The 71,089-nt window shown below is 46.5% G+C and overlaps 6 protein-coding genes across 6 annotated transcripts; all 6 read right to left on the reverse strand.

Annotated features, from left to right (window-relative positions):
- Positions 1-1,584: 1,584 nt before the first annotated feature.
- Positions 1,585-2,541, reverse strand: LOC119565310 (olfactory receptor 51G2-like). Its single transcript, XM_037889814.2, has one exon. It carries the CDS (start codon positions 2,518-2,520, stop codon positions 1,585-1,587), a length of 936 nt encoding a protein of 311 aa, XP_037745742.1. The 5' UTR covers positions 2,521-2,541.
- An 11,165-nt stretch (positions 2,542-13,706) lies between these two features.
- LOC102935360 (olfactory receptor 51G2) lies at positions 13,707-14,675 on the reverse strand. Its single transcript, XM_007055306.3, has one exon. It carries the CDS (start codon positions 14,640-14,642, stop codon positions 13,707-13,709), a length of 936 nt encoding a protein of 311 aa, XP_007055368.2. The 5' UTR covers positions 14,643-14,675.
- Positions 14,676-22,060: 7,385 nt separating this feature from the next.
- On the reverse strand, positions 22,061-22,996 carry LOC119565311 (olfactory receptor 51G2-like). Its single transcript, XM_037889815.2, has one exon. The coding sequence runs from the start codon at positions 22,994-22,996 to the stop codon at positions 22,061-22,063; it is 936 nt and encodes a 311-aa protein (XP_037745743.2).
- An 8,798-nt stretch (positions 22,997-31,794) lies between these two features.
- LOC119565312 (olfactory receptor 51G2-like) lies at positions 31,795-32,745 on the reverse strand. The gene has a single exon (XM_037889816.2). The coding sequence runs from the start codon at positions 32,743-32,745 to the stop codon at positions 31,795-31,797; it is 951 nt and encodes a 316-aa protein (XP_037745744.2).
- An 8,310-nt stretch (positions 32,746-41,055) lies between these two features.
- On the reverse strand, positions 41,056-42,006 carry LOC102935133 (olfactory receptor 51G2-like). Its single transcript, XM_007055305.2, has one exon. It carries the CDS (start codon positions 42,004-42,006, stop codon positions 41,056-41,058), a length of 951 nt encoding a protein of 316 aa, XP_007055367.2.
- A 14,841-nt stretch (positions 42,007-56,847) lies between these two features.
- Positions 56,848-57,783, reverse strand: LOC114019033 (olfactory receptor 51G2-like). Its single transcript, XM_037889626.1, has one exon. The coding sequence runs from the start codon at positions 57,781-57,783 to the stop codon at positions 56,848-56,850; it is 936 nt and encodes a 311-aa protein (XP_037745554.1).
- Positions 57,784-71,089: the final 13,306 nt, after the last annotated feature.

A 71,089-nucleotide genomic window follows, 5' to 3' on the forward strand; every position in this document is an offset into this window, starting at 1 on the left:
GCAATACAGCAGTGTACAGACAATCCAGGAAGCTTTTTGAGAGTGTTTGGTGGTGGCAGTGGAAATCCAGGGGCAAAGGATAAAATTAATTTGTACCTTGGGGAAGTTTTAACCTAAGTTTACACTAAACTCCATTTTGCTACCTGTGGGGAGTCAGGGTCATGGGATGGAGGCTGTTTTCGGGCCCCTGCTCCTGCTCCTCCTCTTGCCCCACCATGCCCAGGGCAGATAGGGGTCCGTGGTTCCCCACGGTGGGCCAGGATCCCTGGGTGGCTCTTAACATAGCCTAGCTCTAGCTTTCAGGAAGACCAGGAGGCGGGCCCTCAAGGAGAAGAGGAGGAGCAGAGCATGAAGCCTTGTGGGGGGAAAAATGGAGCAAAGGCCTTAGAGGAAAAGGAGGAGGAGTGGGTGGGTGCCTTCTCCTGGGGCTCCTGTATAAATCAGGTCTCTCACACCACTCAGACACAAGAATCTGGCTGAAGGCGTCGGGGAAGGGTGGGTGTCTCTGCCCAAGTAGTAGCCCCTGTCCACAGCTGGTGCAGCCCCATGAATCACGCAGCACCCAGAGCGCTCAGGAAGGGCCAGGACTGGGACAACAGAAGAGCTCTCCAGATTTTGTCATGGCCCCTGGATGTTTAGCCAGAGACGGGACAGGGACAGGCCAGGTGTAACTGGAAACAACATGCACGTCCCATCTCTTTACTGACTGTATCAACAGGAATTCTGAGTTTGGGGTAGCCACCGATACGGCTCTTTATTTGCCAACATCCCACCGCTCCCCTGGCTCTCCATGAGCAGCGTCACTTAGTAAATGCTGCTTCCGGCCTTGGTTTCCTTTCCTGACTACGCTCTCCTCCCTCGCCAGCCCCTCTCCCCTTGCTCTGGGCCTTAGACCCCATCTGGACCTCTCTCTACAAAGTGGAGATCAGTAGCACCTGTCTTCTCATATAAAAAGAACAGGAGTACTTGTGGCACCTTAGAGACTCACAAATTTATGAGAGCATAAGCATTTGTGGGCTACAGCCCATTTCATCGGATGCATAGAATGGAACATATAGTAAGATATATATATATATATATATGTAGATATATACATACAGATAAGTTGGAAGTCACCATACGACCTGTGAGAGGCTAATTAGTTAAGATGAGCTATTATCAGCAGGAGAAAAAAACTTTTTGTAGTGATAATCAAGATGGCCCATTTTGACAGTTGACAAGAAGGTGTGAGGATACTTAACATAGGGAAATAGATTCAATATGTGTAATGACGCAGCCACTCCCAGTCTCTATTCAAACTCAAGTTCATGGTATCTAGTTTCCATATTAATTCAAGCTCAGCAGTTTCTCGCTGGAGTCTGTTTTTCAAGCTTTTCTGTTGCAAAATTCCCACCCTTAAATCTTTTACTGAGTGGCCAAGAGGTTGATGTGTTCTCCTTCTGGTTTTTGAATGATATGATTCCTCATGTCAGATTTGTGTCTATTTGTCTCAGTTGTAAGGCTCCAGGATGGAATAGATGGCTGCGGCCTATGTTTTTTGACTCCCAGGTCACTAGTATGGGAGCAGCGTGAGGAACTGACCCTTCAGTTGATGAACACCCTGATTATCCTTGCACGAAGTTGTTTGCTTTTCACGCTGTACACAATGGGGTTCATTAGGGGTGGGACCAGCGGATAGAAGTAGCCCAGGACAAACTGAAGCAAGTGAGAAGAGCTATTCCCAAATCTGTGTATCACAGACAAGCCGATCTCTGGTAGGTAGAAGAGCAGGACGGCACAGAGGTGGGAAACGCAGGTGTTCAAGGCCCTGAGACACTCCGCATGGGACACAACATTCAACACTGTTTTGAAGATCATCACATAAGAGAGGAAGATGAGCAACGAGTCCAACCCAGTGGTTAAGAGTAGAGTAGACAAGCCATAGACATTGTTGACTGTGATATCCGAACAAGCCAGGTTCATGACCTCCTGGTGTGTGCAGTAGGAATGGGAGAGAATATTAGTTCGACAGTATTGGAACCGTGTCAGCAGAAAAGGGAGTGGTAATACTAGGACCACCCCTCTTAGCACACACAGCAGTCCCATTTTGGATAACCTCCATGGAGTTAAGATGGAGGCGTATCTCAGTGGGTTACAGATTGCAATGAAGCGGTCAAAGGCCATCAACAAGAGGAAGGAGGATTCCATACATTGAAGCAAGTGGATGAAGAACAGCTGGGCAAAACAGGCATCAAGGCTGATCTCCCTAGAGTTGAACAAGAATATGCCCAGTATCGTCGGTATGGTAGACATTGATAAGCCAAGGTCTGTGATGGACAACATGGAAAGGAAAATGTACATGGGCTCATGGAGGCTTGGATCTGTTTTTATAATGAACAGAATGACTGAATTTCCTACTATTGAAATAACATACATTAAGCAGAAGGGGATAGAGATCCAGAGATAGACATCTTCCTTTCCAGGTATTCCGGTGAGAAGGAAAATTGTAAATTGGAATTTGGTATCATTGACAGCTGACATAATGGACTGGGCAGGTTCAAGAAGTTTTCAACATTTCTTCCTGAAAAGTAAAAGAACAGGAGACTAGCTGATATTTAACTAGACATCTTTCTGCTCTGAGTGCAAGTCTAGAGACTCCCAGGAGCTCAAGAAAGATCAGCAAAAACATACTCTTGGATGTACACCATTAATAGGAAGATAGGCACTGCCAGACTGGATCAGACCTGCAGTCCATCTAGTGCACTATCCAGTGGCCAGTTCCAGAAACTTCAGAGGCAGGTGGAAGAAACCCTGCAATAGGGAGCTATGAGATAACCAGTGCCCAGGGAATGTTTCCCCTGACACCCACAAGTTAGCCATATTTTGTGGTATAAATGAGGAGGGCTTAGAGCCCTTCCAAGCCTTTTCTAAAAAAAATGCTCACTAATGAAATTGGATTTTCCAATTACCCCTAGAACCATCCAGTCCCTCTTTGAATCCTGCATGCTTTGATCCCCAGTGATATCTTGTGGCTGGGAGTTCCACAGCCTATTTGATAACTGTGATTTTACAGTTGTGACTTTCACACAGACACCCTTTCTGGCCCTTCACTTCTGAGTGTGGCCCATTGTATCATGATACGTACATAAACACATTGCAAGTGCATGGTGAAAGCAGTCGTTGTATTATCTGTCCTCCATTGAAGCTATTTGTAAATGTGTTTCATTGCCTCATTATATACATTGTTTTTCACTTTCTCCACTCCTGTCAAGGTTCCCTCCCTACTCTGAACTCTAGGGTACAGATGTGGGGACCCGCATGAAGGACCCCCGAAGCTTATTTTCTACCAGCTTAAGTTAAACACTTCCCCAAGGCACAAATCCTTCCTTGTCCTTGGATGGGTGCTGCTGCCAACACCAAGTGAGTTAGAGAAAGATTCAGGAAAAGGACCACTTGGAGTTCCTGTTTCTTTAAAATATCCCCCCAAGTCCCATCACCCCCTTTCCTGGGGAGCCTTGAGAATAATCTACCGACCAAATAGGTAAACCAGATTCTTCTAAAACAGAACTTAATTATAAAGAATTAACAGAAGCACCTCTGTAAAATCAGGATGGAAGGTAACTTTACAGGGTAATCAGATTCAAAACACAGAGGATTCCCCTCTCGCCAAAACTTTAAAGTTACAAAAAACAGGGATAAATCTCCCTCTAAGCATAGGGAAAATTCACAAGCTAAAAATAAAAGATAGTCTAACACGCCTTGCCTTATTTACTTACTCTTTTTGCCAAACTGAGACTGTCTATAGTCCTTTTGCTCAGGTGCCAACCAGGTTATTTGAGCTTCTTAACCCCTTACAGGTAAGGAGGAATTCTAGGCTACCCTCAGCTGTATGTTTATGACAACTCCTCAGAGTCGAAATTCTGCCACTGCCTCTTTGTAGCACATGGGATCAATTCGCCGGGCCAGGTTCTGAATTCAGTAACAGTGACTTCAACTGCATCACTCCAGATATAAATGTGTAAATTCGATCAGAACCAAACTCTGTTAACTGTCCCTTACTAAATGCTCTTCGTGATACACCCTGACTCTCAAGAATCCCTCCAAGAGAAATTGAAGTGCTTTGCCTGGTCAGCATTGACTGATTCCAGAGAATTCAATCATCCAACAAGATTCTCTTCATCCTCACAGGAACTGCATCATCTCCCTGTGCAAGGATCTGTGGATATCAGGCAAGTTACAAGATAAGACTGACAGTTACTTCAGCTGGGGGGAAGGGTTGGCTTCACAAATGGGTGAATAATGCAAACACTAGGTGTGCACTAATATCCAGCTGAGTGTGCAAGTTACTTCAGCCATGAGTGCGTAACAGTTGATGGGCGTAAAATATATACAACCTCTATTGCACTCCCCTTTGCTGCACTTCGGCTCTGCTCTTTGCAGAAACACAGGCCAGCGGTTCTGTTCTCTCAGGGCTGTTTGGAAAGCCTTGCACAAGTCTTGCAGAGTGAATGAATGCAGGACCTTAATGTATGTGTTAGAAACAGCTTCTTGTCAGTTACCAGGAGACAGTATCATACAATGGTTCACTGAACAAAAAAATTAATAGCACAAACCCATTGCAACAAGGATATGGAGTACTTCTGAAATAGTTTCTGAAACAAAGGCCATTAACTGTGTCATGGAAAATGAACCACACTTTGTTTTAGGAATCAGAATTGCCTGAGGCTTTTTTATTTTATGTGAGCAGGAGAGTCAGCATAGCCCCACACAGGGTGGGAAGCTGCTCTGTTTTCCATACACTTTAACAGACTTATCCAGGGTTTTTGGTGGCATTTTCAAACAATACGCTTCTGCATGGGTACTTTTCCACAGACCCTTCCAACAATGCCTTGTAAGGACAAAATCATACATATTGCAGTGATAAGTAATTTTTCCAGTTTAATCAAGTTTTGAGGGTAAATCATAGTCCAAGTGTGGTTAACAGTAGGCCATGGGTTAGGGAAATTTAAGAGGAACTAGCTGGATAATCAGCGGCCTTCAGATACTCTTTTGCTGCCATATTGTCTGTTGGCCACCCACTAAGATGACCCATTCCCATCCTTCTTAGCACATACAATTATCCTGCAATAGGGGCATCACAAAACCTTATCAGATAATTTCTTCCACAACTGTTACCAGTGCTCCTTCCTATTGCGATTCCAACAATTCTACTGCTAGCTTTGGCTAGACATGCATGTTATGAAACTTTGGTTTGTAATATTTGTATAATGATGAAAAGTTTTGGCATTCAATTTGCATATCTGTACTTTAGTCCACTCATGCCAACCCATTCTTTCCCCTCTGATCTGCTTTCAGAGATGATTTCTGAGGTTAGAGTGGGACTTAAAACCTAGTTTATGTCATCTGGATTTCTTCAGAACCTGAAAAGATGACAGCATCTCGGCCCTCATTCAGTCCCTTGTCAGCAAACGAAAGTCTAGTCACTCCTCTGTCCCTGGGTTAATAGCTGACTGGGTCTCCTCAGGTTCTGTTCTGTCAGTCTGTAGCCTGTCTCCGGAGTAGGAAAAAGCATTGGGATTGCAATAGAAAATATTCATTCCTTGAGCTCTCACTCACTAGCACAAGGTAACCCCAGCACCTGTGATTCAGCCATGATGAGAGCTTGCCGGACATGGATTTCAAAGTCAAGTGCATGAGTATTCAGGGAAATGGAACCTCATTTCCCACAGGAAAGTAGCCTATTGCTCTCTGACTGCCTGTGTCCTGTATTCATAAAATGCGGAGCACTGGGAACAGCACTGTGGCACCTATGGAGCTGAGCTGCCATAATGAATGTGTGGGTTAAACCCAGTTCTGGGGATGTTTGCTGTAGAGCTGTATTGGGTTCAGTATTGGGATGCTTGTGCTCCACCTATATTAGGAGAAACTCGTCTGGCTCATCTTAGTTTAGCAGCAGGCTGCTAAAAAAGAAGCAGGAAGAGAAGCAACAGCTCAAGAAAAGCCATCACTCAGTGAGCACTTCATGGAGGTTGAGAGACAACACGGGAGCTACAAGCTGGGAAGAGCCTATTTCCAGGCTCCAGCCACATTACACAGCTTGTTTTGCCAGCACTGGGAGTCTGTCCAGAGGTGGGGCAGCTGCTGCTCAGAAGCTCTTCAGGCTGACAGGCACAGACATGGCTGGGGAAGTCTAAAGGCTCTCAGCCTGCCTGGGTCCCCAACAGAGTGGGAGGGCTTGGACTCAGAGACGTGCACAGACTGTTGTTTGAAAAAACCTCTTATTCTCCCATGTTACACTTTCTTTCTTCTCTTCAGATCAAGCAGTATTTTGGGGCAAGAAGGCTGGCTGGTCACTCCTCTCACCACTCATCACAGACTCCCAGAGGGAAGAGCCACAGGTGCCGAACGCACTCAGACCTGCAGGGCCAGCCCAGTGGACCCGCAGTGTGTGGTAGCCCAGAGCCCAGCCTGAGAGTGGGAGGATCGCGGGATTCCAGCCCAGGAGAGGGAAAACTACAAGGTCTGATGTCTGGCACTCAGAGGCCAGAGAGGGGGTAGAGATGCCAGTATCCCTGCAGCTCTGAGGGGTGTCTACAGGGTAGAAATGTTGGAGCCCTCAGCCAGTCAGGAAAAAGAAATATGCCCTATCACACCTCTGACTATAGAACAACGCAGCTCTCAATTCCTGCGTTCACAATTGAGCCAGAGAATAAAACCTTTGAAAATGCTTTTGCTGAATAAATTTCCAGCAGCAAATATACCTGAGGCGATTTGTGAACTAGTCACTGATATTCCATGGGGTCTCATCTCGCTCAGCCACCGGCAGGATTGGGTCCATAAGAACATAAAACCAAGAACGGCCATACTGGGTCAGATCAAAGGTCCATCTAGCCCAGTGTCCCGTCTTCTGACAGTGGCCAACGCCAGGTGCCCCAGAGGGAATGACCAGAACAGGGAATCACCAAGTTATCCATCCTCTGTTACTCATTCCCAGCTTCTGGCAAACAGAGGCAGGGACACCATCCCTGCCCAACCTGGCTAATAGCCATTGATGCACCTGTTCTCCATGAACTTATCTCGTTCTTTTTTCAACCCCGTTATAGGCCAGAGCACACGGCACCTCTAGAAACATGACCCCTTGAAAAACCCGGACTTGGAGCATCAGGATTTTAACAGTCCGAGCTCACTTTGAATGTCAGATTTCTGTGAAGCTTCAACAACCCATACCCAGCATGGGCAGATGTGGGGGAGGGGTTCCCAAGCTACCTAGCTCTGCCTGTCCTCCAGCCCCGTCACTGAGTGACCCCGAGAGCCCAGCTGAGTCCTCTGCCGCTGCACAGAACACCTGCCAATGGAAACAGCTTCCAGCCTTTCCCCTTCACTTCGCATTTTAAAGACAGTGAAACCTGCCAACGTACCCAGTCCCTGCTAGAAGAGGAGCCGCTGACACTAGAGGTCTTCACCCTGAAATACAAGGAGTCATCAGCAAGGCTGCACAGGCTGCAGGCAATATCTGTTCACATTGGGAAGCAGCTCCTTTTATGAAGCCTGCCGGCACAGTCCCTTGGGGCCACTTGGCCATCAGGGAGCCTCAGCTGCTTGACTTACTGTACACCAGCTTTAACTCCCGTCATGGCCAATGGCAAACGGCAGGAGGCCAAATCGGTCGCTAGGGGAGGACGGAAGGACAAAGCCACATTGCCCTTCAAAACTTATAGAATGCCAGCTTTCTGTCCCTTGGGCAGTCCTCTGAGGTGGAGTGGTGGGGTGCCCGGAGGTCATCCACCATGTTCTTGGGCATCTGGGTGAGGTGGCTATGGAACTTGGGGAGCAGGGCGGTTGGTTACACAGGGGCTGCAGCGGTGGTCTGTGTTCCTGCTGCCTTTCCTGCACCTCAACCATATGCCAGAGCATATCAGTTTGATCCTCCAGTAGCCTCAGCATTGCATCCTGCCTCCTCTCATCACGCTGACGCCATCTCTCCTCTCGCTCGTCCCTCCTGTCCTCTCGCTCGTCCCTCCTGTCCTCGCGTTGATTTGTGCTTTCCTGGACTCTGACATTGTCTCCCTCAAGGCATTGTGCTGGGCTCTTTCAGCGTGGGAGGCCTGCATGAGCTCAGAGAACATTTCATCATGAGTGCGGTTTTTTTTCAGCTTCTAATCTTTGATAGCCTCTGGGATGGAGATGATACATGGAGCAATGTAACATTTTCAGCTGTGGGAGAGAGAAAAGGGAGATTAGTCTTTAAAAAGAGACATTTTAGAAAACAATGGGTTGACTCTTTCATGGTGAACCAAGCTGTTAACATTACATAGCACGTGTGCTTTCTTTACAAGGTCACATTTTGCCTCTTATATTGAGGGCCTGCTGGTTTGGTGTGAGAGATCACACACACATGGCTGGCGGACAACAGAATTCGGCTTGCAGGCAGCCATGGTAAGCCACAGTCTTTTGGCTTCTTTAGCCTTCCTAACATGTGGGAATGGTTTCAAACAGCAGTACCCTGATTTCCCATACCAAGTACCCGTTGGGGTGGCCTTTTAAAAGGAGGGGCTGCGGTTTTCTGGTTAATGTGCAGCACAAACCCAACTAATCCCCCAACCCACACACACACACACACAATTCTCTGGGATGATCACTTCATCCCTGCCCGCATCGCGGGGATGATTTCTGTTCAGCCACAGGCAAACAGCCCAGCAGGAACGGCCACCTCTGAATGTCCCCTTAATAAAATTCCCCTATTTCAATCAGGTAACCATGAATGATATCTCTCTCCTGAGGATAACACAGAGAGATAAAGAACGGATGTTGCTTGAATGCCAACAAACACTGGGACCATTCGCTGCCATGCTTTGTTATGCAATGATTCCAGACTACGTACTGCTGGCCTGCCATGGTAAAGTGTCTTGCTATGGAGGACGGAATAAGGCTGCCCTCCCCAGAAACCTTTTTCAAAGGATTTGAGAGTACATCCAGGAGAGCTTCATTGAGGTGTCTCTGGAGGATTTCTGCTCCATCCCCATGCACGTTAACAGGATTTTGCAGTAGCTGTACTGGCCGCGAATGCATCTCAAGTCTTCAGGGCAAATTAATCATTAAACACGCTTGCTTTTAAACCATGTATTATATTTACAAAGGTACACTCACCAGAGGTCCCTTCTCTGCCTTCTCGGTCCCGGAGCCCGCCTTCGGTGGGTTTCGGGGGTACTAGATCCAGGGTGAGAAACAGTTCCTGGCTGTCGGGGAAAATGGTTTCTCCGCTTGCTTGCTGTGCTTCAACCTCCTCCTCATCATCATCTTCCTCATCTCTGAAATCCGCATCCCTGTTGCGTGAGAGTCCATTGACGGAGTCCACGCACAGGGCTGAGGTAGCTGAAGGGGCACTCCCTAGAATGGCATGCAGCTCATCATAGAAACGACATGTCTGGGGCTCTGACCCGGAGCAGCCGTTTGCCTTTCTGGTTCTTTGGTAGGCTTGCCTGAGCTCCTTAAGTTTCACGCGGCACTGCTGCGGGTCCCTGTTCTAGCCTCTGTCCTTCATGCCCTTGGAGACTTTTTCATTTATTTTGGCATTTTGTCTTTTAGAATGGAGTTCTGATAGCACGGATTCATCTCCCCATACAGCGATCAGATCCAGTACCTCCCATTCAGTCCATGCTGGAGCTCTTTTGCGATTCTGGGACTGCATGGTCACCTGTGCTGATGAGCTCTGCATGGTCACCTGTGCTGATCAGCTCGCCACAATGGCCAAACAGCAAATGAAATTCAAAAGTTCGCTGGGCTTTTCCTGTCTACTTGGCCAGTGCATCTGAGTTGAGAGTGCTGTCCAGATTGGTCACAATGGAGCACTCTGGGATAGCTCCCAGAGGCCAATACTGTCAAATTGTGTCCACACTACCCCAAATTGGACCCAGCAAGGTCAATTTCAGTGCTTATCCACTCGTCGGGAAGGAGTACAGAAACCGGTTTTTAGAGCCCTTGAAGTTGGAAAAAACGGCTTCGTAGTGTGGACGGGTGCAGGGCTAAACTGATCTAACACTGCTAAATCTGACCTAGACTCGTAGTGTAGACCAGGGATATGAATTATTGTCTTGAGTGGATCGTACCTTGGCTGCAACTTGAACAAGTTGCTCCTCTGAATGCTGACAGACACTCAACAAGGATAGACGCTGGCCAAGAAAAATTGGGACTGCCACAATAAAACCGGGATATATCATCTCTGTACCCTCTAAACCAGGTCCTTTCCTTTCTTGGGGGGAGTCTTACAATTGTCCCACTTTTTGAGCTTGGAACAATACCCCATCTCTGCTAAATGCTTATCACCAAGTAGATCTGATTGGACACCTCAGTCTCTTCCATTTGGGATGCTTGTGACCAGAGCTATAGACTCACCCCCACCCTCCTTAAAACTAGTAGGTTGATTAGCAAACAGCACAAAGCATTGGAGAAAATGGTTATAAAATAGCAGGCAGCTCTCACATGTCTACACTCATCTATCTTGCGTCTCACTACAAGCTGAGTTAGACAGACTTTGCTCTGGAGACAGAGGAACAGAACTGGCCCATTTACATTCTTTAGGGAAACCAAGGAGCTCTTGGGACACATCCTACTTTCCCTGTGTCTCTGAGAACATCTTCCCATCTGTTTATTCCATTCTAGTGAAAGCAATCCTTGGTGCAACCTGTGTAAGCCTGGGCCCAGTAACCATAGTGCTCAGCCATGTCCATGTTTCAGGGCCAAGGTGTGAACTGACGTTTGCCCTGAGACTGTTTTCTCTGAGCAAGATATCTAAGATGAGGTCCCAGTGCCGCTTGCTCCATTGTTTGGCAGTTAAACCGATTCAGCCTCAATGGCTTGCAAACACTGTTCCCGTGACTGTGCTGGAACTCCCGGCATCCCTGTGACACTCCATCGCTCCCCTCAGAGATCCAATACCCACCCTTCACTGTCAGCCCCAAGCATCCCCACATCTGCCACAGACACTAAGGGGCTGGAGTCATGGGGCTTCCCAGAAGACAGCTGTCACAGAAGGCTGTGGTAAGAGTCCTTTTATACACAAATGTCAGAGGTGTTGCTCTGTGGAACCCTGACACCGCCCTGATCTTTGGGTCTCAGAGTATCTAAGCACCTTGAATGTATTTATCCTCCTGCCACTGCTGTGAGGCAGGGCAGAGCTATTATACACCTGAGCAGAGGCTCAGACAGCCAACGGCTTGCCCACAGGAAGGGAATCAAACCCAGTTTTCTTGCATTGCGTTGCAGAGCCGTGCCCACACCACAGGACCAGCCTTCCGGACTCCTGAATGGTGACAGGCCCGGCTGGATTGTCTGATGCACAAGCAGAGCTCCCCCCTGCGCGGCAGAGAGCGGGGATGGCACGGAGCCAGTTACAGAGGTTTGATTCGCTGGCCTGTTCTCCCCCGGCCTCAGTGGAGTTTAGAGCAGCCTGAGGGCTGGGCTTACATCGGCCCAGGTGATAGCTTCCTAGAGCACAGCACACTCTGGCCAAGTTCCTGTGAACAGGATCCACCCTATGTTGCCTCCTTCAGGCCTGAGGTGGCCCTGTAGGCACACTGACCTTCCCTCTAAGAATCACAGAATCATAGAATATCAGAGTTGGAAGGGACCTCTTGACGTCATCTAGTCCAACCCCCTGCCCAAAGCAGGACCAATCCCCAACTAAATCATCCCAGCCAGGGCTTTGTCAAGCCTGACCTTAAAAATTTCTAAGGAAGGGGATTCCACCACCTCCCTAGGTAACCCATTCCAGTGTTTCACCACCCTCCTGGTGAAAAAGTTTTTCCTAATATCCAACCTAAATCTCCCCCACTGCTACTTGAGACCATTACTCCTTGTCCTGTCATCTGCTATCACTGAGAATATTCTAGATCCATCCTCTTTGGATCCACCTTTCAGGTAGTTAAAAGCAGCTATCAAATCCCTCCTCATTCTTCTCTTCCGTAGACTAAACAATCCCAGTTCCCTCAGCCTCTCCTCATAAGTCATGTGTTCCAGACCCCTAATCATTTTTGTTGCCCTTCGCTGGACCCTCTCCAATTTTTCCACATCCTTCTTGTAGTGTGGGGCCAAAACGGGACACAGTACTCCAGATGATGCCTCACCAATGTCGAATAGAGTGGAACAATCACGTCCCTTTATCTGCTGGCAATGCCCGTACTTATACATCCCAAAATGCCATTGGCCTTCTTGGCAACAAGGGCACACTGCTGACTCATATTCAGCTTCTTGTCCACTGTCACCCCTAGGTCCATTTCCGCAGAACTGCTGCCTAGCCATTCGGTCCCTAGTCTGTAGCTGTGCACTGGGTTCTTCCGTCCTAAGTGCAGAACTCTGCACTTGTCCTTGTTGAACCTCATCAGATTTCTTTTGGCCCAAGCCTCTAATTTGTCTAGGGCCCACTGTATCTTATCCCTACCCTCCAGTGTCCACCTCTCCTCCCAGTTTAGTGTCATCTGCAAACTTGCTGAGGGTGCAATCCACACCATCTTCCAGATCATTAATGAAGATATTGAACAAAACCGACCCCAGGACCGACCCTTAGGGCACTCCACTTGATACTGGCTGCCAACTAGACATGGAGCCATTGATCACTACCCGTTGAGCCTGACAATCTAGCCAGCTTTCTATCCACCTTATCGTCCGTTCATCCTGCCCATACTTCTTTAACTTACTGGCAAGCATACTGTGGGAGACCGTGTCAAAAGCTTTGCTGAAGTCAAGGAATAACACGTCCACCGCTTTCCCCTCATCCACAGAACCAGTTATCTCATCATAGAAGACAGTTAGATTAGTCAGGCATGACTTGCCCTTGGTGAATCCATGCTGACTGTTCCTGATCACTTTCGTCTCCTCTAAGTGCTTCAGAATTGGTGGACATGCTCCATGTTCCTTGAGGACATGCTCCATGATTTTTCCGGGGACTGAGGTGAGGCTGACTGGCCTGTAGTTCCCAGGATCCTCCTTCTTCCCTTGTTTAAAGACTGGCACTACATTAGCCTTTTTCCAGTCTTCCGGGACTTCCCCTGGTCGCCATGAGTTTTCAAAGATAAGGTCCAAGCAATGACTTACTCTCAACCTGGGATACTTAAAAGAGAAGTCCCCTTTGTGGGGTCACATTAATTTAATCTTCTCCAACACACAGGCTGTCCGACCCTCCAGCCCCATCTTCCTCCTTTACTCAGGAACCCCCACACCCCTGCATCCTACTTGCTGGGGTCAGCGTTTGTTCAGACTTGCCCCTTCTTCCCCTTTTTCTTCTGAAGCCTTGATCCCTGCCCCATCTCTTCCCACTAAGTCCTGCCCCCTGCTCCTCCACTTTCCTTGACTCTCTGCCTCCCAGCCAGGCCAGAGTCGGGCTATGGTAAGAGCTGCTACCAGAACTCAGGCTGCTGTTTCGAGCCCTGAACTGTCCACCTTCCCTGGGTTTCACATCCTGGGAGGGTAAAATGTGGAGAGTCTCTGGCTCCTCAAGGTGTTGTGGCTCCCTGGGTAGCTCTTACCACGTCCTGGCTCTGGGCTGTAGCCTGGGGATGGGGAAGAGTCTCGGGTAAAGGGGAGTAGTAGGGGTGGGGCCTTCGGGGAAGAGATAGGGCAGAGAGAGGGGCCTTAGGGTAAAAGGAACCAGGATGGAACAGGTGGCCGTGGCTGTCACTTGTGGTTTTTTTCTACTGTGTGTCCAGTGCTGGCGATGGGGGATGAAACACTCTTCACTTGACAAATGCCCTGGTTATCCTCGCACGAAGATGTTTGCTTTTCACGCTATACACGATTGGATTCATCAGGGGCGGGACCAGCAGGTAGACATATCCCAGGAGAATCTGAAGCAAGTGAGAAGAGCCATTCCCGAATCTGTGTGTCACAGCCAGGCCGATGTTTGGTGTGTAGAAGAGCAGGACGGCACAGAGGTGGGAGACGCAGGTGTTCAGGGCCCTCAGGCACTCCGTGTGGGATGCGATGCTCAGCACTGTTTTGAGGATCATCATGTAAGAGAGGAAGATGAGCAAAGAGTCCAATCCAAACGTGAAGAGAGTAGTAAACAAGCCATAGATGTAGTTGATTGTGATATCCGAACAAGCCAACTTCATGACATCCTGGTGCAGGCAGTAGGAATGGGAGAGGACGTTGGCTCGACAGTATCGGAACCGTTTCAGGAGAATGGGGAATGGTAATGCTACAGCCACCCCTCTTAGCACAAACACCAACCCCATCTTGGCTATTCTCGGTGGAGTTAAGATGGAAGCATATCTCAGTGGGTTACAGATTGCGATGAAACGGTCAAAGGCCATCAGTAACAGCATGGAGGACTCAATTTTTGCAAGTGAGTGGATGAAGAACAGCTGAGCAAAACAGGCATTGAGGCTGATCTCCCTAGAGTTAAACAAGAATATGCCCAGTATCGTCGGTATGGTGGCTATCAATAAGCCAAAATCTGTGACGGCCAACATGGAAAGGAAAATGTACATGGGCTCATGAAGGTTTGGATCTGTTTTTATAATGAACAGAATGACTGAATTTCCTACTATTGAGATAACATATATAAAGCAGAAAGGAATAGAGATCCAGAGATGGAGGTATTCCTGTCCAGCTATGCCAGTAAGAAAGAACATGACAGATTTGAATTTGGTGTCATTGACAGCTGACATAATGTCGTGGGTAGGTCCAAGGAGTTTTGAGCTTTCCTTCCTGAAAGGAAAAAGAACAGGAGACTTGATAATATTTAATGAGACTTCATTCTGCTCTCAATGTAAGTCTAGAGATTCTTAGGAGCTCAAGGAAGATCAGCAAAAACATAGTCTTGGATTTACATCACTGATAGGAAGATAGGCACTGCAAAACTGGACCAGACCTGAAGTCCATCTAGCTTAGGATCCAGTAGCCAGTTCCAGGTGCTTCAGAGGAAGGTGGAAGAAACCCTGCAATAGGCAGCTATGAGATAACCTGCTCCTAGGGAAAGTTTCCCTCTGAAACCCATTAGTTAGACATATTTTGTGGTGTAAATCTGGAAAGTTTAAGATCCTTCCAAGACTCTTTTAACACTATCTTCACTACTGTATTTTGATTTTTTTGGTTACCCATATAGACATCCAGTCCCTTTTTGAATCCTACTATACTCTTGGCACCATTGATATCTTGTGGCTGGGAGTTCCACAGCCTGCTTCAGCAACGTGTGATTTTACAGTGTGACTTTCCCACAGACACCTTTTCTGGCCCTCTGCTTCTGAGTGTGGCCCATGATATCTGTGTAAACACAAGGCAACTGCATGGTGAGAACAGTCATTGAATTTATTTATTTATTTATTTGTCCTGCACTGATGGCCTCACTATCTGTATATTTTTTTATTTTCTCCACTGCTGAGTGTTCAAATTATGCCACTGCCTCTTTGATAATCTCCTGAGGTCTTTTCCAATCCTAATCTTCTGATTCTATGATTCTACACTTCTGAAATACTTTCTAAAGCAAAAGCCATTAAGCAGTAAAATTACCACTGCTCCTTCCTGTAGAGATTCCAACAACTCTGCTGCAGGCTTTCGATATACATGCATGTCTGAAAGTTTAATTTGTAATATTTGTATTACAATGAAAAGTTGTGGCATAACATTTACACATCTGTACTTTCATACACACATGTGAACCCATTCTTTCCCATCAGAGATGATTTTGCAGGTTAGAAAGGGGCTTAAAAGTAGCGTCTCTTATCTGGATTTCTTCAGAATCTGAAAAGATCTCAGATCTCAGCCCTCATTCAGTCCCTTATCAGCAAACAAAAGTCTAGTAGCTCCCCTGTCCCTGGGTTAATAGCTGGCTGGTTCTCCTCAGGTTCTCTTCTGTCAGTCTGTAGCCTGTGTCCGGAGTGGTAACAGGCATTGGGGTCAGGATAGAGAAGATTCGCTCTCTGAGCTCTCACTCTGTAGTACACAAAAAGAAAAGGAGGACTTATGGCACCTTAGAGACGAACACATTTATTTGAGCATAAGCTTTTGTGAGCTATGCTCAAATAAATCGGTTCGTCTCTAAGGTGCCACAAGTCCTCCTCTTCTTTTTGCGGATACAGACTAACACGGCTGCTACTCTGAAACCTCTAGTACACAGTGACCCCAGCACCTATTATTCAGGCATGATGAGGGTTTGCAGGAAGTGATTTCAAAGTCAAATGCATGAGTATTCATGGAAATGGAACTTCATTTCCCACAGGAAAGTAGTCCATTGCTCTCTCTCTCTCTCAGACTGCCTATGTCCTCTGTTCATAAAATATCTAGCACACTGGAACAGCATTGTGACAGGCATGGAGCTGCACTGCTATAATGAATGTGTATGTTTTAAACCCAGTTCTTGGGATGTTTACTGCAGTGACGGGATGAACTATTGGTATGTTCATGTTATGGCTACATTCAGTGAAACCAGTATGGCTCTTCTGAGTTTAATAGCAGGCTGCTGAAAAACAAGCAGGAAGGGAAGCAATAGTTCAAGGAAAGCCATTGCTCAGTAACCACCTCAATGAGGTTGAGAGACAGCACCAGAGCTACAAGCTGGCAGAGCCCATTTCTGGGCTCCAGCCACATTACTGGATTCAGAAGGCTGTGAAGCTCTTCAGACCGACAGTCATGGACACAGCTGGAGAAGTCTTCAGGCCCTTGGCCTGCCTGAGTCCCGGTCAGAGTGGGAGGACTTGGGGTCAGGAAGTGTACTGTTGTTTGAAAACCCTCTTTTTTGCCCATGTTACTCTTTATTCCTACTGGTTAGACTAAACAGTAGTTTGGTTCAAGAAGGCTGGCTGGTCACTCGTCTCACCACCACTCACAGGCTTCCAAAGGGAAGAACCATTGGTGTCGAGCCCACGCAGACCTGAGGGGCCAAGCAGAGTTGGCCTGCAGTGTCCTGTAGCCCAGGCCGCAGTCTGAGGGTGGGAGGATCACAGGATTCCACCCTAGGAGAGGGCAGATTCTGAGGTCTGACATCTGGCTCTTAGAGACCAGAAAAGGGCAGAGATGCCAGTAACTTTGAGCAGTATCCAAAGGGCATAAGTGCTGGAGACCTCAGCCAGTCAGGAAATAGAAATATGCCCTACTGGACCTGTGACCACAGAGTAACACAGCTCTGAATTCCTGCGGTTACAGTCGAGCAAGAAAATAAAAACTTTGAAAATGCATTTACTGATTAAATTTTCAGGAATAAATAAACCTGAGGCGATTTGGGAACTAGTCACTGACATTCCATGGGGTCTCGTCTCTCTCAGTGCCTGGCAGTATCGGGGCCAGAGCACACGGCACCTCTAGACATGGTAGCCCTTGAGAAATCCTGACATGGGGCATTGGGGTTTTAATGCTTGGAGATTGCTCACTTTCAATGTGAGATTTTTGTGCAGCTTCAGCAGCCCCATGGAGCATGGGCACATGCAGAGGAGGGGTTCCCAAGCGAGCTAGCACTGCCCTCCCTCCAGCCCCATCACTGAGCCACCCAGAAAAGCCCAGCAGAGAACCCCCTGCCGCTGCACAGAACATCTGCCAATGGAAACAGCTTCCAGCCTTTCCACATCACTTCACATTTTAAAGACAGTGAAACCTGCCAACGTACCCAGTTCCTGCTCGGCGTGGAGCTGCTGACACCAGAGGTCTTCACCCAAAAGGACAAGGCGTCATCTTAGAGATTGCACAGGCAGCAGGCAGTATCTGTTCAGATGGGGAGGCAGGTGTCTTTATGAAGCCTGCCGGCACATTCCCTTGGGGGCCACTTGGCCACCAGGGAAGCTCAGATGCTTGGCTTTGTGTGCACCAGCTTTAACCCCAGACAGACAATGGCAAACTGCAGGAGGCCAAATCACAGAGGATGTGTGGTGATCCTACCTAACTAGACCACAGTGCAAGCCCTGCTGCAGCCTGTATTTCTGGAATCCGGGCTTGTCATCACTGTTTGTATGGTTCTGATTAGTCACATGGCTACCTTGGGGATGGCCGAGTCATAACAACAATGCTGTCACAGTTGTGATCTTGCTGAAAGAAAATAAAATAGAATAATAATAATTATATTATACCCCCCAGCAGCCCACTTTCCTGCATTACAAATCCACGGTGCAGTCCAGGGAAGGAGGATTCCACAATATTTCCCGGGATCATTATGGTGTGGGAGGGGTCCCTTCCCTTCTCCATGAGGAATGAAAAAGGGGACGCAGGATCCTGGGATCCCCAAAGTTCGGCACAGAGCTCAGTGATCCACTGGTAGCTAGGCCCCCCACCCACAATCTCTGGGCCTCCACAACTGCTCTAGGACCCTCTCCAGCTCCCTGCTACTACAGGCTCATCAGAGATGTGCTACCAGGGCCTGTCACAACAGCCACTGCCCACAGCATCTGCTGAACATGGTGGCAGGTGCTGCACAGAGATGGGAGGGCTGGTTAGAGTAGCTGATGGGCACAATGCCCCAGCCACAGACTGGTCGGGAGGTTTCAACCTTTCCATACCCAGAGTGCAGCCATAGACTCGGTCAGTGCAACCTTCATTTCCATGACGAGGGAGAGGCGATCAAAAGCCTCCAGTTTCTCTTGGGGATCCAGGCAGCTGCAGCTGGGCAGCATCCTGGCAGCTGAGCTTTCAGAGAACAATGATCCATTTTTTATGAAAACTCACCCCCAAAAATGGGTGAAAAGGAAACATTTCATTTGAGTCAAAATTTTTCATGGGGGGAGGGAACTCTTTTGTTTTCCAGCCCAACTCTAGCTCCACCCATGAGCCCAGCTCCCTCATGCTACAGGACCACACCCCTAGGTGGCAGCACTCATCCCCCATTGGCCTCCCATGCAGAGCACCCCCTTAGGGTGACCATATTTCCCAAGGAGAAAACTGGAGACCCCCAGTTTCTCTCCCAATACGAGACTGTTGACCATCGCTGGAACCCTACAGGGGCCCACTTAGGTCTCAAGAGGCTGTCACTTTGGCTGGAATGCTGAACACCCTCCCCCGCACCTCTACCTCACCCTTTTTGGGGCTGGCATCTCCCAACATCTCCCTGGAACGTTCTTCCATTCCCCACTTCCCCACTTTTCTCACAGAAGTGGGAATTAGTCCTGTTTCCTCCTCCCAACTGATAAAGTCAGCAAGAGCAACCGGGACAAATGGCTCCTTTTGGGGTGTGTGGGGGGAAATAAAAAGATGAGGGAGTTCTGAGAGAGGGCTTAAAAAAGGAATTGCCCTGGCCAAAACAGGAAGTATTTACCCCCTACCATGGACATCTGTTCGGGCGGCTACAACAGCCCTATAACAGAGGGATCCCCATGGAAAAGCCTTCTCTGCACCAGCCCATCTATCAGAGGAACAATTTAAGAACAGAAGAATGGCCATATGGATTCAGACCAATGTCCATCTAGCCCAGTGTCCTGTCTTCTGATAGTGGCCAGTGCAGTAGGCTCAGATGGAAGGAACAGAACAGGGCAATTATTAAGTGACCCATCCTCCCTTGTCTCCTCTTATCCTCTGGCAGTAAGAGTTTTAGAGACACCCAAAGCATGGGGCTGCATTCCTGACATTCTTGGCTAAGAGCCATTGATGGACCTATCCTTCATGAACTTATATAATTCTTTTTTGGACCCAGTTAATAATTGTCTTGAGTGGAATGTTATCTTGGATGCAACTTGAACAAGTTGCTCCTCTGAATCCTGATAAGCACTCAACAAAGATATATACTGGCCAAGAAGAATCGGGATTGTCACTCTAAAACTGGGATATATGGTCTCTTTACCTTTTAACCAAGTCCTTTCCTCTCTTGGGGGGAGTCTCATAATTGTCCCACTCTTCCAGCTGGAAACAACGCCTCATCTATGCTAAAAGATTATAGCCAAGCAGATTCAATTGGACAGCACAATCTCTTCCCTTTAGGGGGCTTTGTGACCAGCACTACATAGTCCACCCCAGCCTCCTTCGAAGTAGAAGGTTTATTGTCAAATAGCACAAAGCATTAGAGAAAATGGTTTTAAAATAACAGGCAGCTGTCACACGTCTACACTCATCCATCTCACGTCTCACTACAAACTGAGTTAGACAGGGTTTGCTCTGGAGATAGAGGAATAGAGCTGGCCCATCTTACGTTCTTTCGGAAAGCCAAGGAGCTCTTTGGACACAGCTTAGTTTCCCTGTGTCTCTGAGAGCATCTTCCCATCTTTTGGCCCCTTTCTTGTGGAAGCAGCCTTTGTTGAAACCTGAGTGAGCCTGGGACCAGTCACCACAGTGCTCAGCCATGTCCATCTTACAGAGCTGAGGTGTGAAACTGACTTTTGCCCCGAGACTGCTTTCTCTCAGCCAGACATCTAAGATGAGGCCCCAGTGACCCTTGCTCCATTGTTTGGCAGGTAGACCCATTAAGCCTCAACGGGTTGCAAATACCGATCGGGTGACTGTGCTGAAACTCCTGGTAGCCCTGTGACACTCCATCACTCCCCTCAGAAATCCACTACCTACCCTTCACTCTCACCCCCGAGCACCCCCAAATGTGTCACAGACACTAAGGTGCTGGAATCATGGGGCTTCCCAGAGGCCAGCTGTCACAGGAGGCTGTTGTAAGAAGCCTTTTATCGACAAATGTCAGAGGTGATGCTCTATGGAACCCTGACACCGCCCTGATCTTAGGGTCTCAGAGTATCTGAGCACCTGGAATGTATTTATCCTCTCGCCACTGCTGTGATAGGGCAGGGCAGGGCTATTATCCACCTGTGCAGAGGCTCAGAGACAGCCAATGGCTTGGCCATGGTGACACATGGCAAGGGAAGCAAACCCAGCAGTCCTGAGTCACAGAGCAGTGTCTGGAGCTACAGAACCAGACTTCCAGTCACCAGAGAGGTGACAGGCCTGGCTGGATTCTCTGCTATACCAGCAGATCTCCCCTCTGCGCTGTAGAGATTGAGGATGGCAAGGAGAGGTTTGAGTCACTGGCCCGTTCTCACCCTACCGCAGTGGAGTTTAGGGCAGCCTGGGGGCTGGGCTGGCATGCTGTAGCAATGTGTCCTCTGACGGGACACCTCTGAGAGTATCAATTCAGGACAAATTGCTTGGAGCAGGGCAGTCACAGCCCAAGGCTGTGGGTCCTTCACAACTAAGGCACACCAAACCAGACAAACAGAGAGAACTTCGGTTTTACCCCACTCGCTAACCAGAAATCATTTAAGCAATTCCCTCAGACACTCCAGTTTCCCACTATCACCACTAGCACCACTGCTTATGGAAATGAATGGTTATGAAAACCAATACCCCAGTGAAAGGAAAAAGGGTCTCCTCATCCCAAAGGACCAAGCCCCAGACCCAGGTCCATATACAAGTCAGATCTTACCCACAAATTATGCTGTTGCCAATCTTTTAGAATCTAAAACCTAACCGTTTATTCATAAAAGAAAGAAATATAGATGAGAGCTAAAATTGGTCAAAGTAATCAATTACATACAGCAATGGCAAAGTTCTTAAAAGACGAGCCCCCTTTGTGGGGTCACATTAATTTAGTCTTCTCCAAAACACAGACTCTCTGATCCTCTGGCCTCATCTTCCTCCTTTACTCAGGAACATCCCCACCGTCTTGCTTGCTGGGGTGACATTTGTTTCAGACTTGCCACATCCCCTACTCCCCTTTTTCCCCTGAAGCCCCACCCTGTATCCCATCTCTTCCCACTAAGCCCTGCCTCCTGCTTCTCCACTTTCCCCGATGCTCTGCCTTACATGCAGGCCTGAGTCAGGCCATGGTAAGAGCTGCTCCAGGAGCACTGGCTGCTGTGAGGAACTCCAGACTGTCCACTTTCCCTGACTTGTACATCCTTGGGGGTAAAATGTGGGGAGTCTGGGGCACCTCACAGTAGCTGTGGCTGTCTGGGCAGCTCTTACCATGGCCCAGCTCTGGCTTCCAGCCAGAAGAGGGAGCAAAGTCTCAGTTAAAGGAGAATAGTAGGGGTGGGGTCTTGGGGGAAGAGATGAGGCAAAGAGAGGAGCCTCAGGGAAAAAGGAACCAGGATGGAATAGGTTGCCATGGCCGTCACTCAAGTTTTTTCTCTCCTCTGTCACATGTGCCGGAGCTGGGTGAAGAACTGACCCTTCATTTGACGAAGGCCCTGATTATCCTCACACGAAGATGTCTGCTTTTCACGCTGTACACGATTGGGTTTATCAGGGGCGGGACCAGCAGGTAGACGTATCCCAGGAGAATCCTAAGTAAGTGAGAAGAGCTATTCCCAAATCTGTGTATCACAGCCAAGCCAATGTCTGGTATATAGAAGAGCAGGATGGCACAGATGTGGGAGACGCAGGTGTTCAGGGCCCTGAGGCACTCCGTGTGGGATGCGATGCTCAGCACTGTTTTGAGGATCATCATGTAAGAGAGGAAGATGAGCAAAGAGTCCAATCCAAATGTGAAGAGAGTAGTAAACAAGCCATAGATGTAGTTGACTGTGATATCCGAACAAGCCAACTTCATGACATCCTGGTGCAGGCAGTAGGAATGGGAGAGGACATTGGCTCGACAGTATCGGAACCTTTTCAGGAGAAAGGGGAATGGTAATGCTACAGCCACCCCTCTTAACAAAAACACTAATCCCATCTTGGCTATCCTCGGTGGAGTTAAGATGGAAGCATATCTCAGTGGGTTACAGATTGCGATGAAACGGTCAAAGGCCATCAGTAACAGCATGGAGGATTCAATTTTTGCAAGTGAGTGGATGAAGAACAGCTGAGCAAAACAGGCATTGAGGCTTATCTCCCTAGAGTTAAACAAGTATATGCCCAGGATTGTCGGTATGGTGGATATCGATAAGCCAAGGTCTGTGACGGCCAACATGGAAAGGAAAATATACATGGGCTCATGGAGGCTTGGATCTGTTTTTATAATGAACAGAATGACAGAATTTCCTACTATCGAAATAGAGTACATTAAGCTGAAGAGGATAGAGATCCAGATATGGACGTCTTCCTGCCCAGGTATCCCAGTGAGAAGGAACACTGCAGAGTTGAATGTAGTGTCATTTGCAGCTGACATAATGGACTGGGCCATTCCAAAGAGTTTTGAGATTTACTTCCTAAAAGAAAAAAGAACAGGAGACTAGATGATATTTAATGAGACATTTTTCTGCTCTCTGTGCCACTTGAGAGATTTTCAGGAGCTTAAGGAAGATCAGCAAATACATATCCTTGGATTTGCAGCACCAATAGGAAGATAGGCACTGCCAGAGTGGATCAGACCTGCAGTTCATGTAGCCCAGTATCCAGTGACCAGTTCCAGATGATACAGAGGAAAGGGGAAGAAGCCCTGCAATAGGCAGCTATGAGATAACCTGCTCCCAGGAAATGTGTCCCCCTGACACCAACTAGTTAGACATATTTTGTGATGTAAATCTGGAAGGTTTAGAGCTCTTCCAAGACTTTTAAAAACAAATCCTCATGACTGTAACTGGATTTTCTGGTTACCCATATCAACATCCAGTCCCTCTTTGAATCATACTTAGCCCTTGGCCCCATTCGTATCTTGTGGCTTTGAGTTCCACAGCCTACTTGAGCACTGTGTGATTGTACAGTTGCGACCTGCCTAAAGACACCCTTTCTGGCCCTCCACTTCTGAGTGTGACCCGTTGTATCATATGTATCAGATGGTAAAGACATGGCAAGTGCAGTGAAAACAGTCATTCTATATAGCTGAAAACAGTGATTCTATTTAGCTGTCCTGCATTGAAGCTACGTATAAATATGTTTTATTGCCTCATTAGATGCATATTTTTTATTTTCTCCACTGCTGAGTGTTTAAATTATGCCACTGCCTCTTTGTAGTACATGGGATAAATTCTTAGGGCCAGGTTTCGAATTCAATAACATTGATTCAACTGTGTCACTCCAGATTTGCAAGTGTAAATTCAATCAGAACAGGGCTCTATTAACTTTCCCTTACGAATTGCTCCCGGTGATAAATTCTGACCCCCAAGAACCCCCCCAAGAGAAGCTGAAGTGCTTTCCCTGGCTAATGTCCACTGAATCCAGAGAATTCCGTCATCCTACAGGCTTCTGTCCATCCTCACAGGATCTGCATCCCCTCCCTACGTAAGGGTCTGTAGATTTTTAGCAAGTTACAAATTAACACAGAGAGTTACTTCAGCTGGGCGGGGGAAGGGATGGCATCACAAAAGTGTGAATATGCAAACACTAGGTTTGCGCTAATGTCAAGCTGAGTGTGCAAGTTACTTCAGCCATGCTCGTGTAACAGGTGATGGGCGTAAATTACATGCAAACTCTGTTACACTCCCCTTTCCTGCCCCTCAGCTCTCGTGTTTGCTGAAATACAAACTACCAGTTCTTTTCTCTCAGGACTTTTTGGAAAGTCTTGCCCAGGTATTGCAGAGGGATTGTGTTTGTGACCCTGAATGTAAGTGTTAGAAACAGCTTCTGGTCAGTGACCAGGAGACAGTATCGTACAACTGTTTACTGAACAAAGCGTTAATAGCACAAACCCATTTTGAATACTATTTGGAGTACTTCTGAACTATGTTCTAGAGTCAAAGACATTAAGCACAAAGTTACCACTGCTCCTTGCCTTCGAGATTGCAACAACTCTGCAGCAGGCTCTCAACATCTATTCATGTCATGAAAGTGTAGTTTGTAATATTTGTATTACAATTAAAAGTTCTGGCATAATATTTCCACATCTGTACTTTGGTACACACACGTCAACCCATTGTTTCCCCTCTGATCTTCCTTCAGAGATGATTTCTCATTGTCATGTCAGAGTGTGACTTACAGTGTCATGTTTGTCATCTGGATTTCTTCAGAACCTGTAGAGATCGCAGCGTCTCAGCCGTCAGTCAGTTGCTTGTCTGCCAACAAAAGTCCAATAACTCCTCTGTCCCTGGGTTAATAGCTGACGGGTTCTCCTCAGGTTCTGTTCTGTCAGTCTGTAGCCTGTATCTGGAGTTGTAACAGGCATTGGGGTCACTATAGAAAATATTCATTCCCTGAGCTCTCATTCTCTAGCACAGAGTAACCCCAGCACCTTTTATTTGCACCATGATATGGATTTACAAGAAGTGGATTCAAAGTCAAATGAATGAGTATTCATGGAAATGGAACCTCATTTCACACACAAATGTACTCTATTGCTCTCTCTCTCTCTCTCTCTGAATGTCTATGTCCTGAATTGATAAAATACATCGCACACTGGAATGACATTGGGACAGGCATGGAGCAGAGCTGCCATAATGAATGTATCTGTCAAACCCAGTTCTTGGGATGTTTGCTGTAGAGCTATATTGGGTTGACTATTAGGGTATTTAAGCTATGGCTGTATTAGGTGAAACTAGCCTGGCTCTTCTTACCTTAACACCAGGCTTCTGGAAAAGAAGCAATAGCTGAAGAAAAGCAGTCTCTCAGTCACCCCCCCGGGGAGGTGGAGAGACAACACTGGAGCTACGCGCTGGCAGAGCCTATTTCTGGGCTCCAGCCATGTCGCTGAGTTCGCAATGCTGAGAAGCTCTTCACACAGACACGCTCAGACATCGCTGGGGAAGTCTGAAGTCCCTCTTGCTGCCCGGGTCCCCATCAGAGTGGATCCAGAATGGAGTCAGCCTGCAGCCTTTACGCTTCACTTCACATTTTAAAGATGGTGAAACCTACCAACGTACCCAATTCCTGCTTGATGTGGAGCCACTGACGCTTGAGGTCTTCACCGTAAAGGACAAGGAGTTATCGGAGAGGTGGCAGAGGCAGCAGGCAGTCTCTGTTCAGACGGGGAGGCAGGTGTCTTTATGAAGCATGCCGGCACATTCCCCTGGGGGCCACATGGCCATTTGGGAACCTGAGATGCTTGGCTAAGTGTGCACCAGCTTTAACCCCTCTCATGACCTATGGCAGGAGAGCAAATCACAGGGGACGTGTGGTGATGCTACCCAACAAGAGTGCAGTGTCAGCCCTGCTGCAGGCTCTATTCCTTGTATCTGGGCTTGTCATCACTGTTCGTATAGTTCCAGTTAATCACAGGGCTACCTCAAAGCTGGCCGAGTGGTAATGATGATGCTGTCACAGCTGTGATCCTGCTGAAATAAAATATAATATAATAATAATTATTATTAACAACAGAGGACCGGATTTCTCCCCGGCAGCCCCCTGTCCTGAATGACAAACCCAGGGTGCAGGCCAGGGAAGGGAGATTCCACAAGGCTCCCTACATGGAAATTTCCCTTGGATTGTTCTGGGGAGGGGGGTATTCCTTCCCTTCTCCCTTATGAATTAAAAGGAGAACGAAGGATCCAGGGATCCCCAAAGTTAGGCACAGATCTCAGTGATCCACTGGTAGCTAGACCTACCCACCCACAATCTCTGGGCCTCCACACCTCCTCTAGGACCCTCTCCAGCTCCCTGCTGGCACAGGCTGATCAGAGAAGTGCTACCAGGGCCAGTCACAGTAGCTACTGCCTGCAGGATCTGCTGGAGAGGCGTTGTACAGTTTGAAGGGGGCTGCATGGAGATGGGAATTGCAGAGTGCAGCCATAGACTCAGTCAGTCCAACCTTCATTTCTGTTACGACCACGAGGCAGATGAAAGGACTCTAGTTTCTCCTTGGGATCCAGGCAGTTGCAGCTGGGCAGTAGCATGGCAGCCGAGCTTTCAGATTCAAAGGATCCTTTTTCTATGAATACTCTGCCCAAAAAAGTGAATGAAAAGGAAACGCTTCACTTTGGGTCAAAATGTTTCATGGAGTGAAAAAAACTTTGTTTTCCAGCCCAGCTCTTGCTCAACCCATGAGCCTCTGTCCCTCATGCTACAGGACCTCACCCCTAGGTGGCAGCACTAGCCCTGAATTTGCCTCCCATGCAGAACAGGAACTTAGGGTGACTGTATTTACCAATGAGAAAACTGGAGACCCTCAGCTACTCAACCAAGGATGTCTCCCTCCCCCACACATGATTGTTGCACATGGCTGGAACCCTAGAGGAGCCCACCGAGGGCATAGGAAGCTGTCACCTTTGGCTGGAATGCTGATCTCACCCCGTTTCAGGGGCTGGCTTCTCTATTCACCTTCCCTGAAGATTCTTCCATTCCCCATTTCCCCACGTTTTTCACAGAAGTGGGCATTTGTCCCATTTCCTCCTCCCAGCTGGTCAGGTCACCAAGACCAACCAAGACCAAGGGCTCCTTTTGACATTAAAAAAAAGTTGGTGTGGCTGGGAGAGAGCTTAAAAAAGGGATGGTCCCGGGCCAAAATGGGACGTGTGGTCACCCTACCATGGATGTCTGCTAGGGTGGCTGCACCAGCTTTATAACAGAGGGAGCCCCTGGAAAAGTCTTGTCTCCACCAGCCCATCCATCGGAGGAACTATTTAAGAACAGAAGAGTGGCTATATGGATTCAGACCAATGTCCATCTACCCCGTGTCCTGTCTTCTGACAGTGGCCAGTGCCAAGTGTTTCAGAGGGAATGGACAGAAGAGGGCAATTATCAAGTGGCCCATCCTCCGTCATCTGATCCCGTCTTCTGACGGTCAGTGGTTTTGGGACACCCACAGCATGGGGTTGCATCTCTGACCATCTTGGCTAAGAGCTGTGGAGGAAAAATCCAGTAGGCCTAAACTCTCCAAGTAGGCCTAAAGCTTTGGACAAGCTAACTGTGTCTAGAGAGCATAAAAAGAGAGTCAGGAAAATTCCAGTGTGGGGCAAATGCAGCAACATAGCTTAAGAAATATCACCCTACCAGCTAGAACTTAGGAAAGACCCGTTAACCGCAAAGAACAACTTCTCAATAACAGGAAAATCTTGTTTCGCTATATCCTAAATAAGGAAAGCTCCTGTTAGAGCTTGCACTATATGCCAAATAAGGGAAAATGCTCTTAAAGGACGTGTGCCTAACAAATTGTGATTTTCAGATACATAAACTCCTGTATTTCCTGCTTATGCAGAGCAGCTACGGCTGACTCTCCCTTTATACGTATACTTGAATAAAGGATCCTCAGGCGATTCTGATTTCAAACAGAAGGTATGGTTAATTTTCCACCGCAGAGCCACGGATGGAACTATTTTTTTCCCCGGTTAATAATTGTCTTGAGTGGAATGTTATCTTGGATGCAACTTGAACAAGTTGCTCCTCTGAATCTTGATAGGCACTCAATAAGGATATACACTGGCCATGAAGAAACGGGATTGTCACTCTAAAACTGGGATACATGATCTCTTTACCCTCTTAACCAGGTCCTTTCCTGTCTTGGGGAAAGTCTCAAAATTGTCCCATTCTTGCAGCAGGGAACGGAACCTCATCTATGCTAAAAGATTATAGTGACGGGTCGGGTCACAGAAACTCCTTCAAGACTGCCACTAGATGTGCTGGGATGCCACTGAGAACACACACCTCTGCCAGAAAAGGCTTCTCTCCACTCCCATCTTGCTGAGCTAGGCACACCAGTCGGCTCCAGCACAGATCAAGAGGTTGGGCCATGCCCCCCCGCAGTTCAAAGAAACTAAGGTTCACTTAGCCCCGGGGGTTCTCAGTTAACAGGGACTTTCCCAGCACCCAGTAATCAGTCTTTCTGGGAGCCTAAACCCCAAATAAATCTGTTTTACTCTGTATAAAGCTTATATAGGGTAAACGCATAAATTGTCTGGCCCCTATAACACTGATAGAGAGAGATGCACAGCTGTTTGCTCCCCCAGGTATTAATCACTTACTCTGATTAATTAATAAACAAAAGTGATTTTATTAAGTATAAAAGGTGGGATTTAAGTGGTTTCAAGTAATTACAGACAGAACAAAGTAAGTTACCAGGCAAAATAAAACAAAACATGCAAGTCTAAGCCTAATACATTAAGAAACTGAATACAGGTAAATCTCATCTTCAGAGATGTTCCAATAAGCTTTTTTCACAGACTATACTCCTTCCTAGTGTGGGACCAATCCTTTCCCCTGGTACAGTCCTTGTTAGTTCCAGCAGGCATCTTAGGTGAAAAGCAGGGGATTCCACATGACTGGGGCCTTTGTTCTGTTCCATCCAATTTTATAGCTTTTGCACAAGGCGGGAATCCTTTGTCTCTCTCTGGGTTCCCAGCCCTCCTTCTAAATGGAAAGGCATGAGGTTAAAGATGGATTCCAGTACCAGGTGACATGGTCACATGTCCATGAACGATTCAGCTTTTTGCAGGCCGACACCATTGTTTCCACGTTAGTTTGAACGTTCCCAGGAAAGTTCAGATGTGGATTGGCATCTCCCCAAGTCTATTGTTAGTTAAGTACTCCCAATTACTTGAATCGTCCCTTCACAATATGTTGGCCAAATCTCCCTTATGTGTTTCCTACAGCAACCACTTCAAATAAAAGCATAGAAGCAGTGCTCATAACTTCAGATATAAAAATGATACATGCATAGAAATAGAATGAATACAGTCAGTAGATAATAACCTTTGCAAAGATATGTTACATGGCATAACTAGCACAAAGCATATTCCAGTTATGTCATATTAACACTCATAAGCATATTTCCATAAACAAATAGAGTGCAACGTCACAATTATCACAAAGCAAGTCTGATTGGACAACACAGTCTCTTCCCTTTAGGGGGTTTTGTGACCAGGGCTACGCAGTCCACCCCAGCCTCCTTCAAAGTAGAAGGTTTATTGTCAAATAGCACAAAGCATTAGAGAAAATGGTTTTAAAATAACAGGCAGCTGTCACACGTCTACACTCATCTATCTCACGTCTCACTACAAACTGAGTTAGACAGGGTTTGCTCTGGAGATAGAGGAACAGAGCTGGCCCATCTTACGTTCTTTTGAAAAGCCAAGGAACTCTTGGGACACAGCTTAGTTTCCCTGTGTCTCTGAGAGCATCTTCCCATCTTTTGGCCCCTTTCTTGTGGAAGCAGCCTTTGCTGAAACCTGTGTGAGCCTGGGTCCAGTCACCACAGTGCTCAGCCTGCTGTGAGGCAGAGCAGGGCTATTATCCACCTGTCCAGAGGATCAGAGACAGCCAATGGCTTGACCATGGTGACACATGTCAGGGAATCAAACCCAGCAGTCCTGAGTCAGAGACCAGTGCCTGGACCACAGGACCAGACTTCCAGTCTCCTGAGTGGTGACAGGCCTGGCTGGATTCTCTGGTCTGCCAGCAGAGATCCCCCTGCACTTCGGAGATTGAGAATGGCAAGGAGCCAGTTACAGTGATTTGATTCACTGGCCTGTTCTCTTCCTACAGCGTGGAGTTAAGAGCAGCCTGGGGACTGGGCTGACATACTCTCATTGGTAACAGCTTCCTAGAGCACAGCACACTCTGGCTAGTCGCTGAGCACAGATGCCACCTCAGGGTGCCTCGTTCAGGCCTGAGGTGGCCCTGCAGGCACGCTGACCTTCCCTCTGAGATTTTTGCAGTGACTTAATCTCAGCCTGGGATACTTAAAAGAGGAGCCCCCTTTGTGGGGTCACATTAATTTAGTCTTCTCCAAAACACAGGCTCTCCGATCCTCCGGCCCCATCTTCCTCCTTTACTCAGGAACATCCCCACCATCTTGCTTGCTGGGGTGACATTTGTTTCAGACTTGCCACATCCTTACTCCCCTTTTTCCCCTGAAGCCCCACCCTGTATCCCATTCTTCGCACTAAGCCCTGCCTCCTGCTTCTCCGCTTTCCCCGACACTCCGCCTTACATGCAGGCCTGAGTCAGGCCATGGTAAGAGCTGCTCCGGGAGCACTGGCTGCTGTGAGGAACCCCAGACTGTCCACTTTCCCTGGCTTGTACATCCTGGGGGAGTAAAATGTGGAGGGTCTGGGGCACCCACAGTGGCTGTGGCTGTCAGGGCAGCTCTTACCATAGCCCGGCTCTGGCTTCCAGCCAGACAAGGGAGCAGAGTCTCAGTGTCAGGGTTCCCTCCACACTCTGAACTCTGGGGTACAGATGTGGGGACCTGCATGAAAGACCCCCTAAGCTTATTTCTACCAGCTTAGGTTAAAAACTTCCCCAAGGCACAAATCCTTCCTTGTCCTTGGATGGGTACTACTGCCACCACCATGTGAGTTAGAGAAAGATTCAGGAAAAGAACCACTTGGCGTTCCTGTTTCCCTAAAATATCCCCCCACCTCTTTACCCCCTTTTCTGGGGAGGTTTGAGAATAATCTACCAACCAAATCGGTAAACCAGGTGAGGACAGACCAGACCCTTGGGTTTTTAGGACACTGAAAACCAATCAGATTCTTAAAAAAACAGAACTGTATTATAAAAACAAAATAAAACAAGCACCTCTGTAAAATCAGGATGAAAGGTAATTTTACAGGGTAATCAGGTTCAAAACACAGAGGATTCCCCTCTAGGCAAACTTCAAAATTACAAAAAAAAAAGGGATAAACCTCCCTCTTAGCACAGAGAAAATTCACAAGCTAAAACAAAAGGTAAACTAATGCATTCTCTTGCTATACTTACAATTTGTAATCTTAGAGGCTTATTTCAGGTATGGTTTAGGAGAGGTTTTTTCTTTCCTGCCTGGTCCCCCTCTTTCTCCTGAGAGAACACAAATAAAAACCTTCCCCCACAGATTTGAAAGTATCCTCTCCCCTTATTGGTCCTTTTGGTCAGGTGCCAACCAGGTTATCTGAGCTTCTTAACCCTTTACAGGTAAAGGGAGGATTTTATGTTACCCATAGCTGTATGTTTATGACACTCTGTTAAAGGGGAGTATAGGGGTGGGGCCCTGGGGGAAGAGATGAGGCAAAAGGAGGGGCCTCAAGGAAAAAGGAACCAGGATGGAATAGGTGGCCGTGGCCGTCACTCATGTTTTTTGGCTCCTGTGTCACAGGTGCCAGAACCAAGTGATGAACTGACCCTTCACTTGACAAATACCCTGATTATCCTCTCACGAAGATGTTTGCTTTTCACACTGTACACAACTGGATTCATCAGGGGGGGGACCAGCAGGTAGACATAGCCCAGGAGAATCTTAAGTAAGTGAGAAGAGCTATTCCCAAATCTGTGTATCACAGCCAGGCTGACGTTTGGTGTGTAGAAGAGCAGGACGGCGCAGATGTGGGAGACGCAGGTGTTCAGGGCCCTGAGGCACTCCGTGTGGGACGTGATGCTCAGCACTGTTTTGAGAATCATCATGTAAGAGAGGAAGATGAGCAAAGAGTCCAATCCAAATGTGAAGAGAGTAGTAAACAAGCCATAGATGTAGTTGACTGTGATATCCGAACAAGACAACTTCATGACATCCTGGTGCAGGCAGTAGGAATGGGAGAGGACGTTGGCTCGACAGTATTGGAACCTTTTCAGGAGAAAGGGGAATGGTAATGCTACAGCCAGCCCTCTTACCACAAACACCAACCCCATCTTGTCTATTCTCGGTGGAGTTAAGATGGAAGCATATCTCAGTGGGTTACAGATGGCAACAAAGCGGTCAAAGGCCATCAACAAGAGCACGGAAGATTCAATTTTTGCAAGAAAGTGGAGGAAGAACAGCTGGCCAAAACAAGCATTAAGGCTGATCTCCCTAGAGTTAAACAAGTATATGCCCAGGATTGTCGGCATGGTGGATATCGATAAGCTAAGGTCTGTGACAGCCAACATGGAAAGGAACATGTACATGGGCTCATGGAGGCTTGGATCTGTTTTTATAATGAACAGAATGACAGAATTTCCTACTATCGAAATAGCGTACATTAAGCTGAAGAGGATAGACATCCAGATATGGACGTCTTCCTGCCCAGGTATCCCAGTGAGAAGGAACACTGCAGAGTTGAATGAGGTGTCATTCGCAGCTGACGTAATGGACTGGGCCATTCCAAAGAGTTTTGAGATTTACTTCCTAAAAGAAAAAAGAACAGGAGACTAGATGATATTTAATGAGCCATTTTTCTGCTCTCTGTGCCACTTGAGAGACTTTCAGGAGCTTAAGGAAGATCAGCAAATACATATCCTTGGATTTGCAGCACCCATAGGAAGATAGGCACTGCCAGAGTGGATCAGACCTGCAGTTCATGTAGCCCAGTATCCAGTGACCAGTTCCAGATGATACAGAGGAAAGTGGAAGAAGCCCTGCAATAGGCAGCTATGAGATACCCTGCTCCCAGGAAAAGTGTCCCCCTGACACCAACTAGTTAGACATATTTTGTAATGTATTCTGGAAGGTTTAGAGCTCTTCCAAGACTTTTAAAAACAAATCCTCATGACTGTAATTGGATTTTCTGGTTACCCAAATCAACATCCAGTCCCTCTTTGAATCATACTTAGCCTTTGGCCCCATTCGTATCTTGTGGCTTTGAGTTCCACAGCCTACTTGAGCACTGTGTGATTGTACAGTTGCGACCTTCCTAAAGACACCCTTTCTGGCCCTCCACTTCTGAGCGTGACCCGTTGTATCATATGTATCAGATGGTAAAGACATGGCAAGTGCAGTGAAAACAGTCATTCTATATAGCTGAAAACAGGGATTCTATTTAGCTGTCCTGCATTGAAGCTACATATAAACATGTTTTATTGCCTCTGTAGAGGTTATGATCTACTGAATCTATTAATCCTGTTTGTATGCATGTCTCATTTCTGTATTCGAAGTTATGAATATGGGCTGCATACTTGTTTTATTCTGAGTAGGTTTCAGAGAAGCAGTTAGTCAGCTTCCTGAGAAAAGACTATTCTCAGTAAGTGCCCGATCAAGAAGCCCTTCAGCCAACAATGAATTTGGAGATGCCGATCCACATCTGGGCTTTCCCAGGAATGTGGCTTGGCTGGTAGGGAACTCAGTCATGCGTGGAGATGTGACTTGCCCGGGGGACCCCAAAACTCCATTTTGCAGCTGGACTTTGTATAGGGGAATGGAGGGGGTCTCCACCCACAAGATGTTCTGTCTGTTACTACTTGGAACCTCTGAAATCCTACTTTCTGTATTTAATACAATCACTTTTTACTTTTTAATTGGCCCAGAGCATGTATTAATACCTGGGCAGGGGGGCAAACAGCTGTGCATACCTCTCTATCAGTGTTATAGAGGGTGAACCAACTGATGAGTGGTTACCCTTCCCTTCATAAATATAAAGGGAAGGGTAACCACGTTTCTGCATACAGTGCTATGAAATCCCTCCTGGCCAGAAGCAAAGTCCTTTTACCTGTAAAGGGTTAAGAAGCTCAGGTAACACGGCTGGCACCTGACCCAAAATGACCAATGAAGGGACAAGATACTTTCAAACCTGGACGGGGGGAAAAGGCTTTTGTCTGTCTGTGTGATACCTTTGCCGGGAACAGATCAAGAATACAAGCCCTCCAACTCCTGTAAAGTTAGTAAGTAATCTAGCTAGAAAATGAGTTAGGTATTCTTTGTTTGGGCTTGTGAAATTCGCTGTGCTGGAGGGAATGTGTATTCCTGTTTTTGTGTCCTTTTGTAAACTAAGGTTTTGCCTAGAGGGATTCTCTGTGTTTTGAATCTGACTGCCTGTAAGATTATCTTTCATTCTGATCTTACAGAGTTGTTCTCCTATCTTTTTTTTGTTCTTCTAATAAAGTTCTGTTTTTTAAGAATCTGATTGGGTTTTTTGGGTCTTAAAAATCCAAGGCTGGTTTGTGCTCACCTTGTTTATTCTCAAGCGTCCCCAGGAAAGGGGGTGTAAGGGCTTGGGGGGATATTTTGGGGAAATAGGAACTCCAAGTGGTCCTCTCTCTGTTCTTTTCTAAATCACTTGGGTGGTGGCAGCATATTGTTCAAAGACAAGGCAAAATGTGTGCCTTGGGAAAGTTTTTAACCTAAGCTGGTAAAAATAAGCTTAGGGTTTTTTTCATGCGGGTCCCCACATCTGTACCCTAGAGCTTAGAGTGGGAAGGGAACCCTGACAAGGGTAAAACGGATTTATTTAGGGTTTGGACCCCATTGGGAGTTGGACATCTGAGTGTTAAAAACAGGCACACTTCTGTAAGCTGCTCTCAGTTAAGCTTGCAGTTTGTGGGACATGATTCAGACCTCGGTCTGGGTTTGCAGCAGGCTAGCAGGTCTGGCTCAAACCAGGCAGGGCACTGAAGTCCTAAGCTGACAGAGCAGGAAAGCAGGAACAGAAGTAGTCTTGGCACATCAGGTGGCAGCCTCCAAGGGGGGATCTGTGATCCAACCGGCCACACTCTCCCCGTGTAAGGGTCTGTAGATTTTTAGCAAGTTACAAGGTAACACAGAGAGTTCCTTCAGCTGGGCGGGAGAAGGGAGGGCATCATCAAAGTGTGAATATGCAAACACTAAGTTTGCGCTAATGTCAAGCTGAGTGTGCAAGTTACTTCAGCCATGCTCGTGTAAGAGGTGATGGGCGTAAATTACATGCAAACTCTGTTACACTCCCCTTTCCTGCCCCTCAGCTCTCGTGTTTGCTGAAATACAAACTATCAGTTCTTTTCTCTCAGGACTTTTTGGAAAGTCTTGCCCAGGTATTGCAGAGGGTTTGTGTTCATGACCCTGAACGTAAGTGTTAGAAAGAGCTTCTGGTCAGTGACCAGGAGACAGTATCGTACAACTGTTTACTGAACAAAGCGTTAATAGCACAAACCCATTTTGAATACTATTTGGAGTACTTCTGATCTACTTTCTAGAGTCAAAGACATTAAGCACAAAGTTACCACTGCTCCTTGCCTTCGAGATTGCAACAACTCTGCAGCAGGCTCTCAACATCTATTCATGTCATGAAAGTGTAGTTTGTAATATTTGTATTACAATTAAAAGTTCTGGCATAATATTTACACATCTGTACTTTGGTACATACACTTCAACCCATTGTTTCCCCTCTGATCTTCCTTCAGAGATGATTTCTCATTGTCATGTCAGAGTGTGACTTACAGTGTCATGTTTGTCATCTGGATTTCTTCAGAACCTGTAGAGATCGCAGCGTCTCAGCCGTCAGTCAGTTGCTTGTCTGCCAACAAAAGTCCAATAACTCCTCTGTCCCTGGGTTAATAGCTGACGGGTTCTCCTCAGGTTCTGTTCTGTCAGTCTGTAGCCTGTATCTGGAGTTGTAACAGGCATTGGGGTCACTATAGAAAATATTCATTCCCTGAGCTCTCATTCTCTAGTACAGAGTAACCCCAGCACCTTTTATTTGCACCATGATATGGATTTACAAGAAGTGGATTCAAAGTCAAATGAATGAGTATTCATGGAAATGGAACCTCATTTCACACACAAATGTACTCTATTGCTCTCTCTCTCTCTCTCTCTCTCTCTCTCTGAATGTCTATGTCCTGAATTGATAAAATACATCGCACACTGGAATGACATTGGGACAGGCATGGAGCAGAGCTGCCATAATGAATGTGTCTGTCAAACCCAGTTCTTGGGATGTTTGCTGTAGAGCTATATTGGGTTGACTATTGGGGTATTTAAGCTATGGCTGTATTAGGTGAAACTAGCCTGGCTCTTCTTACTTTAACACCAGGCTTCTGGAAAAGAAGCAATAGCTGAAGAAAAGCAGTCTCTCAGTCACCCCCCCAGGGAGATGGAGAGACAACACTGGAGCTACGCGCTGGCAGAGCCTATTTCTGGGCTCCAGCCATGTTGCTGAGTTCGCAGTGCTGAGAAGCTCTTCACACAGACATGCTCAGACATCGCTGGGGAAGTCTGAAGTCCCTCAGCCTGCCGGGGTCCCCATCAGAGTGGATCCAGAATGGAGTCAGCCTGCAGCCTTTACGCTTCACTTCACATTTTAAAGATGGTGAAACCTACCAACGTACCCAATTCCTGCTTGATGTGGAGCCACTGACGCTTGAGGTCTTCACCGTAAAGGACAAGGAGTTATCGGAGAGGTGGCAGAGGCGGCAGGCAGTCTCTGTTCAGACGGGGAGGCAGGTGTCTTTATGAAGCATGCCGGCACATTCCCCTGGGGGCCACATGGCCATTTGGGAACCTGAGATGCTTGGCTAAGTGTGCACCAGCTTTAACCCCTCTCATGACCTATGGCAGGAGAGCAAATCACAGGGGACGTGTGGTGATGCTACCCAACAAGAGTGCAGTGTCAGCCCTGCTGCAGGCTCTATTCCTTGTATCTGGGCTTGTCATCACTGTTCGTATAGATCCAGTTACTCACAGGGCTACCTCAAAGCTGGCCGAGTGGTAATGATGATGCTGTCACAGCTGTGATCCTGCTGAAATAAAATATAATATAATAATAATTATTATTAACAACAGAGGACCGGATTTCTCCCCGGCAGCCCCCTGTCCTGAATGACAAACCCAGGGTGCAGGCCAGGGAAGGGAGATTCCACAAGGCTCCCTACATGGAAATTTCCCTTGGATTGTTCTGGGGAGGGGGGTGTTCCTTCCCTTCTCTCTTATGAATTAAAAGGAGAACGAAGGATCCAGGGATCCCCAAAGTTAGGCACAGATCTCAGTGATCCACTGGTAGCTAGACCTACCCACCCACAATCTCTGGGCCTCCACAGTTGCTCTAGGAACCTCTCCAGCTCCTACCAAAAAGAGAGTCAGGAAAATTCCAGTGTGGGGCAAATGCAGCAACATAGCTTAAGAAATATCACCCTACCAGCTAGAACTTAGGAAAGACCCATTAACCGCAAAGAACAACTTGTCAATAACAGGAAAATCTTGTTTCGCTATATCCTAAATAAGGAAAGCTCCTGTTAGAGCTTGCACTATATGCCAAATAAGGGAAAATGCTCTTAAAGGACGTGTGCCTAACACATTGTGATTTTCAGATACATAAACTCCTGTATTTCCTGCTTATGCAGAGCAGCTACGGCTGACTCTCCCTTTATACGAATACTTGCATAAAGGATCCTCAGGCGATTCTGATTTCAAACAGAAGGCATGGTTAATTTTCCACCGGAGAGCCACGGATGGAACTATCTTCCATGAACTTACCTAGTCACTTTTTTCCCCGGTTAATAATTGTCTTGAGTGGAATGTTATCTTGGATGCAACTTGAACAAGTTGCTCCTCTTAATCCTGATAAGCACTCAACAAACATATATACTGGCCAAGAAGAATCGGGATTGTCACTCTAAAACTGGGATATATGGTCTCTTTACCTTCTTAAACAGGTCCTTTTCTCTCTTGGGGGGAGTCTCATAATTGTCCCACTCTTCCACCTGGAAACAACACCTCATCTGTGCTAAAAGATTATCGCCAAGCAGGTTCAATTGGACAGCACAATCTCTTCCCTTTAGGGGGTTTTGTGACCAGCACTACATAGTCCACCCCAGCCTCCTTCAAAGTAGAAGGTTTATTGTCAAATAGCTCAAAGCATTAGAGAAAATGGTTTTAAAATAACAGGCAGCTGTCACACGTCTACACTCATCCATCTCACGTCTCACTACAAACTGAGTTAGACAGACTTTGCTCTGGAGATAGAGGAACAGAGCTGGCCCATCTTACGTTCTTTCGGAAAGCCAAGGAGCTCTTGGGACACAGCTTAGTTTCCCTGTGTCTCTGAGAGCATCTTCCCATCTTTTGGCCCCTTTCTTGTGGAAGCAGCCTTTGTTGAAACCTGAGTGAGCCTGGGACCAGTCACCACAGTGCTCAGCCATGTCCATCTTACAGGGCTGAGATGTGAAACTGACTTTTGCCCTGAGACTGCTTTCTCTCAGCCAGACATCTAAGATGAGGCCCCTGTGACCCTTGCTCCATTGTTTGGCAGGTAGACCCATTAAGCCTCAACGGGTTGCAAATACCGATCGGGTGACTGTGCTGAAACTCCTGGTATCCCTGTGACACTCCATCACTCCCCTCAGAAATCCACTACCTACCCTTCACTCTCACCCCTGAGCACCCCCAAATGTGTCACAGACACTAAGGTGCTGGAATCATGGGGCTTCCTAGAGGCCAGCTGTCACAGGAGGCTGTTGTAAGAAGCCTTTTATCGACAAATGTCAGAGGTGATGCTCTATGGAACCCTGACACCGCCCTGATCTTAGGGTCTCAGAGTATCTGAGCACCTGGAATGTATTTATCCTCTCGCCACTGCTGTGATAGGGCAGGGCAGGGCTATTATCCACCTGTGCAGAGGCTCAGAGACAGCCAATGGCTTGGCCATGGTGACACATGGCAAGGGAAGCAAACCCAGCAGTCCTGAGTCACAGAGCAGTGTCTGGAGCACAGAACCAGACTTCCAGTCACCAGAGTGGTGACAGGCCTGGCTGGATTCTCTGCTATATCAGCAGATCTCCCCTCTGCGCTGTAGAAATTGAGGATGGCAAGGAGAGGTTTGATTCACTGGCCTGTTCTCACCCTACCGCAGTGGAGTTTAGGGCAGCCTGGGGGCTGGGCTGGCATGCTGAAGCAATGCGTCCTCTGACGGGACACCGCTGAGAGTATCAATTCAGGACAAATTGCTTGGAGCAGGGCAGTCACAGCCCAAGGCTTGGGTCCTTCACAACTAAGGCACACCAAACCAGACAAACAGAGAGAACTTCGGTTTTACCCCACTCGCTAACCAGAAATCATTTAAGCAATTCCCTCAGACACTCCAGTTTCCCACTATCACCACTAGCACCACTGCTTATGGAAATGAATGGTTATGAAAACCAATACCCCAGTGAAAGGAAAAAGGGTCTCCTCATCCCAAAGGACCAAGCCCCAGACCCAGGTCAATATACAAGTCAGATCTTACCCACAAATTATGCTGTTGCCAATCTTTTAGAATCTAAAACCTAACGGTTTATTCATAAAGGAGAGAAATACAGATGAGAGCTAAAATTGGTCAAAGTAATCAATTACATACAGCAATGGCAAAGTTCTTGGTTCAGGCTTGTAGCAGTGATGGAATAAACTGCAGGCTCAAATCAAGTCTCTGGAGTCCATCCACAGCTTGGGTGGGTCCTTCAGGCCATTATTAAGAGCTTCAGTATAGCAAAGTTCCTCCAGGGGTAAGGAGCAGGATTGAAGACAAAATGGAGAAGATGCAGCTGCCTTTTATAGTCTTTGATTCCAAACACAAGCTTCCCAGCACACGGCATGGAAAAACCAGTTCTGTCCATAGGCATGTCCCTGCCTGCCTCGCTGAGTCACAAGGTGTATCTGCCTTCTCTCAAAGGGTCAATTGTATAGATGATTAGCCATCAAGCAGGCTAGGTACTGCTAATGCCAAATTGTCTGGGGTGTCCCCCAGAAGTATAGCACACGTTTGGAATACAGACAGCATAGAACCAATAGTTATAACTTTAAGTACAACAACAATACATGCATACAGACAGCATAATCATCATCAGCAAATCATAACCTTTTCATAGACACCTTACACAACAAGCTTTACAATATTTGGTGCCACTATAGGACCTTGGTTGCAACAATGATCAATACGGTCACAGTTCATGTCAATAATGTCACACATACTCCCATTGGTAACAGCTTCTTAGAGCACAGCACACTCTGGCTAAGTCGCCGAGCACAGATGCCACCTCAGGGTGCCTCGTTCAGGCCTGAGGTGGCCCTGCAGGCACGCTGACCTTCCCTCTGAGATTTTTGCAGTGACTTAATCTCAGCCTGGGATACTTAAAAGAGGAGCCCCCTTTGTGGGGTTACATTAATTTAGTCTTCTCCAAAACACAGGCTCTCCGATCCTCCGGCCCCATCTTCCTCCTTTGCTCAGGAACATCCCCACCATCTTGCTTGCTGGGGTGACATTTGTTTCAGGCTTGCCACATCCCCTATTCCCCTTTTTCCCCTGAAGCCCCACCCTGTATCCCATCTCTTCCCACTAAGCCCTGCCTCCTGCTTCTCCGCTTTCCCCGATGCTCTGCCTTACATGCAGGCCTGAGTCAGGCCATGGTAAGAGCTGCTCCAGGAGCACTGGCTGCTGTGAGGAACTCCAGACTGTCCACTTTCCCTGACTTGTACATCCTTGGGGGTAAAATGTGGGGAGTCTGGGGCACCTCACAGTGGCTGTGGCTGTCTGGGCAGCTCTTACCATGGCCCAGCTCTGGCTTCCAGCCAGAAGAGGGAGCAAAGTCTCAGTTAAAGGAGAATAGTAGGGGTGGGGCCTTGGGGGAAGAGATGAGGCAAAGAGAGGAGCCTCAGGGAAAAAGGAACCAGGATGGAATAGGTGGCCATTGCCGTCACTCATGTTTTTTCTCTCCTCTTTCACACATGCTGGAGCTGGGTGAAGAACTGACCCTTCATTTGACGAAGGCCCTGATTATCCTCACACGAAGATGTCTGCTTTTCACGCTATACACGATTGGGTTTATCAGGGGCGGGACCAGCAGGTAGACGTATCCCAGGAGAATCCTAAGTAAGTGAGAAGAGCTATTCCCAAATCTGTGTATCACAGCCAGGCCAATGTCTGGTATATAGAAGAGCAGGACGGCGCAGATGTGGGAGACGCAGGTGTTCAGGGCCCTGAGGCACTCCGTGTGGGATGCGATGCTCAGCACTGTTTTGAGGATCATCACATAAGAGAAGAAGATGAGCAGCGAGTCCAACCCCAATGTGAAAACTGTAGTAAACATGCCATAGATGGTGTTGACTGTGATATCCGAACAAGCCAACTTCATGACATCCTGGTGCAGGCAGTAGGAATGGGAGAGGACATTGGCTCGACAGTATCGGAACCTTTTCAGGAGAAAGGGGAATGGTAATGCTACAGCCACCCCTCTTAACAAAAACACTAATCCCATCTTGGCTATTCTCAGTGGAGTTAAGATGGAAGCATATCTCAGTGGGTTACAGATGGCAACAAAGCGGTCAAAGGCCATCAACAAGAGTACGGAAGATTCAATTTTTGCAAGAAAGTGGATGAAGAACAGCTGGGCAAAACAGGCATTAAGGCTGATCTCTCTAGAGTTAAACAAGTATATGCCCAGGATTGTCGGTATGGTGGATATCAATAAGCCAAGGTCTGAGACGGCCAACATGGAAAGGAAAATATACATGGGCTCATGGAGGCTTGGATCTGTTTTTATAATGAACAGGATGACTGAATTTCCTACTATCGAAATAGCGTACATTAAGCTGAAGGGGATAGAGATCCAGATATGGACGTCTTCCTGCCCAGGTATCCCAGTGAGAAGGAACACTGCAGAGTTGAATGCGGTGTCATTTGCAGCTGACTTAATGGACTGGGCCATTCCAAAGAGTTTTGAGATTTACTTCCTAAAAGAAAAAAGAACAGGAGACTAGATGATATTTAATGAGCCATTTTTCTGCTCTCTGTGCCACTTGAGAGACTTTCAGGAGCTTAAGGAAGATCAGCAAATACATATCCTTGGATTTGCAGCACCCATAGGAAGATAGGCACTGCCAGAGTGGATCAGACCTGCAATTCATGTAGCCCAGTATCCAGTGACCAGTTCCAGATGATACAGAGTAAAGTGGAAGAAGCCCTGTAATAGGCAGCTATGAGATACCCTGCTCCCAGGAAAAGTGTCCCCCTGACACCAACTAGTTAGACATATTTTGTGATGTAAATCTGGAAGGTTTAGAGCTCTTCCAAGACTTTTAAAAACAAATCCTCATGACTGTAATTGGATTTTCTGGTTACACATATAAACATCCAGTCCCTCTTTGAATCATACTTAGCCCTTGGCCCCATTCGTATCTTGTGGCTTTGAGTTCCACAGCCTACTTGAGCACTGTGTGATTGTACAGTTGCGACCTTCCTAAAGACACCCTTTCTGGCCCTCCACTTCTGAGTGTGACCCATTGTATCATATGTATCAGATGGTAAAGACATGGCAAGTGCAGTGAAAACAGTCATTCTATATAGCTGAAAACAGTGATTCTATTTAGCTGTCCTGCATTGAAGCTACGTATAAACATGTTTTATTGCCTCTGTAGAGGTTATGATCTACTGAATCTATTAATCCTGTTTGTATGCATGTCTCATTTTTGTATTCGGAGTTATGAATATTGGCTGCATACTTGTTTAATTCTGAGTAGGTTTCAGTGAAGCAGTTGGTCAGCTTCCTGAGAAAAGACTATTCTCAGTAAGTGCCCGATCAAGAAGCCCTTAAGCCAACAATGAACTTGGAGATGCCGATCCACATCTGGGCTTTCCCAGGAATGTGGCTTGGCTGGTAGGGAACGCAGTCATGCGTGGAGATGTGACTTGCCCGGGGGACCCCAAAACTCCATTTTGCAGCTGGACTTTGTATAGGGGAGTGGAGGGGGTCTCCACCCACAAGATGTTCTGTCTGTTACTACTTGGAACCTCTTAAATCCTACTTTCTGTATTTAATACAATCACTTTTTACTTTTTAATTGGCCCAGAGTATGTATTAATACCTGGGCAGGGGGGCAAACAGCTGTGCATACCTCTCTATCAGTGTTATAGAGGGTGAACCAACTGATGAGTGGGTACCCTTCCCTTCATAAATATAAAGGGAAGGGTAACCACCTTTCTGTATACAGTGCTATGAAATCCCTCCTGTCCAGAAGCAAAGTCCTTTTACCTGTAAAGGGTTAAGAAGCTCATGTAACCCGGCTGGCACCTGACCCAAAATGACCAATGAGGGGACAAGATACTTTCAAACCTGGAGGGGGGAAAAGGCTTTTGTCTGTCTGTGTGATACCTTTGCCGGGAACAGATCAAGGATGCAAGCCCTCCAACTCCTGTAAAGTTAGTAAGTAATCTAGCTAGAAAATGAGTTAGATTTTCTTTGTTTTGGCTTGTGAAATTCGCTGTGCTGGAGGGAATGTGTATTCCTGTTTTTGTGTCCTTTTGTAAACTAAGGTTTTGCCTAGAGGTATTCTCTGTGTTTTGAATCTGACTGCTTGTAAGATTATCTTTCATTCTGATCTTACAGAGTTGTTCTCCTATCTTTTTTTTGTTCTTCTAATAAAGTTCTTTTTTTTTAAGAATCTGATTGGGTTTTTTGGGTCTTAAAAATCCAAGGCTGGTTTGTGCTCACCTTGTTTATTCTCAAGCGTCCCCAGGAAAGGGGGTGTAAGGGCTTGGGGGGATATTTTGGGGAAATAGGAACTCCAAGTGGTCCTGTCTCTGTTCTTTGTCTAAATCACTTGGGTGGTGGCAGCATACTGTTCAAAGACAAGGCGAAATGTGTGCCTTGGGAAAGTTTTTAACCTAAGCTGGTAAAAATAAGCTTAGGGTTTTTTTCATGCGGGTCCCCACATCTGTACCCTAGAGCTTAGAGTGGGAAGGGAACCCTGACAAGGGTAAAACGGATTTATTTAGGGTTTGGACCCCATTGGGAGTTGGACATCTGAGTGTTAAAGACAGGCACACTTCTGTAAGCTGCTCTTAGTTAAGCTTGCAGCTTATGGGACGTGATTCAGACCTCGGTCTGGGTTTGCAGCAGGCTAACAGGTCTGGCTCAAACCAGGCAGGGCACTGAAGTCCTAAGCTGACAGAGCAGGAAAGCAGGAAGAGAAGTAGTCTTGGCACATCAGGTGGCAGCCTCCAAGGGGGGATCTGTGATCCAATCAGCCACACTCTCCCCATGTAAGGGTCTGTAGATTTTTAGCAAGTTACAAGGTAACACAGAGAGTTCCTTCAGCTGGGCGGGGGAAGGGAGGGCATCACAAAAGTGTGAATATGCAAACACTAGGTTTGCGCTAATGTCAAGCTGAGTGTGCGAGTTACTTCAGCCGTGCTCGTGTAACAGGTGATGGGCGTAAATTACATGCAAACTCTGTTACACTCCCCTTTCCTGCCCCTCAGCTCTCGTGTTTGCTGAAATACAAACTATCAGTTCTTTTCTCTCAGGACTTTTTGGAAAGTCTTGCCCAGGTATTGCAGAGGGTTTGTGTTCATGATCTGAACGTAAGTGTTAGAAAGAGCTTCTGGTCAGTTACCAGGAGACAGTATCGTACAACTGTTTACTGAACAAAGCGTTAATAGCACAAACCCATTTTGAATACTATTGGAGTACTTCTGAATTACTTTCTAGAGTCAAAGACATTAAGCACAAAGTTACTACTGCTCCTTGCCTTCGAGATTGCAACAACTCTGCAGCAGGCTCTCAACATCTATTCATGTCATGAAAGTGTAGTTTGTAATATTTGTATTACAATTAAAAGTTCTGGCATAATATTTACACATCTGTACTTTGGTACACACACGTCAACCCATTGTTTCCCCTCTGATCTTCCTTCAGAGATAATTTCTCATTGTCATGTCAGAGTGTGACTTACAGTGTCGTGTTTGTCATCTGGATTTCTTCAGAACCTGTAGAAATCACAGCGTCTCAGCCGTCAGTCATTTGCTTGTCTGCCAACAAGAGTCCAATAACTCCTCTTTCCCTGGGTTAATAGCTGACGGGTTCTCCTCAGATTCTGTTCTGTCAGTCTGTAGCCTGTATCCGGAGTGATAACAGGCATTGGGGTCAGTACAGAAAATATTCATTCCCTGAGCTATCACTTTCTAGTACCTGAATGTCTATGTCCTGAATTCATAAAATACATCACACACTGGAATGACATTGGGACAGGCATGGAGCAGAGCTGCCATAATGAATGTGTCTGTCAAACCCAGTTCTTGGGATGTTTGCTGTAGAGCTATATTGGGTTGACTATTAGGGTATTTAAGCTATGGCTGTATTAGGTGAAACTAGCCGCGCTCTTCTTACTTTAATACCAGGCTTCTGGAAAAGAAGCAATAGCTGAAGAAAAGTGGTCTCTCAGTCACCCCTCCCCACCCCCCCCGCAGGGAGGTGGAGAGACAACACTGGAGCTACGCGCTGGCAGAGCCTATTTCTGGGCTCCAGCCATGTCGCTGAGTTCGCAATGCTGAGAAGCTCTTCACACAGACACGCTCAGACATCGCTGGGGAAGTCTGAAGTCCCTCGGCCTGCTCGGGTCCCCATCAGAGTGGATCCAGAATGGAGCCAGTCTGCAGCCTTTACTCTTCACTTCACATTTTAAAGACGGTGAAACCTACCAACGTACCCAATTCCTGCTTGACGTGGAGCCACTGACGCTTGAGGTCTTCACCGTAGAGTACAAGGAGTTATCGGAGAGGTGGCAGAGGCAGCAGGCAGTCTCTGTTCAGACGGGGAGGCAGGTGTCTTTATGAAGATACCGGCACATTCCTCTGGGGGCCACTTGGCCATTTGGGAACCTGAGATGCTTGGCTAAGTGTGCACCAGCTTTAACCCCTCTCATGACCTATGGCAGGAGAGCAAATCACAGGGGACGTGTGGTGATGCTACCCAACAAGAGTGCAGTGTCAGCCCTGCTGCAGGCTCTATTCCATGTATCTGGGCTTGTCATCACTGTTCGTATAGTTCCAGTTAGTCACAGGGCTACCTCAAAGCTGGCCGAGTGGTAATGATGATGCTGTCACAGCTGTGATCCTGCTGAAATAAAATATAATATAATAATAATTATTATTAACAACAGAGGACCGGATTTCTCCCCGGCAGCCCCTTGTCCTGAATGACAAACCCAGGGTGCAGGCCAGGGAAGGGAGATTCCACAAGACTCCCTACATGGAAATTTCCCTTGGATTGTTCTGGGGAGGGGGGTGTTCCTTCCCTTCTCCCTTATGAATTAAAAGGGGGACGAAGGATCCAGGGATCCCCAAAGTTAGGCACAGATCTCAGTGATCCACTGGTAGCTAGACCTACCCACCCACAATCTCTGGGCCTCCACAACTGCTCTAGGACCCTCTCCAGCTCCCTGCTGGCACAGGCTGACCAGAGAAGTGCTACCAGGGCCAGTCACAGTAGCTACTGCCTGCAGGATCTGCTGGAGAGGCGTTGTACAGTTTGAAGGGGGCTGCATGGAGATGGGAATTGCAGAGTGCAGCCATAGACTCAGTCAGTCCAACCTTCATTTCTGTTACGACCACGAGGCAGATGAAAAGACTCTAGTTTCTCTTTGGGATCCAGGCAGTTGCAGCTGGGCAGTAGCATGGCAGCCGAGCTTTCAGATTAAAATTATCCTTTTTCTATGAATACTCTGCCCAAAAAAGTGAATGAAAAGGAAACGCTTCACTTTGGGTCAAAATGTTTCATGGAGTGAAAAAAACTTTGTTTTCCAGCCCAGCTCTTGCTCAACCCATGAGCCTCTGTCCCTCATGCTACAGGACCTCACCCCTAGGTGGCAGCACTAGCCCCGAATTCGCCTCCTATGCAGAACAGGAACTTCGGGTGACCGTATTTACCAATGAGAAAACTGGAGACTCTCAGCTGCTCAACCAAGGATGTCTCCCTCCCCCACATGAGATTGTTGCACGTGGCTGGAACCCTAGAGGAGCCCACCGAGGGCTTAGGAAGCTGTCACCTTTGGCTGGAATGCTGATCTTCCCTCCCCCCACCCCATCTCACCCCGTTTCAGGGGCTGGCTTCTCCATTCACCTTCCCTGAAGATTCTTCCATTCCCCACTTCCCCATGTTTTTCACAGAAGTGGGCATTTGTCCCATTTCCTCCTCCCAGCTGATCAAGTCACCAAGACCAACCAAGACCAAGGGCTCCTTTTGACATTACAAAAAAGTTGGTGTGGCTGGGAGAGAGCTTAAAAAAGGGACTGTCCCAGCCAAAACGGGACGTGTGGTCACCCTACCATGGATGTCTACTAGGGTGGCTACACCAGCCTTATAACAGAGGGAGCCCCTGGAAGAGTCTTGTGTCCACCAGCTCATCCATCGGAGGAACAATTTAAGAACAGAAGAGTGGCCATATGGATTCAGACCTATGTCCATCTACCCCTGTGTCCTGTCTTCTGACAGTGGCCAGTGCTAGGTGCTTCAGAGGGAATGGACAGAAGAGGGCAATTATCAAGTGGTCCATCCTCCGTCATCTGATCCATCTTCTGACAGTCAGATGTTTTGAGACACCCACAGCATGGTATTGCATCCCTGACCATCTTGGCTAAGAGCCACTGATGGACCTATCTTCCATGAACTTATCTAGTTCCTTTTTTGACCAAGTTATACTTTTGGCCTTCACAACGTCCCCTGGCAATGAGTTCCACAGGCTTACTGTGCATTGTGTGAAGAATACTTTCTTTTATTTGTTTTAAACGTGCTGCCTGTTAACTGCATGGGTGACCCCCTGGTTGGTGTGTTTTGTGAAGGGACAAATAACATTTCCTGATTCAGTTTCGCCACACCACACATGATTTTATAGACTTCTATCATATCCCCACTTCATCGTCTCTTTTCCAAGCTGAGAAGTCCCAGTCTTCTTAATCTCTCCTCATAGGGAAACTGTTCCATACCCCCAAACATTTTTTGTTGCCCATCTCTGTACCTACTCCAATTCTAATATATCTTTTTTCAGTTGGGGTGACCAGAACTGCACACAGTACTCAAGCTGTGGGTGTATCATGGATTTATACAGAGGCATGTTATTTTCTGTATTCTTATTTACGTCTTTCCTAATGGTTCCTAACATTCTGTTTGCTTTTTTGACTGCTGCTGCACAACGAGTGAACCTTGTCAGAGAACTCTCCACACTAACACGGCTGCTCCTCTGAAACCTTTCTTGAGTGCTAACAGCTAATTTAGACCCCATCATTTTGTGTGCATAGTTGGGATTATGTTTTCTGATGTGTATTGCTTCCAGTTATTAACACTGAGTTTCATCTCCCATTTTGTTGCCCAGTCACCCACTTTTGTGAGATTGCTTTGTAACTCTTCAAAATCTGATTTCCTCTTAAATATATTCAGTCATTTTGTTTCATTTGCAAATTTTGCCACCTCACAGTTAATCCCTTTTTCCAGATCATTTATGAATATGTTGAACAACACTGCTCCCAATACTGGCCCCAGAAGAATGCCACTGTTTACCTGTCTCCATTTTGAAAACTGACCATTTATTGCTACCCCTTACTTTGTATCTTTTAACCAGTTACTGATCTATGAGAGAACCTTCCTTCTTCTCCCAGGACTGCTTCCTTTTCTTAAGAGCCTTGGTGAGGGACCTTGTCACTTTCTCAAATTCCAAATACAATATATCCACTGGATCCCTCTACCCTGCATGTTTGAAGACCCCCTCAAATAATTCTAATAGATTGGAGAGGCAGGATTTCCCTTTGAAAAGCGGTGCTGATTCTTCCCCAACAGATCATGTTCCTCTGTGGATCTGATAATTCTGGTCCTTACTATCGCTTCAACTATAGTTTCCAGTTGTAAGGAATATGGTTATGCCACAGAGAGCCAACACAACAGTTACGGGCTCGCAGAGACACTTGGTGCCTGAGGCACAGCTCAGAGGGTCTTTTCTCATGTTCAGGCATGAGACATGCACACGCCGGTTAAGCAAGGCCATGCACGTGTTTAATAGAAAGGGATGTGGTCAAAGCCCAGCTCCAAATGCCTGCTGCTAACTCTCTATTGGACCCAAACAACCCCCTCTCCCAGATCCAGCTACCCCCAAACTGGGTGATGTTGGAAATGTGGATGCAGGGTGTGAGGTCTATCTGCAGCTCTAGAGGGGCTCTCAGCGCTCACGGAAGGGGTGGGGATCAGGATCAGAGCAAGGGGCAGCCCAGCAGGGATCTGCTAAGCCAGGCAACGTTCCCCAGATCCTTCACTCTCTGAAAGCAAGTCCTGATTCCCCCTCTTACTGACAAACTGTAGCAGGGGCCCAGAACTCCCTCGTCAAAGGGGGCTGTGCTGGTGACAGGCCTCATCACCAAGGGGTGTTGGGAAGAGTTCAGGTTCTGCACCCACTGCCCCAGACCATCCTGATGAGGCACAGAGCTGAAATCTCTCTACGGCACCTAGCAATATCCCCACTTATTGTAGAGTTCAAGAGCCTGTCAATCTGTAACACATTTATCAGCACAACACCGCATGCAGCAGGGCTGTGCTATTAACACCACTGGGCAGATCCCAAGGCCAGAAGGCACCATTGTGATCAGGTAGTCTGACCTCCTGCCTAGCACAGGCCACAGACCTGCCCAAAAATAAGTCCTAAAGCAGAGCTGTTTAGCTAGAACTACATCCTGCCTTGATTTAACAATTGTCAGTGATGGAGAATCTACCACGGCCCTTGGTAAATTGTTCCAATGGTTAAATAAAATTACACATTATTTCCGATCTCAATGTGTCTAGCTTCATCTGCCAGCCAGTGGATCATGTTATAACTTTCTCTGATACATTGAAGAGCCCATTGTTAAACTTTTGTTCCTTATGCAGCTACTTACAGACTGTGATCAAGTCACCTTTTAACTTCTCTTTGTTAAGCTAAATAGATTGAGCTCCTTTAGTCTATCAGTATAAGGCAGGTTTTCTAATCCTTTAATCATTCTCGTGGCTCTTCTCTGGACTCTTTCCATTGTATCAATGTCCTCCTTGAACTATAGACACCAGAACTGGACAAAATATTCCAGCCACGGTCACACCAGTGCCAAACACGAGAGATAAAATAACCTCCCTGCTCCTACTCAAGATTCCCCCGGTTGTACATCCTGGATTGAACTCGTTTTTTTGGCTGTAGTGTGGCACTAGGAGCTCATGTTCAGCTGATTATCCACTATGACCCCCAAGTGTTTTTCGGAGTCAGTGCTTCCCAGCATTGGGTCCCCCATACAATATGGATGGCCTGTCTCTTCCTCCAAGATGTACACCTTCACATTGAGCCATATTAAAACACATGTTGCTGTGGGACCGATGGACTAAGTGAGTTGCCAAGGTCACAGAAGAGGTCTGTGGAAGAGCCTGGAACTGAAGCCAGCTCTTCTGAGTCCGAGGACAGCACTTTAAGCCCTGAATCATCCTTCCTCTCTGGGGCAAGTGACTGCGGTGGGGGCAGCTAGCAGGTCAGCATGCTGAGATTACCAGAAACTCAGGGAGTTACACTCCTGTAACATCACTAAACAGTGTGGTGGAAAATTAACCACGCGTTGTCTTTGGATCAGAACAGGCCTGAGGCTCCTTTATTGATTACAAGCGCAAGGGGGTAACAGCTCGAAGTAGCTGCCCCCCGATGCAAAGCACACACAGCTTTTTAATGCTTAAAACCACAGACAAATTACACATACTTCCGTATTAATTACCTTACTTGAAATACATTGCAAAATTAACACTGGTCAGAAGCAAAAACAAGCGTCTCCCCCACTAGGCCCCCTCTTGTTATTCACTGTCTGTTCTTTTGCGGTCAGCGACCTTTCTAACACAACTGTTGCGGCTATATATTTCATAAGCTTGACTATTGCAAATTTGTTCTGTACCCAACCCACAATTGGTCAAGCACCCTTCCACCAAGTGCGTTTTTCCCTTATTCAAGCCCTGCGTTTTCCCCTTATTTAATGGTGTTAAATTTGCAAATGAATTTTAGTTTTGCAGTTTCTCTTTGAAATCTGTTTTTGAAGTTTTTTTGTTGAAGTATGGTTACTTTTAAATCTGTTAAAGAATGACCAGGGAGATTGAAGTGTTCTCCTACTGGCTTTTGTATGTTACTATTCCTGATGTCTGATTTGTGTCCATTTATTCTTTTACATAGAGACTGTCCGGTTTGGCCAATGTACATGGCAAAGGGGCATTGCTGGCACATGATGGCATATACCACATTGGTAGATGTGCAAGTGAATGAGCCTCTGATGGCGTGGCTCATGTGGCTGGGTCCTCTGATGGTGTCACTAGAGTAAATATGGGGACAGAGTAGGCAAAGGAGTTTGTTACAGGGATTGGTTCCTGGGTTAGTGGTTCTGTTGCGTGGTGTGTGGTTGCTGGTGACTATTTGCTTCAGGTTGGGGGGCTGTCTGTAAGCGAGCACTGGCCTGTCTCCCTAGGTCAGTGAGAGTGAGGGATCATTTTCCAGGATAGGTTGTAGATCACTGATGATGTCCTGGAGAGGTTTTAGCTGGGGGCTGTACATGATGGCCAGTGGCGTTCTGTTATTTTCTTTGTTGGGCCTGTCTTGTAGTAGGTGCCTTCTGGGTACCCTTCTGGCTCTGTCAGTCTGTTTCCTCACTTCTCCATATGGGTATTGTAGTTTTAAGAATGTTTTATAAAGATCTTGTAGGTGTTTGTCTCTGTCTGAGGTATCGGAGCCAATTTGGTTGTATCTTAGGGCTTGGCTGTAGACAATGGATGGTGTGATGTGTCCTGGATCGAAGCTGGAGGCATGCAGGTAAGTATAGCAGTCAGTAGGTTTCCAGTATAGGGTGGTGTTTATGTGACCATCACTTATTTGAACTGTAGTGTCCAGGCAGTGGATCTCTTGTGTGGACTGGTCCAGGCTGAGGTTGATATGGGGTGGAAATGGTTGAAATTCAGGTGGAATTCTTCAAGGGCCTCCTTCCCGTGGGTCCAGATGATGAAGATATCATCAATATAGCGCAAGTAGAGTAGGGGCATTAGGGGACGATAGCTGCGGAAGCGTTGTTCTAAGTCAACCATAAAAATTTTGGCATCCTGTGGGGCCATGCGGGTACCCATAGCAGTGCTGCTGACTTGAAGGTATAAGTTGTCCCCAAATCTGAAATGGTTGTGGGTGAAGACAAAGTCACAAATCTCAGCCACCAGGTGTGCCATGGCCTCATCAGGGATAGCGTTCCTGAGAGCTTGTAGTCCATCCTCTTGTGGAATATTGGTGTAAAGAGCTTCTACATAAATGGTGGCCAGGATGGTGTTTTCAGGAAGATCATCAATGCACTGTAGTTTCCTCAGGAAGTTGGTAGTGTCTCGAAGATAGCTAGGCATGCTGGTAGCGTAGGGTTTGAGGAGAGAGTCCAAATAGCCCGATAATCCTGCTGTTAGGGTGCCAATGCCTGAGATGATTGGGTGTCCAGGATTTCCAGGTTTATGGATCTTCGGTAGTAAATAGAATACCTCTGGTTGGGGCTTTAGGGGTTTGTCCATGTAGATTTGTTCCTGTGCTATAGCAGGGAGTTTCTTCAGCAGATTGTGTAGTTTCTTTTGGTAACCATCAGTGGGATCAGAGGATAATGGTCTGTAGAATGTGGGGCTGGAGAGTTGCCTGGCAGCTTCCTGTTCATAATACAACCTGTTCAATATGATTACAGCACCTCCTTTGATTATAATGTCAGAGTTGTTTCTGAGGCTGTGGATGGCGTTGCATTCTGTACAGATGAGGTTATGGGGCCAGTAATGCTGTTTGTTCACCATTTCAGCCTGTGCACGTCTGCGGAAGCACTCTATGTAGAAGTCCAGTCTGTCATTTCGACCATCAGAAGCAGTCCACACAGAATTCTTTTTCTTATAGTGTTGGTAGGAGGGTTACAAGGATATTAATACTTCCCTATCTTCCCTATCTCGCCTGACACATTCAAGGATCTCATTTGCTTTTTGTTCACTCCTGCAGGACACAGGTGGCTCACAGTCATCCTGGGACTGACTAATACATCTTTCTCCTCCTCGGTCACTTCCAACTTACCCTTGGCTGTATAAACTGGCACATAGTGAATTGAACTAGGAAAGATTCAGAACTGACATGATAACAGCGTAAAAGCACTTTTACAGGAATGAAATACCAGGTACTAATGGGCTCTTTAACCTAGCAGGGAAAAGTATAACAAGTACCAGTGGCTGAAAACTGAAGCCAGAGAACTTAGATTTGGAAAAGAGGAACACATATTTTTGACTGTGTTGGTCATTAACCAGGGGAACAAACTCTCAAAGGACGTTGTGGATTCTCCTGATATCTCTAAACCAGTATTAGATGCTGTCATAAATATAAAGGGAAGGGTAAACCCCTTTAAAATCCCTCCTGGCCAGAGGAAAAATCCTCTCACCTGTAAAGGGTTAAGAAGCTAAAGGTAACCTCGCTGGCACCTGACCAAAATGACCAATGAGGAGACAAGATACTTTCAAAAGCTGGGAGGAGGGAAAAAAACAAAGGGCCTGTGTCTGTCTATGTGATGCTTTTGCTGGAGACAGAACAGGAATGGAGTCTTAGAACTTAGTAAGTAATCTAGGTAGGTATGTGTTAGATTATGATTTCTTTAAATGGCTGAGAAAATAGCTGTGCTGAATAGAATAACTATTCCTGTCTGTGTGTCTTTTTTGTAACTTAAGGTTTTGCCTAGAGGGATTCTCTATGTTTTGAATCTAATTACCCTGTAAGGTATTCACCATCCTGATTTTACAGAGGTGATTCTTTTGTTTTTACTTCTATGAAAAGTCTTCTTGTAAGGAAACTGAATGCTTTTTCATTGTTCTAAGATCCAAGGGTTTGGGTCTGTGGTCACCTATGCAAATTGGTGAGGATTTTTACCAAACCTTCCCCAGGATGGGAGGATTTTGGGGGGAAAGACGGGTCCAAACTCCGTTTTTTCAGGAACCCAGATAAAGTTTGGTGGTGGCAGTGGAAGTCCAAGGGTAAAATAGTTTGTACCTTGGAGAAGTTTTAACCTAATCTGGTAAAAGTAAGCTTAGGAGGTTTTCATGCAGGTCCCCACATCTGTACCCTAGAGTTCAGAGTGGGGAAGGAACCTTGACAGATGCCTTCCTAAAAGATAGGCTTTAGAGGAACAGAAGTGATGCTTTAGTCAAAAAGAAGTCATTGGGCTCAATATGGGGGTAAACTGGGAGAAATTTTCCAGGAGGTCGGACTCGATAATCTAATGGTCCCTTCTTTCCTTAAATTCTATGAATCTATGATTTATTCTCTTGAGTGAATTTCTATTTTGGATGCAACTGGAGAATGTAAGCATTCAGAATAGCAACTATCACTCAACAAGAATATATGCTGGCCTAGAAGACTCAAGATTGCTACAGTGAAACCAGGATGTATGGTCTCTTTACTCTATAAACCAGATCATTTCCTGTCATGAGAGGAACCTCACAATTTAATCATGATAGGTGTGGAGAAAGTACTAGGGAAGTGTTATTTACTCCTTCTCATAACACAAGAACTAGGGATTGCCAAATGAAACTAATAGGCAGCAGGTTTAAAACAACAAAAGGAAGTATCTCTTCACACAACGCACAGCCACCCTATGGAACTCCTTGCCAGAGGATTTAGTGAAGGCCAAGATTATAACAGAGATCAAAGAAGAACTAGATAAATTAGTGGAGAGGAGGTCTTTCAGTGCCTATTAACCAGGATGGGCAGGGATGGTATCTCTGGCTTACTTTTCCCAGAAGTTAGGAATGGGTGACAAGGGATGGGTCTTGATGATTGCCTGTTCTGTTCATTCCCTCTGGGGCACCTGGCATTGGCCACTATTGGAAGACAGGATACTGGGCTAGATGGACCTTTGTTCTGACCCAGTAGGGCCATTCTTATGTTCTTAATTGTCTCACCCTTTGATCCGGGAACAGCATCCCACCAAAGATAAAAGCTTATCAACAAGCAGCACTGATTGGACACTTGAGACTCTTACTTGTGACCAGAGCTATACAGTCACCCCCAGTAGGTTTATTAGCAAACAGAATTGGCCCAACTTATAGTCTTTTGGGAAGACAAGGAGCTCTTGGGACCCAGCCTAGTCTCTCTGTGTCTCTAAGACCATCTTCCTATCTGTTTGTTTTTTGTCCCTTTCTTCTGGAACAACCTTTACTGAAACCCTGTGATCCTGGGCCCTCTCATTGACATTCTTATCCATGTCTTTGTTACAGGGCCTAGGTGTGAAGCTGACCTTTGCCCTCAGACTGCTTTCGCTCAACCAGACCATTAAAGATGAGGTCCCCCATGGCCGTTAATACATAGTTTGTCAGTTAGAACCATTTAGTGTCAATGGCTTACAATCACTGGTTCTGTGACTGTGCTGAACCTCCCTGCAACACTCCAACATTACCCTCAGAAATCCACTACTTAACCTTCACTGTCACCCCCACATCTGCCACAGACACTAAGGGGCTGGAGTCATGGGGCTTCCCAGAAGCCAGCTGTCACAGGAGGCTGTGGTAAGAGGCCTTTTATAGGCAAATGTCAGAGGCATTGCTCTATGGAACCCTGACACCACCCTGATCTTAGGGTCTCAGAGTATCTAACTGCATTGAATGTATTTATCCTCCCACCACCGCTGTGAGGCAGGACAAGGCTATTATCCACCTGTGCAGAGATATCCAATGGCTTGGCCACAGTCACGCATAGCCTGGGAATCAAACCCAGCTGTCTGGAGTTGCAGAGCCGTGCCCAGACAACAGGACCAGCCTTCCAGACACCTGAGTGGTGACAGGTCTGGTTGCATTCTCTGCTGCACCAGCAGAGCTCCCCTCTGCGCTGTATAGAGTGGGCATGGCCATGGGCCTATTTCAGGGGTTTGATTTGCTGGCCTGTTTTCTCCCTGCCTCAGCAGATTTTAGAGCAGCCTGGGGGATGGGATGACATCTGCCCGTTGGTAACGGCTTCCAAGAGCACAGCCCACTTTGGCCAAGTCCCTGAGGATGGAACCACCCCAGAGTGCTCCCTTGAGGTCTGAGGTGGCCCTGCAGGAACCCTGCCCATCCCTCTACGGTCCTTGCAATCACTTACTCTCAGCCTCGGATACTTAAAACAAGAGCCCCCTTTGTGGGGTTGCATTTATTTAGTCTTCTCCAAAACACAAGGGCTCTTACCCTCCAGCCCCAGCCTTCTCCTGCACTGAAGATCACCCCCATGGTCCTGATTACTGCAGTCAGCGTTGGTTCAGACCCTACTCCCTTTTTGCCCCTGAAGCCCTATCCTCTGCCTCATATCTTCTCACGAAGCCCAGCCTCTTGCTCCTCCACTTTCCCCAAGGCTCTGCCTCTGAGCCAGGCCAGAGTCAGGCCATTGTAAGAGCTGCCCTGGGAGCAAAGGTTGTTGTGGGGAGCCCAAGACTCTCCACATTCCCTGACTTGTACATCCTGGGGGATAAAATGTAGAGGGTGTAGAACATCTCACAGAGGCTCTGGTTCCCTGTGCAACTCTAAGCAAGGCCTGATGCTGGCTAAGGGGGCAGAGTCTCGGGTAAAGGAGAATAGGAGAGGTGTAGTCTTCGGAAAAGAGATGAGGCAGAGGAAAGGGCTTCATGGGCAGAGGATCCAGGATGGAATTCGTGGCCATGCCCATCGCTCCTTTTTTTCCTCCCCCATGTCACCAGCACTGGAGCCAGGTGATGAACTGACCCTTCACTTGACCAGTGCCCTGATTATTCTCTCACGAAGGTGTTTGCTTTTCACACTGTACACAATTGGGTTCATCAGGGGCGGGACCAGCAGGTAGATGTAGCCCAGGATAATCTGAAGCAAGTGAGTAGAGCTATTTCCAAATCTGTGTATCAAAGACAGGCCAATGTCTGATATGTAGAAGAGCACGACAACGCAGAGATGGGAGACACAGGTGTTCAGGGCCCTGAGGCACTCTCTGTGGGATGCGATACTCAGCACTGTTTTGAGGATCATCACATAAGAGAGGAAGATGAGGAACGAGTCCAATCCATCCGTCACGACTTTAACAAACAAGCCATAGATGCTGTTCACTGAGATGTCTGAACAAGCCACCTTCATGATGTCCTGGTGCAGGCAGTAGGAATGGGAGAGGACATTGTCTCTACAGTATCGGAACCGTTTCAGGAGAATGGGGAGTGGGAGTATTAGGGCCACCGATCTTACCACAGCCACCAGGCCCATCTTGGCTATTCTCGGAGGAGTTAAGATGGAGGCATATCTCAGTGGGTTACAAATTGCGATGAAGCGGTCAAAGGCCATGAACAAGAGGACAAAGGACTCAATTTTTGAAAGCGAGTGGATGAAGAACATCTGGGCAAAACAGGCCTCGAGGCTGATTCTCCTAGAGTTAAACAAGTATATGCCCAGTATCGTCGGTATGGTGGTTATGGATAAGGCAAGGTCTGTGATGGCCAACATGGAAAGGAAAATGTACATGGGCTCATGGAGGCTTGGATCTGTTTTTATAATGAACAGAATGACTGAATTTCCTACGACTGAAAGAACATACATGAAGCAGAAGGGGATAGAGATCCAGAGGTGGATGTCTTCCAGCCCAGGTATCCTGGTGAGAAGGAACATTACAGAGTTGAATTTAGTGTCATTGACAGCTGACATAATGTACTGGGCAGGTCTGGGGACTTTTGAACTTTTCTTCCTGAAAAGAAATAGAAGAGGAGACTAGGTGATAGTTAGCAAGAAATCTTTCTGCTCTCAGTGCAAGTCAAGACATTCTCAGGACCCCAAGGGAAAATCAGCAAAAACATTGTCTTGGATTTATGCCCCCAGTAGGAAGGTAGGCACTGCCGGACTGGATCAGACCTACAGTCTGCCTAGCCAAGTCTCCAGTAGGCATTACGAGATGCTGCAAAGGAAGGTGGAAGAAGCCCTGCAATAGGGAACTAAGAGATACTCTGATCCCAGGGAAAGTTTCTCCCTGACACCCACTAGTTAGACATACTTTGTCAAGTAAATCGGGAAGGTTTAGAGTACTTACATCTGTAGTATGCAAGTACTTGGAGAAAATTTTGAAGGAGAAGGTAGTTAAGGACATTGAAGTCAATGGTAAATGGGACAAAATACAACATGGTTTTACAAAAGGTAGATCATGCCAAACCAACCTGATCTCCTTCTTTTAGAAAGTAACACATTTTTAGACAAAGGAAACGCAGTGGATCTAATTTACCTAGATTTCAGTAAGGCATTTGATACCGTGCCACATAGGGAATTATTAGTTAAATTGGATAAGAAGGGGATCAATAGGAAAATTGAAAGGTGGATAAGGAATTGGTTAAAGGGGAGACTACAACGGGTCCTACTGAAAGGTGAACTGTCAGGCTGGAGGGAGGTTACCAGTGGAGTTCCTCAAGGATGGGTTTGGGGACCAATCTTTTTATTACTGACCTCGGCACAAAAAGTGGGAGTGTGCTAATAAAGTTTGCGGATGATACAAAGCTGGGAGGTATTGCCAATTCAGAGAAGAACAGGGATATCCTACAGGAGAATCTGGATGACCTTGTAAACTGGAGTAATAGTAATAGGATGAAATTGAATAGTGAGAAGTGTAAGGTCATGCATTTAGGGATTAATAACAAGAATTTTCGTTATAAGCTGGGGACGCATCAATTAGAAGTAACGGAGGAGGAAAAGGACCTTGGAGTATTGGTTGATCATAGGAGGACTATGAGCCGCCAATGTGATATGGCCGTGAAAAAAGCTAATGTGGTCTTGGGATGCATCAGGAGAGGTATTTTCAGTAGGGATAAGGAGGTTTTAGTACCGTTATACAAGGCACTGGTGAGACCTCACCTGGAATACTGTGTGCAGTTCTGGTCTCCCATGTTTAAGAACGATGAATTCAAACTGGAACAAGTACAGAGAAGGGCTACTGGGATGATCCGCGGAATGGAAAACTTGTCTTATGAAAGGAGACTCAAGGAGCTTGGCTTGCTTCGCCTAACCAAAAGAAGGTTGAGGGGAGATATGATTGCTTTCTATAAATATATCAGAGGGACAAATACCGGAGAGGGAGAGGAATTATTTAAGCTCAGTACCAATGTGGACACAAGAACAAATGGATAAAACTGGCCACCAGGAAGTTTAGACTTGAAATTAGACAAAGGTTTCTAACCATCAGAGGAGTAAAGTTTTAGAATAGCCTTCCAAGGGAAGCAGTGGGGGCAAAAGATCTGTCTGCCTTTAAGATTCAACTCGATAAGTTTATGGAGGAGATGGTATGATGGGATAACATGATTTTGGTAATTAAATATTCATGGTAAATAGGCCCAATGGCCTGTGATGGGATATTAGATGGGGTGGGATCTGAGATACCCAGGAAAGAATTTTCTGTAGTATCTGGCTGGTGAATCTTGCCCATATGCTCAGGGTTTAGCTGATCACCATGTTTGGGGTCGGGAAGGAATTTTCCTCCAGGTCAGATTGGAGGAAGTCCTGGAGGTTTTTCGCCTTCCTCTGTAGCATGGGGCATGGGTCACTTGCTGGAGGATTCTCTGTTCCTTGAAGTTTTAAACCACGATTTGAGGACATAGGTGAGAGGTTTTTTGCAGGAGTGGTGGGTGAAATTCTGTGGCCTGCGTTGTGCAGGAGGTCAGATGAGATGATCATAATGGTCCCTTCTGACCTAAATATCTATGAATCTAAGACATTTTTTTCAAAAATGCTCAGTACTGTAATAAATGTTAAATTTTCAGAATGGAAAGGGCTAACTAGTGGTGTTCCCCAAGGGTCAGTCCTACAACCAATCCTATTGAATTTCTTCATAAATGATCTGGAGAAAGTGGTAAATAGTGAGGTGGCAAAGTTTGCAGATGATACTAAACTGCTAAAGATAGTTAAGAGCAAGCCAGACTGTGAAGAACTTCAAAAAGACCTCACAAAACTAAGTGATTGGGCAACAAAATGGCAAATGAAATTTAAGGTGGATAAATGCAAAGTAATGCACATTGGAAAAAATATCCCCAAGTCCATGCAGTGTGCAGCGGCAGTCAAAAAAAGCAAACGGGATGTGAGGAATCATTAAAAAAGGGATAGAGAATAAGACGGAGAATAACTTATTGCTCTAATATAAATCCGTGGTGCACCCACATCTTGAATACTGCACACAGATATGGTCCCCTCATCTCAAAAAAGATATACTGGCATTAGAAAAGGTTCAGAAAAGGGAACTAAAATGATTTGGGTTTTGGAACGGGTCCCATATGAGAAAAGATTAAAGAGGCTAGGCCTTTTCAGCTTGGAAAAGAGGAGACTGTGGAGAAAGTGAAAAAGGAAACGTTATTTACTTGCTCCCATAATATAAGAACTAGGCGCCACCAAATGAAATTAAGGGGCAGCAGGTTTAAAACAAAGAAAAGGAAGTTCTTCTTCACTCAGTCAACCTGAGGAGCTTGTGAAGGCTGGGACTATAACAGGGTTTAACATGAATCCATTCATGGAGGTTAAGTCCATTAATGGCTATTAGCCAAGATGGGTAAGGAATGGTGTCCCTAGCCTCTGTTTGTCAGAGGGTGGAGATGGATGGCAGGAGAGAGATCATTTGATCATTACCTGTTTGCTTCACTCCCTCTGGGGCACCTGGCATTGGTCACTGTTGGTAGACAGGATACTGGGCTGGATGGACCTTTGGTCTGACCCAGGAAGGCCATTCGTATGTTCTTATGTAATTGGATTTCCTGATTACCCATTTAAACATCCCATCCCTCTTTGAAGCCTGAGACGTTCTTGGCCACATTGATATCTTGTGGCTGCGAGTTCCATAGCCTACTTGAGCACTATGTGATTTTACAATTCTGACCTTCATACAGAAACTCTTTCTGGCCATCCATTTCTGAGTTGGCCCATTGTATCATGTAAGTCTAGTAGCTCCTCTGTCCCTGGGTTAATAGCTGACTGGTTCTCCTCAGGTTCTCTTCTGTCAGTCTGTAGCCCATATCCAGAGTGGTAACAAGCCTTGGAGTCAGGATAGAAAATATTCATTCCCTGAGCTCTGACTCACTCCTACATCGTAACCCCAGCACCGGTTATTCATCCACGATGAGGGTTTGCAGGAAGTGGATTTCAAAGACAAATGCATGAGTATTCATGGAAATGGAACTTCATTTCCCATGTGAAAGTAGTCTATTGCTCTCTCTCTCGCTTGCACTTTGACTGTCTCTGTCCTGTAGTCATCAAATAGGTGGCATCTGGGAACAGCATTGTGACAGACATGGAGCTGAGCTGCCATAATGAATGTGTATGTTAAACCCAGTTCTTGGGATGTTAGCTGTAGAGCTATATTGGGTTAACATTTGGGATGTTTATGTTATGGCTCTATTGGATGAAACCAATATGGATCTTCCTAGGTTCATAGCAGGCTGCTGGAAAACAAGCAAGAAGGGAAGCAATAGTTCAGGAAAAGCCATCACTCAGCCACCACCCCAGGGAGGACAAGAGACAACACAAAAGCTACAAGCTGGGAAGAGCCCGTTTCTGAGTTCCAGCCGCATTCCACAGCTTGTTTAGCCAGTTCTGTCAGTCTGTCCAGATGTGGGGCAGCTGTTGTGAGAATCTCTTCAGACTGACAGGCACAGACACTGCTGGGAAGTCTGAAGGCCCTCAGCCTGCCTCAGTCCCCATCAGAGCAGAAGGGCTTGGGGTCAGAGATCTGTACAGATTGCTGTTTTAAAACCCGCTGATTCTCCCATGTTCCACTTTCTTCCTGCTGTTAGGATTCAACAGTATTTTGGTTCTGGAAGGCTTGCTGGTCACTCGTCTCATCACTGGACACAGACTCCCAGAGGGGAGAACCACAGACACTCGGACCTGCTCAGCAAGCACAGTCGACCCACAGTGTGTTGTAGCCAAGAGCCTAGTCTGACGGTGGGAGAATCGCGGGATTCCACCCCATGAGAGGGAAGAATACAAGGCCTGACATCTGGCACTCAAAGACCAGAGCGGGGACAGAGATACTGGTAGCCCTGTAACTCTGAGGGGTAGCTACAGTGTAGAAATGCTGGAGCCCTCAGCCAGTCAGGAAATGGAAATATGCCCTATTGCAGCTCTTACCCCAGAGCAAAGCAGCTCTGAATTCCTGCGTTGACAATCAAGCCAGAGAATAAAACCTTTGAAAATGCATTTGATGGTTAAATTTCCCTGCAAAAATAAACCTGTGTAACTTATAGGACTAACCTGCTTGCTTGCATATATATATATATATCTTTTCTAATAGGTTAAGTATTTGATGCAGTGTAATAGGTTTATAGATTTATATTAAAGTAAGTTTGATTGTAATGCAAAAGACCTACAAGCCATATCCTCTATGTTAAGCTAAGGCAAAGTTAGCATATCTATATTAAGACCTTTTACCCAGAAAAGTAAAGTTGACCTATACTTTGTTACCTAAATAGATAAGTACCCAGGCATATGTCTATGACCTTTTATCTAGACCTATAGACAATGGGGAATGGCATAGGGGTTTTCTCAATGTTGTACCCACAGACTTAACAGGTACGCCACAAGGAAACTTATGTGCAGATGTACTGGTCGTCAATACACACAAACATACAAGCCTTAGGGGTAAGAGTACCCTAACATTTTGTTGGGTGAGGAAAGAAATTTGGGCATAGGAGGAAGGATTTCCATCACTTTGCCCGAAAAAGAGGTGACCCACCTCGACAGAGTACTCCATTTTCTATTCTTACTTATTCTATTTCTACTCTATCTCTCTCTATCTATTCTATCGGTCTACGATGACTGCTGCTATTAGTAGGCTCTACTTGTTCTTCTTAAACTTTAAGTTTCAAAGGAAATAGGTGAAGCTTGGTTTCCCTAAGTTTTTATTCTTTGTTTATTAGGTTTTGATTTTAAGTTTAAGTTAGTCAAGTAAACCCTAAGTTCGCTTCAATAGCTCATAGCATTTTTGTCTTCTAAGCACTGCATCCCTCACTCAAGAATTGAGAATCCTGAACCGCAAGGCTGTTCCTGTGTCTCTTACCCCCAGGTTATCAAGGAAGGGTGTGAGTATATTAAGCAAAGCTTTATTGCATATAATACTTTATTATCATATGTATCTTTTGAATAGCAGTAATGCAATTGTAACTTTGCAACTGTGAGTATTTTACCATTCACTTACTATTACTGATTTTAAGAAAAAGTCTTTAAGGCTATATCTGTCTCAGCATGAACTTCCCGTCATACCGCGAGGGTCCTTTGTAAATTCTGTGGAGCCTGATTTAGGACAAGAACTTTTATCTTCTGATCAAACAGATTGGCAAGCCTAAAATCCATACTATTAATATTCATAATTAATTAGTATTAATATTATTAATCAAATTACATTACATTACATTAAAATTGATGAATTATATTAATATTATTCGTGCACCCTAAATCAGGCTACATCTGAGATGATTTGGGAACTAGTCACTGGTCTTGCGTGGGGTTTCTTCTCACTAAGCCCCTGGCAGAATCATCCCAGAGCACACGGCACCTCTGGAAATGGGACCCCTTGAAAAATCCTGACTTGGGGCATCGGGGTTTGAACACTTTGAAGTTGCTTTCAATGTGAGACTTCTGTGTTGCTTGAACAGTCCACCATGAACAATGAGCAGGTGTAGGGGAGGGGTTCCCAAGCTACCTAGCGCTGCCTGCCCTTCAGCCCCCTCACTGAGTCACCCCGACAGCCCCGCTGAGTTCTCTGCCACTGCACAGAACATCTGCCAATGGAAACAGCTTCCAGCCTTTCCCCTTCACTTCACATTTTAAAGACAGTGAAACCTGCCAACGTACCCAGTCCCTGCTCAATGTGGAGCTGCTGACACCAGAGGTCTTCACCCAAAAGGACACGGAGTCATCAGAGAGGGGGCACAGGCAGCAGGCAGTCTCTGTTCAGACCGGGAGGCAGGTGTCTTTATGAAGATGCCGGCACATTCCCCTGGGGGCCACTTGGCCATCAGGGAACCTCAGCTGCTTGGTTTCATGCGCATCAGCTTTAACCCCATCATGGCCAATGGCAAACTGCAGGAGGCCAAATCACAGGGGATTTGTGGTGATGCTACCCAACTGGACTGCAGTGCCAGCCCTGCTTCAGGCTCTGCTCCTGGACTCTGGGCTTGTCATCACTGTTTATGGTGCCAATTACTTACTAACTTACTCGAGGGCAGCTGAGCAGTAATGATGATCACAGACGCACAGATCCATAGAAGATTCGGGTTGGAGGGAACCTCTGAAGGTCATCTAGTCCTATCCCCTGCTCAAAGCAGGACCAAAACCAACTAAATCATCCCAACCAGGGCTTTGTTAAGCCAGGCCTTAAAAACCTCTAAGGATGGAGATTGCACCACCTTCCTGGGTAACCCATGCCAGTGCTTCACCTCCCTCCTAGTAAAACAGGATATTATCCAATATCCAACCTAGACTTCCCCCACTGCAACTTGAGACCATTGCTTCTTGTTCTGTCATCTGCCACCACTGAGAACAGCCGAGCTCCATCTTCTTTGGAACCCCTCTTCAGGTAGTTGAAGGCTGCTATCAAATCACCCCTCACTCTTCTCTTCTGCAGACTAAATAACCCCAGTTCTTTCAGCCTCTCCTCGTAAGGCATGTGCCCCAGCCCCCTAATCATTTTCGTTGCCCTCCGCTGGACTATCTCCAATTTGTTCACATCCCTTCTGTAGTGGGGGGAACCAAAACTGGACACAATACTCCAGATGTGGCCTGACCAGTGATGAATAGAGAGGAATAATCACATCCCTCCATCTGCTGGCAAGGCTCCTACTAATACATCCCAATATGCCGTTGTCCTTCTTGGCAACAAGGGCACACTGCTGATTCATATGCAGCTTCTCGTCCGCTGTAACCCCCAGGTCCTTTTCTACAGAACTGCTGCTTAGCCAGTCGGTCCCCAGCCTGTAGCGGTGCATGGGATTCTTCCTTACTCAGTACAGGACTCTGCACTTGTCCTTGTTGAACATCATCAGTTTCTTTTGGCTCAATCCTCCAATTTGTCTCAGTCACTCTGGGCCCTATCCCTACCCTCCAGTGTATCTACCACTCCAGAAGCTTATTGTCATCTGCAAACTTGCTGAGGGTGCCATTCATCCCATCATCCAGATCTTTAATAAAGATGTTGAAAAAAAACCTGCCCCAGGACCGACTCTTCGGGCATTCCGCTTCTTACTGGCTGCCAACTAGACATCGAGCCGTTGATCACTATCCATTGAGCGGGACATTCTAGCCAACTTTCTATCCACTTTATAGTCCATTCATCCAATCCATACTTCTTTAACTTGCTGACAAGAATTCTGTGGGAGACTGTACCAAAAGCTTTGCTAAAGTCAAGGAATAACACGTCCACTGCTTTCCCCATATCCACAGAGCCAGTTATCTCATCATAGAAAGCAATCAGGTTGGTCAGAATTGACTTGCCCTTGGTGAATCCATGTTGACTATTCCTGATCAGCTTCCTCTCCTCCAAGTGCTTCAAAATGGATTCCTGCAGGACCTACTCCATGATTTTGCCAGGGATTGAAGTGATCCTGACCACTCTGAAGTTCCCCGGGTTCTCTTTCTTCTCTTTTTTTAAATACGGCACTATATTTACCTTTTTCTAACCATCCAGGACCTCCCCCAATCGCCACGAATTTTTGAAGATAATGGCCAATGGCCATTTCATGGGGTCAACAAGCTGGTGGACAAGGGGCATTCAGTGGATATAGTGTCCTGAGTTTTATCAGGGTCCCTCAACAAAGGTTCTTAAGCAAATCGAGATGTCAGGGGATAAGAGGAAAAACAATGAGGAGTCCTTTTGCACCTTGGAGACTAAGAAATTTATTTGGGCATAAGGTTTTATGGGCTAAAATCCACTTCATCAGATGCCTGGAGTGAAAAATACAGTAAGCAGAATATATATCAAAGCACATGAAAAGATGGGAGTCGCCTTACCAAGTGGGGGGGGGGGGAGGGTCACGAGCTAACGAGCCAATTCAATTAAGGTGGAAGAGTTCTATTCTCAACAGTTGACAAGAAGGGTGAATACCAAGGGAAGGAAAATGCTAATGAGGCCAGTGGAATCCGGGTGGCCCATTTCCAACAGTTGACAAGAAGGAAAATTCTTTGTGTAGGGAATTTCTTCTCATGGATTGGTAACTGGTTAAAAGATAGGAAACAAAGAGTAGGAATAAATAGTCAGTTTCAGAATGGAGAGAGGTAAATAGTGGTGTCCCTTGGGGTGTCTGTCCTTGGACCAGTCCTATTCAACATCTTCAGAAATGATCTGGAAAAAGGAGTAAAGGGTGAGGTGGTAAAATTTGCAGATGATACCAAGCAGCTCAACATAGTTAAGTCCCAAGCAGAGTGCAAAGCACTTCTCAATGATTTCACAAAATTGCATGACTGGGCAACAAAATGGCAGATAAAATTCAATGTTGATAAATGCGAAGTAATGTACACTGGAAAACATAATCCCAACTACACATATAAGATGTCGGAGACTAAATTAGCTGTTACCACTAAAGAAAGAGATCCTGGAATAATTGTTCCGTGAAAACGTCAACACAATGTGCAGCGGCAGTCAAACAAAACCATATCAAAATGTTGAGAATCATGAATGGCTCCATGTCTAGTTGGCAGCCTGTGTCAAGTGGAGTGCCCCAGGGGTCGGTCCTGGGGCCGGTTTTGTTCAATATCTTCATAAATGATCTGGAGGATTGTGTGGATTGCACTCTCAGCAAATTTGCGGATGATACTAAACTGGGAGGAGTGGTAGATACGATGGAGGGGAGGGATAGGATACAGAAGGACCTAGACAAATTGGAGGATTGGGCCAAAAGAAATCTGATGAGGTTCAATAAGGATAAGTGCAGGGTCCTGCACTTAGGAGGGAAGAATCCAATGCACCGCTACAGACTAGGGACCGAATGGCTAGGCAGCAGTTCTGCGGAAAAGGACCTAGGGGTGACAGTGGACGAGAAGCTGGATATGAGTCAGCAGTGTGCCCTTGTTGCCAAGAAGGCCAATGGCATTTTGGGATGTAGAAGTAGGGGCATAGCGAGCAGATCGAGGGACGTGATCGTTCCCCTCTATTCGACACTGTTGAGGCCTCATCTGGAGTACTGTGTCCAGTTTTGGTCCCCACACTACAAGAAGGATGTGGATAAATTGGAGAGAGTCCGGCGAAGGGCAACAAAAATGATTAGGGGTCTAGAGCACATGACTTATGAGGAGAGGCTGAGGGAGCTGGGATTGTTTAGTCTGCAGAAGAGAAGAATGAGGGGGGATTTGATAGCTGCTTTCAACTACCTGAAAGGGGGTTCCAAAGAGGATGGCTCTAGACTGTTCTCAATGGTAGCAGATGACAGAACGAGGAGTAATGGTCTCAAGTTGCAATGGGGGAGGTTTAGATTGGATATTAGGAAAAACTTTTTCACTAAGAGGGTGGTGAAACACTGGAATGCGTTACCTAGGGAGGTGGTAGAATCTCCTTCCTTAGAGGTTTTTAAGGTCAGGCTTGACAAAGCCCTGGCTGGGATGATTTAACTGGGAATTGGTCCTGCTTCGAGCAGGGGGTTGGACTAGATGACCTTCTGGGGTCCCTTCTAACCCTGATAGTCTATGATTCTATGATTCTATGAAGAAAAGGAGAGATAATAAGACAGAAAATATAAATCCATGGTATGCCCACATCTTGAATACTGGGTGCAGATGTGGTTACCCTATCTCAAAAAAGATATATTGGAATTGGAAAAGGTTCAGAAAAGGGCTAGAGAAATGATTAGGTGAATGGAACAACTGCCCTGTGAGGAGAGATTAATAAGGTTGGGACTTTTCAGCTGGAAAAGAGACGACTAAGGGGGGTATGACAGAGGTCTATAAAATCATGACTGGCATGGAAAAAGTAGATAAGGAAGTGCTATTTACTCCTTCTCATAAGAAAAGACCTAGGTGGCAGCAAATGAAATCAATAGGCAGCAGGTTTAAAACAAACAAAACAAAGTATTTTTTTTCACATAACACATAGTCAACCTGTGGAACTCCTTGCCAGAGGATGTTGTGAAGGCCAGGACAATAACAGGGTTCAGAAAAGAACTAGATAAATACATGGAGGATAGGTCTATTAATGGATATTGACCAGGATTGGTAGGGATGGTATCCCTAGCCTCCTTTTGCCAGAAGCTGGGAATTGGGAGACAGGAGATGCGTCACTTGATGATTATCTGTTCCATGCACCGCTATAGGCTGGGGACCGACTGGCTAAGCATCAGTTCTGCAGAAAAGGATCTGGGGATCACAGTGCATGAGAAGCTGGATATGAGTCAACATTGTGCCCTTGTAGCCAAGAAGGTCAACGGAATATTGGGCTTTATTAGTCGGAGCATTGCTAGGAGATCGAGGGAAGCAATTATTCCCCTCTATTCGGCACTGGTGAGACCACACCTGGAGTATTGCCTCCAGTTTTGGTCCCCCCACTACAGAAGGGAAGTGGACAAATTGGAGAGTGTCCAGTGGAGGGCAATGAAAATGATTAGGGGGCTGGGGCACATGACTTATGAGGAGAGGCAGAGGGAACTGGGGTTATTTAGTCTGCAGAAGAGAAGAGTGAGGGGGGATATGATAGCAGCCTTCGAATACCTGAAGGGAGGTTCCAAAGAGGATGGAGCTCGGTTGTTCTCAGTGGTGGCAGCTGACAGAACAAGAAGCAATGGTCTCAAGTTGCAGTAGGGGAGGTCTACGTTGAATATTAGGAAACACTATTTCACTAGGAGGGAGAAGAAGCACTGGCATGGTTACTTAGGGAGGTGGTGGAATCTCCATCCTTGGAGGTTTTTAAGGCCTGGTTGACAAAGCCCTGGCTGGCATGATTTAGATGGTGTTGGTCCTGCTTTGAGCAGGGGATTGGACAAGACAACCTCCTGAGTGGCTTCCAACCCTAATATTCTATGATTCTATGATCATTCTAGTAGATTGGTGAGGCATGTTTTCCCTTTACAAAAACCATGTTTACTCTTCCCCCCCAAATTATATTCATCAAAATGTCTGACAATTTTGTTCTTTACTACAGTTGCAACCAGTTTGCCCACTTCTGAAATGAGTCTTACCAGCCTGTAATTGCTTAGATCACCCCTGAAGCCCTTTTTAATAAATGCCATCAAAATTAGCTACCCTCCAGTCTTTTGGTACAGAAGCTAAGTGATAGGTTCCAAACCATAGTTAAAAGAAAAGGAGTACTTGTGGCACCTTAGAGACTAACCAGTTTATTTGAGCATGAGCTTTCGTGAGCTACAGCTCACTTCATCGGATGCATAGCATATCGTGGAAACTGCAGAAGACATTATATACACACAGAGACCATGAAACAAAACTTCCTCCCACCTCACTCCCCCGCTGGCAACAGCTTATCTAAAGTGATCATCAAGTAGAGCCATTTCCAGCACAAATCCAGGTTTTCTCACCCTTCCCCCCCCCCCCACACACATACAAACTCACTCTCCTGCTGGCAACAGCCCATCCCCCTTTGAAACCCCTCTTTATAATGCGCATGATAATCAAGGTGGGTCACCTCCAGCACTAATCCAGGTTTTCTCACCCCCCCCCACACCCCCCCTCCAAAAACCACACACACAAACTCATTCTCCTGCTGGCAACAGCTCATCTTACAATGTGCACAGCAATAATCCAAGTTTAACCAGAACGTCTTGGGGGGGGGTTTGCAGGAAAAAAACAAGGGGAGACAGGCTACCTTGCATAATGACTTAGCCACTCCCAGTCTCTATTCAAGCCCAAATTAATAGTATCCAATTTGCAAATGAATTCCAATTCAGCAGTTTCTCGCTGGAGTCTGGATTTGAAGTTTTTTTGCTTTAAGATAGCGACCCTCATGTCTGTGATTGCGTGACCAGAGAGATTGAAGTGTTCTCCGACTGGTTTATGAATGTTATAATTCTTGACATCCGATTTGTGTCCATTTATTCTTTTATCAGAGGCTCGTTCACCTGCACATCCACCAATGTGATATATGCCATCATGTGCCAGCAATGCCCCTCTGCCATGTACATTGGTCAAACTGGACAGTCTCTGCCACAAGTACTCCTTTTCTTTTTACGAATACAGACTAACACGGCTGTTACTCTGAAACCATAGTTAGTATTTCTGCAATATCACATCTGAGTGTGTGGTAGGGTGCCCATTGGTCCCGTTTTGGCTTGTACAGTCCCTTAGTTAAGTCCTGTCACAGCTGACCTGACATTTTTTTTCCAAAAGAGGCTTTTGTCCCGTATGCTCTTGCTGACTTCGTAAGCGCTAACAGGAGAAACGTCTGTTCCTGTCAAAACGGTAGGGAGCAGAGGAATGTTCGGTGGAGACGAATGGAGATGCCAGCTCCCCGCATGGGGTAGGCAGAGCTGGAGGCAGGGTTCCAGCCACAGGAGACAGCCTTGCATAGGAGGGGAGGCCTCTGGCGAGCAGCTGGGTGTCTCCTGTTTTCTCCTTAGGAAATATGGTCACCCTAAAGGACTGCCCAATGTGGGAGTGCTGCCACCCAGGGGTGTGGTCCTGCAGCACAAGGGAGAGAGGCTGATGCTGGGCTGGAAAACAGACACCGTAAATAACAGAGATTCAAACTGAAATGTTCCCCTTTCACCCATTTATTCAGGACGAGTTGTCATAGGGAAAGGATCATTTTTCTCTGGAGCTCAGCTGCCATGATGCTGCCCAGCTGCAGCTTCCTGGAACCCCAAGAGAAATTGGAGGCTTTTCATCTGCCTGGTCCTTATAACATCAATGATGGTTGCACTGACGGAGTCTATTCCTGCACAGTGGGTATGGAAATGTCAAAACCTCCTGACCAGTCTATGGCTGGGGTATTGTGCCCCTCAGCTACTCTCCCCAGCCCTCCCATCTCTGTGCAGTCACCTCCACCCTGTACAACGCC

Source organism: Chelonia mydas, chromosome 1 (assembly GCF_015237465.2).
Source record: "Chelonia mydas isolate rCheMyd1 chromosome 1, rCheMyd1.pri.v2, whole genome shotgun sequence".
Classification (NCBI taxonomy): domain Eukaryota; kingdom Metazoa; phylum Chordata; order Testudines; family Cheloniidae; genus Chelonia; species Chelonia mydas.

Excerpts from the sequence above, each read along its gene's own strand:
- LOC102935360 (XM_007055306.3), bottom strand. The coding sequence starts at position 14,642 with ATGTCAGCTGTCAATGACACCAAATTCAAATCTGTCATGTTCTTTCTT.
- LOC114019033 (XM_037889626.1), bottom strand. The coding sequence starts at position 57,783 with ATGTCAGCTGTCAATGACACTAAATTCAACTCTGTAATGTTCCTTCTC.
- LOC102935133 (XM_007055305.2), bottom strand. The coding sequence starts at position 42,006 with ATGGCCCAGTCCATTAAGTCAGCTGCAAATGACACCGCATTCAACTCT.
- LOC119565311 (XM_037889815.2), bottom strand. The coding sequence starts at position 22,996 with ATGTCAGCTGCAAATGACACTACATTCAACTCTGCAGTGTTCCTTCTC.
- LOC119565310 (XM_037889814.2), bottom strand. The coding sequence starts at position 2,520 with ATGTCAGCTGTCAATGATACCAAATTCCAATTTACAATTTTCCTTCTC.
- LOC119565312 (XM_037889816.2), bottom strand. The coding sequence starts at position 32,745 with ATGGCCCAGTCCATTACGTCAGCTGCGAATGACACCTCATTCAACTCT.